This window comes from Eriocheir sinensis, unplaced genomic scaffold, assembly GCF_024679095.1.
Source record: "Eriocheir sinensis breed Jianghai 21 unplaced genomic scaffold, ASM2467909v1 Scaffold623, whole genome shotgun sequence".
Lineage (NCBI taxonomy): Eukaryota > Metazoa > Arthropoda > Malacostraca > Decapoda > Varunidae > Eriocheir > Eriocheir sinensis.
In genome coordinates this window covers 90,564-162,652 of record NW_026111969.1, presented here as the reverse complement: position 1 = coordinate 162,652, position 72,089 = coordinate 90,564, and the positions used below count along the sequence as shown (strand labels likewise).

Here is a 72,089-nt window from a genome sequence, read left to right as displayed (position 1 = left end):
TCTGTTGCTTACGCTCCTTGAAATAAATCCCAGTACCCTATTAGCTCGATTTCTAGCTTGAATGCATTGTGCCCTTGGACGGAGATCAGAGCTCACTAAGACCCCTAATTCTCTCTCGCACCCAAACCTGCTTATGAGAGTGTCATTTAAGCGATAGTTATGTGAGGGGTTGTTCCTACCTACACTCAGAATACTGCACTTCCCTAAATTGAACTCCATCTGCCATTTATCCGCCCTGTCATACAATCTGTTGAGTTCACCTTGGAAAATACTAGCGTCCTGATCCGACTCAATTACTCTACCGATCTTGGTATCTTCTGCAAATTTACTAACATCACTACTAATTCCTGCATCTAAGTCATTGATATAAATAATAAACAAAAGTGGACCTAATACCGAACCTTGTGGGACCCCTCGTAACACATCCCCAGTCAGATCTTTTACCATTGATTTGCACTCTTTGCTTCCTATTGCTAAGCCACGCCTTGACCCAGTTCAAAACTTTACCCTCTACTCCGTGAGCCTGTAATTTAAGCAACATTCGTTGGTGAAGAACTTTGTCAAACGCTCTACTAAAATCAAGATAGATTACATCATAATTTTCATCTCTGTCAACCGCCTCAAATACTTTATTGTAGAAGGACAAAGAGATTGGTGAGGCATGACCTACCTTTTGTGAACCCATGCTGCGAGTCGTGAAATAAGCTATGTTTCTCTAAATGCTCCCGAATGTTCCTGGCTATTATGGACTCCAGCATCTTGCCTATAACCGATGTTAAGCTAATTGGGCGATAGTTTGAAGCAACTGACCTGTCCCCTTTTAAAAATCGGCGTCACATTAGCTACTTTCCATAGGCTCGGCACATAGCCAGTATTACCGACATCTTAAAGATGTCAGTTAGTAAATCACTGAGTAAATCACCTAATTCCTGTAATACCCTCGGAATATCCCGTCAGGACCTGGCGACTTGTTCTTCTTAAGCTTATCTATCTCATCCTGAACTACTTGCCTGGTAATGATTATATCCCTCAATTTATCGCCATCCCCGCCCTCGTACACCTGAACTCTTTCCGGTATAGTCGTTCGATCCTCCTGTGTGAATACTGAAAGGAAGTAGTCGTTCAACAATGTGCTCATATTTTCGTAATTTTCTACTAGCTCCCCTGTGTTTGTTTTCAGCAGCCCATTTTCTCCCGTGTTTTTGTTCTATACATCTGAAAGAAGCCCTTAGGATTACTTTTCGCCTCATTGCTACTTTGATCTCATAGTTCCTTTTGCTATCCTGGTGTTTTCTTAACTAATCTAGATAGTTCGACGTACCGGCCCCTGAGATGTGTTTCACCATTCTTTATTTTCTGATAAATTCCTTCTTTAACCCAATCTCGTGTTTTAGTCCACGAGTCATCCACTTAGGATCATTGTTTTCTTTTCTAAGTGTTCGCTGTGGTATATGCTGTCCTTGCCCCTCTACTATTACTCTAACTAAATTATTGTAAGACATTTCTACCTGGTTCTCCTGGCTCTCCAATCCGCAGTTCTGGCCCTCATGAAACCTAGATTATCCCAGTTTACCCCTTCAAGATGTCTTCTGAAGCCCCTCGTAGTTTGCTCTTCTGAAATCTGGCACTAACACTGGGTTTGGTTCGCGGGTTACCGCCCAGTCTAAGCTAAAACGAACCGTTCTGTGGTCACTGTTTCCTAACTCTCCGCCACCTCCAACTCACGTAGCAAGTTCCCATTATTGGTTAGGACTAAGTCTCCTTTAGTAGGTGCTGCGATGTTTCCCTGTTTCGAGCAATTGATGCTTTCCGTTTCCTCTGTCTTTTAGTGACATCAGTTCCCAAAGCTGCAGCGGTATGAATTCTTATCCTCTCCGTCTGCGTTGTTCATTTTTTTCCGTCGCATCTTGGTATTGCAGCGAATAAATTTGAAATATCTGAACACCGTTCTCCTTTTTATTTTCATGACTTGCTGTGGTCTGTGTCCTCTCTCTCTTCTGAAAAAACAATTGTTTTGCCGAAAGCCTCCACTTGGCGGTGGTTCTAACAACCCTCTGAAAAGTTTTCCTGGAGGTGTTCTTCTTCTCCGACTGCCACTGACGCCAGCCAATTTTCCTGTTTTCACTTGTTGCAGCGAATACTTGGGGAGGGTTGTCGTTGCGTTCTAATATATGACTTGGTGTTTAGCAGAGCACCATTTCGTCCCACGTTACATTCACAGAAGCTACTACATCTACATACTCATGATGCAGAACGGTTCACAGTATATCTTCCGTTGCTCTAGGAAGTGATAGCACAAGGACAGTGTCCCACACTTACATTTTGTCCTCCGCCTTCCTTGCCAGCAACGTCTATTAACTTCTTCTTCATATAAGAGTCAAAAATTTCAACCATGAAAAATCATGAGCTGAACGAAGTTATATGCCTTGCACCTGAAAAAAAAAAAATGCGACACGATGTACACACACACACACACACACACACACACACACACACACACACACACATGTCATCAATAATAATGTCACACGTATTTTAAAATTATCAACTACGCAGTTCCCACGATCAATAAAGCACGCACAACGAATAATTCTAATCGAGTTGACACACAGAAGTTGACACGAAAACACACACACACACACACACACACACACACAGAAGCGATACGAAAACACACACACACACACACACACACACACACACACACACACACACACACACACACACACACACAAACACAGAGAGAGAGAGAGAGAGAGAGAGAGAGAGAGAGAGAGAGAGAGAGAGAGAGAGAGAGAGAGGAGTGAGAGAGAGAGAGAGAGAGAGAGAGAGAGAGAGAGAGAGGAGAGTGAGAGAGAGTGAGAGAGAGAGAGAGAGAAGAGAGAGAGAGAGAGAGAGAGAGAGAGAGAGAGAGAGAGAGAGGAGAGAGAGAGAGAGAGAGAGAGAGAGAGATTTACATAGATTTCCATATAGAAAGTCAAACCATTATTAGACCCCCATGGTCCAGACTTGGTGGTCTGTCCAAACCTAAGTGATTTTACATTAATCAGAAGACTCAAAACGTTGCATTTTCACTTAGCTGATATTAAGTTGAAGGCGTGACGGTCGAGCTTATTTTTGCGAGTCAATCGTGTTACACTGGACCATTGATGATGTGAGTTATTCCATTCTCGCACTACAACGTTGGAAGAAAATTTGCGCAGTCTGAATTTACTTGTTCACATCTGAGTTTTACGCCATTGAAATCTTCGTGCAAAGTGTCAATGATCATAAACAATGTTGATCTGTCTACACCGGAAACCATTAAGTATTTTAAAACATCTGGATCAGTTTTCTCGGAGGCGACGTTTCTCAAGAGAGTAAACATGTTAAGGGGTAGAGTTTTCTTCGTGGTGGATTTGTTGCGCAAGGAAGGATCATTTTTGCTGCCCGACGCTGAACACCTTCTAATTTAGCAATATCCTTTGCATGGTGGGGGAGACCAAACTGTACCGGCATATTCCATGGGGTCTGATCAAACTGTTGTAGATGGGAGTATTACATCTTTTATTCTTAAATAAAAAGTTTCTTTTTTAATGAAGCCCCAACATTTGTTCGCTTTATTTGCTGCATCGATGCATCATGAGAATTTGAGGTTGACGCGATTTTGACCCCCAAGTCCTTGACGCATTGAACGCTTTTGAGTTTAACGCCGCATTTCGTAATCAACTTATTCCTCGTTCCAACTTGAAGGACTCAATTTGCTCTATTAAAGGGCATCTCCCGCATCTATCCGACCAAGCTGGAAATTTTGTGCAATCTTCTTGAGGCTTTGCCTGTCTTCGTCAGTGAGAACCGAGTTACCAATCTTGTGTCAGCCCGTAAATTTACTAATGCGGTTATTGAGTCCAACATCCACGTCGTTGATGTAAATAATGAAGAGCATCAAATAAGAATCGAGTCTTGAGGCACGCTTACCAGTGACCGGCGCCCACTCTGAGTTAAATCCGTCAATCACTACTCTTTTGTCAGTTCGTTGCTCAACCAATTCATGGATCCATTGGTTTACCTGGACCGTCAATACCTATTTGCTTTAATTTGTAAAGCAATTTATGATGCGGGACTTTATCAAACGCTTGAAATCAAGATAGACCATGTCCACTGATTTGCTACGTCATAAACAGTGAAGGCTGTTATAAAGGTTAATAGATTGATAGGCAGGATCTTTTGTTTCGGAAGCTATGTTGTGAGTCCCCAATTAATGAGTGGCTTTCAAGGTAACTCACAATTTTGTCTCTAATTATGCCCTCAAGTAGCTTACCTACAACCGAAGTGACTAATGGCCTGTATCATTTGGTACTCTTTGCCTCCTTTTCAAAAATCGGTGTCATTAAGTTAGCCTTTTTCCAATCTGAAGGAACGATGCCTTGTCGCAAGGACATATTGAATACGACAGAGAGAGAGAGAGAGAGAGAGAGAGAGAGAGAGAGAGAGAGAGAGAGAGAGAGAGAGAGAGAGAGAGAGAGAGAGAGAGAGAGAGAGAGAGAGAGAGAGAGAGAGAGAGAGAGATATAAGGTGAGAGACGGCGAGGTCTAGATATCTCTCTCAACAAACAGTGTCTTCCAACAGATCTCACTGCCGCGCGCACTACTGTGTTACAGACCAGAAATATGCGTCTGGGGCAACCCAGTGACTTGTATATGTTGATAGCGTGACACAGCAGCAGCCTTTGAACTCTACTTCTGACACCTCTGTGGAGGCAACACACACACACACACACACACACACACACACACACACACACACACTCCTGTCCCCGCCTCCTGCCACACTCTTCAAAACGGGCGGAACAATAATAATAGTAATAATAGTCATAACAACCTTTCAAAAAAAAATCCCAAACTTCGGCGGCGACCACTCGCCGCGAAAAGTCACTTTTCGGCCTCCGTTGACTACCTCCGCGCCACGCCTCGCCGCTCTTTCCTGGCTAATATTTGAGCAGTTTCTGGATACCACATCAACAATGCTGATTCCGACGGCGGCGGGGGCAAATGTTTAGTGTGTACACAGTTTTCGAGCGGGCTTCTTCATATCTACCTTTCCCTCGCCCGTGAATGGCCGCGTCGATAAAGTGAAGGGAAAAATCGCCTTGACGGGAAACAGAATGATAGTAATCTGTTGACTTCCGGTGGTGCTGGTGGTGGTGGTGGATGGTGGTAGAGAATAGTGGTTGTTTTTGGTAGTTGAAGTGATGGTAGTGAAAATAGGAAATGGTGTGGTGGGCGGTGGTGACGGTGGTGGTGGTGGCGATGGTGCTAATAGATTCATCACCACGCTAGCACCAATCAGTCAAGAGCGTGTTTCGTTGACTCAGGAATCATATTTGAAGTATAACACGAGTGCAAATGACTGATTATTTTCTTCTGCTCAAATCTTCTCAAAATGGTGCTTTTGTTTTAGATCTGAAGTAAATCGACTTTTACATTGCGTCGCTTTTGGCTCATAAGTGTTTTTCACATTCACGGTGCAGAGGCCTTCTCAAACTATCTTCTAGGCTCACATAACTACCCATAGAAGCACCACAACCATGCTATGAAAACGCTTTATTGAATGTGAATGTTTGTGAGGATAACGATCCAGAACATCTATTTTTGAGCTACATTCAAAATTCACAAACGCTTAAAAAGTCTTGTCGAACATCTATTTTTTAAGCTTCTATTGATTTAAATCCAAAGCATTTATATATATTTTTTCATTGATTTAAATTCATGATCTTATTGCAGGGTAACAATATAGAATGGAAAAATAAACAAATAAAAACACTCTCTTAGCTTTACCCATATCAATATTTTTCCTGTCAACTTCTACAAATTTACTCTGAGCTAATATAGATATACATCTTCAGTCAGCCACGCCTGGTCCGTCTAGTGCAATCCTGGGGCAGAACAAGACGTTGATACCTTTCTCCACGTTATCTTGCTTTGAGGCAGAGTGATGGTTTTATAAGTATTTTTACAACATGAACCACATGTTCTTCTATGTTACCAATTTCCAAATCATGAGTATTAAAACATTCAGAATGTGTACAGGGCAACGTATGGGTTAGCAACCTCTGTTCATTTGTTTTTTTTTTTATTACAGCTAAAGAAACTGCTCAAAAGGGCAGCTTGAACAAAGTTGTTAAAAAAAAACCCGCTAATCGCTGTTCCCACAAAAACATAAGTACGAGTGGCCAAAGAGAGAATCAATTTCGGGAGGAGAGGTGTCTTAATTTCTGGATCTGGATTCTGGACACACGCATAGGGCACCCGTACAGGTGCATAACACGCATATTTGTTGGCTGGCTGTTGGGGGTGAGCTGTGCAGGGGAGGAAGTGATTCAAGTGTAATTGTTAGTGTTGGTGTGTTGTGGTGACAAGGAGTGTGTATTTGTTTTTGAATGAGTCCTATTGTACCGCAGTCTAAAATCTGTTGAGGGAGGCTGTTCCAGTCACGTGGTGCATGGAAAGTATAGTGCTTGTATGCGTCAGTGTTAGTGTGTGGATATGTTTGGTATTTATATATGTTATTGTGTTACGAGCACAAGTTGACTGTTTGCGTTGTGTAGGTATGTTTGTGGGGTCAATGTCGATGTAGTGTTTGTGATCTTAGCCACATAAGTGTAGGTCTGTGTGCTTGTCTGCGTATGTGAAGAGGGTCCATGTTTATCTGTTGTTTTGATCCGTGTTGTGATGCCAGGCGTTCGAGTGTAATTGGTTTGTACATGAACCTTGCATGCCTTTTGGTGTTGATTTGTTCTAACCTCTCAATGTTTCTGTGTGTGAGGATCCCGCCGTGGGCAGTATTCCAGAGTTAGGTCTCCCCAAGTGTGTCATAAGCTATGTGTTTAATGTCAGGTGTGCAGCGCTATGTGAAATTCACTTCCTCACAGGAGCCCCAGTGTTCTGCTTGGCTGTGGCACTGATATGGTTTATGTGGGTGTTGAATTTCAGTTAGTTGAGATGGATACCAAGGTACTTGTGTGTGTGAACTGATTCCTAAATCTGATTATGTGGAGAGTGTAAGTGTGATGGATGGGGTTTTTGCGCTCTGGGGAATCTTAATAGTTTGCATTTGTGTCTGTCGGAAGTGCATATGCCAGGGTGCGCTCCCACCGCTCGAGGGCGTCCAAGTCGTTTTGTAGTAGTCTGCAGTCGTCATTAGTCTTACTGCTTTACGACAGTAAACTATCGTCAACCAATGTCAGTCTAGTGGAAGAGTTGGGCGTTGACAGTGGAAGATCGTCAATGGCAGATTTGTTAGGAAAAGAGGGGCCTGAAACCGCGGTGCCTTGTGGGACACCTGAAGAAACAGGGACAGTGTGGATGAAGATCCGTCAAGAAGAACACGTTGAGTCCTGTTAGTAAGAAATGCAGTGATCCAGCGAAGAATACGTTACTGAACACCGTAGTATTTCAATTTTAATATCAGTCTTTTTGTGCGGGACTTTGTCGGAAGGCTTTGGCAAAATCTAAAATTAATAGTGTCAACGTTTAATGCTCACGTCAGTCAAGTAGCCTCGTCATAAGTCGTGATATGTAGTAATGAGTTGCGATTCCGCATGAGCGTTTGGGTCGAAAAGCCGTGTAAGGTGAGTCAGTAAGGATGTTGTTTGCGTCAAGGTGATTCATTATATGTTTGTGTATTATGTGTTCGAAAATTTTACATGGAATCGATGTTAGTGAGATGGGGCGATAATTGGCTGGGTCAGTCCGGTCACCACTGTCTTGGAATAAAGGATTAATGTTTGCCAAAAGCCAGTCAGAGGGTAATGGCGGTGGATGACAGTGATTGGGCGAATATGGCTCTGAAGGATGGGAGGGGGCAGGATGGGAGGCAAGGACTTAGGATTTGAAAGACAAGGCAGGGAATGTTGTCGGGGCTTACAGTGGACTTTAGTTGTTGTACCAGTCCTTCCAGGAATTTCTGTATTCTGTTAGTCGTATTGATGATGTCAAAGGGGGCTATGGGGAAGGGGCAGGTGTGTTTGGTGTCAGGTTGTGTTCTTGTGTGAATACCTGATTGGAACTGTGTGTTGGGTGATTTGTGCTGCTTTGTGTTGTGGGCTGGTTACTAATCAGTGTTAGTGTTGTCTTTAAGTGATGTAATCGTGTTAGTGCTCATCCGTCTGCGTATCTTAAAAGCAATTTGAAAAGTTTCTTTATTTATTTCTTACGTTGTCTCTGGGGTAAGTTGCTATGGGTATTTGAGGTTCCGCTACTTTTTATGTTTTGGAAAATGTCTTTTTGGTGGTTTTTGTAGGCGGTCCAATTGTCTGTTGTGTTGTATGTCTGCTGCGTCTGTAGAGTCTTTGTTTCTTGCGATGTTGTCACGTAGATCCCTGAAGAAACCAGGGGAGGTAAAATTGTGTACCTACTAAATGTTTTTGTAATTTATGTGGGTCTGTTCATTGAGGTGTATGGTGTGTTCAGAGTTGTTCCAGTTGGTGGAAGGAAGTCTTGTGTGTGGGTCTGTCGTGAAAAGTCGGTGCTGAAGGCAGTTAGGGTCTTTGTTTGATCAGCGTCTAAGTCAGCCCTTGAAAAGGAATATCTGTCTGGGTCTCTTGTTTATGTCTATCGGTCGGAAGGGGTCAAAGCGTCAACGATGAGTATGTCATCGCGATCACTAAGTCCTGGAACTCGCCTGAGTGTTTGTTATGTTAAGAATGTTGTTGGTGAGAGAAAAGGTCAAGGTGTGTGCTGTGGTCAAAGGGCCACCGTGGCCAACCATGGGGCGCGTTACAGTATGTGTTCGTGTTGGCTGGCCGCTGGAGTACTGTTTGTGAGAGTGAAAATGTAATTATGATGTCAAATGAAATGTGTCGTGTAGATGGAGTCTGTTTGTGGGAATAATTGGGTTCGGGGCGTCCTGGCATCAGGAGGGTCAAAATGGGGATATTACGGTCCAGTCAATGTCGGGGAGGTTGAAATCACCGTGATCCAGATGTGTTTGTCTGCCTGTATGCGTGAAGAGAAATTTGAAGGTTGTGTGTAAATAAATTGATACAATTTTCTTGGAAAGAATTCAGAGTCAAAGGCAGGAGGAAATATAGATGAAGGAAAGGCCATTCAGGTGCTTACCAGTGTAAAGGATGAAGAATGAAGATGCTGGTTAACTCCCTGCATAAGGGAGTTTTGGACAGTACTATAGGGATGAGCATGAGTAGAGAAGTCGCGGCACAGCGGGGTCGCTTGGGGAGGAGGGAGGCATGCAGTTGCTACCTACTACCAGCTCAAACGTGCGGCAGTGACAGCCTAGGCCTCTAGGGAATAAGCGGCAGTACAGCGTTGCCACGTTTTAACCACCTCTCTCTCTCTCTCTCTCTCTCTCTCTCTCTCTCTCTCTCTCTCTCATCTCCTCTCGCTCTCTCTCTCTCTCTCTCGCTCTCTCTCTCTCTCTCTCTCTCTCTCTCTCTCTCTTTTTTCTCTCTCTCTCTCTCTCTTAATTCTCCCTCAAGCTTGTTTTCTTGCTTCCTCCTTCTCTCTCTCTCATCTCTCTCTCTCTCTCTCTCCTCTCTCTCTCTCTCTCTCTCTCATCTTCTCTCTCTCTCTCTCTCTCCTCTTCTCTCTCTCTCTCTCCTCTTCTCTCTCTCTCCTCTTCTCTCTCTCTCTCTCCTCTTCTCTCTCTCTCTCTCCTCTTCTCTCTCTCTCTCTCTCTCTCTCTCTCTTAATTCCTCCCTCCCTCCTTTCTTCATGATTTTTTTCTGAGTGTGTGGATTTCTTGCAGAACTTGCATGGGGCACAAAACTGTTCTATTACGAGCACTCTTCATTAGTTATATATCAAAGAAGTTCATGATGGGTTTTGATCGGCTGCCTTTTTCTTGGGAGATGTAAAACTTGGGAGCGCGATTCTCAACATTTTCTTCTCGCTTCTTTGTTATTTCTTTTCCAGCGTGGTCTTTCGCTGACGCTTGAGTTGCTTTCTGAAGCTGTGCGACGACGGTAACCTTCAGCCAGGGCTTCAAGAGTGCTTCCATTCTACTTCTCCTGTTTCCACCAAAATACTGGCGTGACATTAGATAAGTGCTTGTTTTGTTTGGCTATGTAGATGCTGGGGAGTGTTGGTGAGCAGCCATATCGATCGTGTCTGGTCAAGCGACGCCGACTGACCCGCAGAGTGGGAGTCACCTGACCTCTCCACCTGTGTGGATGGCGGGCCGTGTCTGGTGTTGGCAAGGAGTGTTACCCGTCATGAGGATTTTAATGTTTTTTTCATACCTTATGTCAGCTTATTTTAAGCATACACGATATAAATCTTAATATAATTGTAGAGCCCTTACCCATCCCAAAACGTAAGGGAAACTCAATAATAAATTATAGCATTTTTTTAGCAACACTGTAAAAATATGTATGCACGTTTCTTTGTATGCTTACAAATGTCTTATCCATAATAGTTAACTGTTCTTCCATACGTTATAATACTAAGATTAAATGTGTATGTATTTATGATCCCACATTTACATAGTTTCACAAAATTAAACATTTCTTTACATCAGGCCGGAGACATGACGAAAGGCTACCAAGGGATCCCATGCTCTTGCTCGCCCACAACCGCGTATTTCCCAGGTGTAGTAGCAGTATATGGCTCAGAGCAGTCAACATGAAAATATCGATGAAGATGAAAGAGAGGCAACATGTGGACTTTAAGGTAGAAGACTTTCAGTATGAGGAGGAGGCTGATGAGACGAAGAGTATAGCCTCCACCTCTGTCCTGGAGGCTGTGAATGAAGCCCCCACACGCAAGTGCATACTCCATACAGTTTCTTATCTTGATAACATTGTTCACATTAGATTCATAGGGAGAGTCATTTTGCAGTCGTGTTCGGAACATTTTGATCTCCTGTGGGCGTAATTTTTCATCCTAGACTAATGATTTTTTTACAGTTTAAACACTAGACTGTGAGGTACCCCTGACAATTTTCATAAAATTGAGGTTTTTTTAAGTTGTACATGTCAAAGAAATTGTATCCCATATCTAAGATTTAACCCTCAGGCTTCGGCTATGGGAAAGCCGAGAAGTGCCGAAACGGTAACAACCACTGCATTTGAGACTGAAAAGAGCATGGACCGTGCATCGTTATCTCTCTTGATCATAAAGCCGTTAAAATATTGCTATACTCAAACTCCATTCTTGTTGGGTGGTGTTTGTTCGATAAACAGTCTCGTGACACGTGGCATCTGGCCGAGTCACTTGTTGTCCTGCTGAAGTTTGACGAGTGATTGCTGTGGATAGCTAATTCAGTCTGTGACCTTGGCACTACCTATGACAAATAATACCTCAGATCAATCACCCTACAATGACCAATTCATGCCATGGTGGGCTGCTCTATCTACCACCGCCCCCCAAAATTAGCTCGAATTGAGTGTTTTAGGCCGAGCCAAACTGGGTCCGCCGTTTTCATGGACCGACTCGCAGGAGCAAAAATGGGTCCACCGACGCTGCCAGGTTGACTGACTTTTAAAGACAATACTACATATTATCATTGTATATATATGAATAAATTACACAAAACAAAAATCAATTCAAGCAGTAATTTTTTCTGTAAAAACTATCAGAAAAAAAATCACCAGATCTAAACCTCATTACCAAATCTCAATATGCAGTTTGTAGATAATTATTTTCTGAGTATTATATGAAAAATTCGTCAAATACGGGTCGAGATATATAATTCTTTACATTAAAATTTTCATTTTAGAAAAACGCACTTTTATGTTTTAGGTGACAGTATGGTACAGAGATGTTTTCTAGCACAACACAACTATCTCGTTCCTTATCTTACTCACTCTGGTAATGTTCAGGGTCAGATTTCCAGGGAAGCTCTTTCAGGTCATCTCAGGTCACTTCTGGGGAGGTGTACTCTGAAATTGCTTTTTCCTCTAAGTAGATTTAGGCACCTGGTCTATTTTGTATCTTATAATACATGTAGGAATGCAATGTATTCTAAAAGACAAAATATCAAAATCCCTCAGAGGGAGGGTATCATTAGGCACCACCAACTCGTTCATTGTCCTTAGTTTCATGTCAAAGCCACCTGGCTGATAATTTGCCAGACTATGACACTACCATTTCTCTTCTTTTTTGGTTGGTGTGGAGAAATCCTGGCTTTATCCATTTGTTTTTTCTGTTGTTGTTAGCTCGCCTCCAGGTTGAGGAAGCCTAATATAGGCAGTATCTATTTGCCTCATATCCCAGAAGTTGTGCTCAAGTATTATGAACTGAGACATAAATCTTACCCTTTTTAGGCCAACAAACTTTTGCTTTACTATTTTGATGTAGCCACAGCTTTTCCGCTTCCCATGGTGTCTAATCCACTGGAAGACGGTATAAGCAGGCCAATGCAGAAATGCACGTGTGAGGCGGAGCGATATGTACCCTCCGCGCCACAAAATCAATACTCTGCCTCCCGCTACTCCTCCTCTTCTCGCGTGTGGAGATGTGGAGAGACTATCGCCAGTACCATAATTACATAATCACGAAAAAAATCGGAAAAGAGGATGCAAATTGAAGATACACAAAGAAGTGACGAGTATATTGGAAATCCCCGTGCATGGGTAATAGGTATTTAATTAAAGGCCACCGACGCTCTAACGCTTAGCAGTGCTGCGCAGTACCTCCGCACGAGCCGCGCAAGTTCATATGGAAATGTTCAAAAAAAATGATTTTTCAACCGTAAAAAATGACTTTCCTGTAGTCTATCCTCATCTAGCAGTTTCTCACCCGTGGATATTTTTTTTGTGCCTCCATGGTCTGGTGGTTGCGTGCCTAACAATGACTCGCGGCCTGGTTCCAGATCCCAACCTGGGCAGTCGGCGTGGGGCTCTTGTGGTCTCTTCCATTTTGGGCTGGTGGATAAATAGAACCTGGGAAGCCCAGGAGGTACTGTGGTAACGGATGTCACATGACCCCTGTCCCGGGGTGATGGGCTCTTCCCAGAAATGGCTCAGGGCCAATGTTACGGAGATGAACACATGCACTCCTTTACAGCATGCCCTCATCTTTACTCTTTTGGATGGTTCCAGCCAATTGGTGGCGCAAACTGTTTATATTGCCGCCATCTTGTGACTAATCCCCCCTCCCGAACTTCGCCCAGTCCTCTTTAGAGTTTCGTTGGAGTCTGGGTTGATATGGGCAATCAGCAAGGGACAGCATATGGGTAGTCTTAGGCCCCTCAAACCTCAAATGTTCAAAGAGCTTCTATTAAAGGGACAAAAAATCACCAACTATGGAAGTGACAGTCAGGAAATATTTGAAACATTTGCCCACGTTTTCGAATCACTTCACATACATACATGGATCATCCACAGCCTTTTCTGATACTTTCATTTGAAACTGTCATGACTGTTTGTGCAACATCCGTGAGGACATGTCAAAACATGACATGATCTAGTTAGACTATTAAGAAGAGAGTAGACAGAGTTGGCACAGCCAGTGGCTGGCTGGCTAAGCTGGTCAGTCAGGATCAGCTCAAACAACCAGCAGGTTACTTATAAAGTTAGATATAGTACAAGAATACTCTCCAACAAGTGTGCAAACTAATGTAGAGAATATTGGGGTCTACATTCATTTAATTATTTTCATTTATAAAAATTAAAAAAATCAATTTAAATAAAAAATCTATTTAAATAAAAAATCGTTTTTTATTTAAAAGATATTCAAAAATCAACAAACCCTGGAGAAGAGGGAGGGTGGGGAAGGGAAGAGTGAATACATGGTGAATAAGTTTTGGATAATAATCGTTTCAGATAGTTTAATTATGTGCGTAATGAATTTATGATTATAGTTCACTTAATTCTCTCTCTCTCTCTCTCTCTCTCTCTCTCTCTCTCTCTCTCTCTCTCTCTCTCTCTCTCTCTCTCTCTCTCTCTCTCTCTCTCTCTCTCTCTCTCTCTCTCTCTCTCTCTCTCTCTCTCTCTCTCTTTTCTCTCTCTCGCTCTCTTTTCTCTCTCTCTCTCTCTCTCTCTCTCTCTCTCTCTCTCTCTCTCTCTCTCTCTCTCTCTCAAATCCTCCTCTACTCCTTTCTCCTCCTCCTCCTCCTCCTCCTCCTGTACTACTATTCCCTACTACTACTACTACTACTATGCTATACTTTTCATATTTCACGGCTTTCAATCATTTATTCCTACAAGCTTCATTGATACTAATACTAACGTGTGTTTCGTATTCCCGTATTCCTGGCTCATGTTCAATTTTTCAACTAATTCCTAAAGTATATCTTACCAAATTTCACAGTTCCAGTCTCCTCTATTTCAACCTTTTCGCTTCTTTTCAATTATTATTACTGATGTCTGTTTCGTTTCCTCATGTTCAGGTTGGGATGTTATTTCAGTAATTCCCTGATGTATCTTGCATAGAGTCACGGTATTCAAGCTTTCTCACACATCTCCATTCCTACTTTTACTCACATCTCGCCATTCCGTTTCCTTCAGCTTCAGTAGCCTATTCCTCTTGATTCCTACATTCCAAGTTCATCTTCCAGTTGTGTCACGGTATTTAAACTTCTCCTGCTAACGTTCTGCCTTTTCCTTTCCCACTCCCGCCCAACCACCTGTTTCCTGTTCCTGTTCCTCCCTCTCTGGCGTCATTCATATTCCCATTCCCACTTTGCTATATTCGGTTTTTATTCCTTTGCCTTGATGGTGAGAGAGGGTGTGTGTGTGTGTGTGTGTGTGTGTGTGTGTGTGTGTGTGTGTGTGTGTGTTTGTGTGTGTGTGTGTGTGTGTGTGTGTGTGTGTGTGTGTGTTATTTATATTTCTCTCTCTCTCTCTCTCTCTCTCTCTCTCTCTCTCTCTCTCTCTCTCTCTCTCTCTCTCTCTCTCTCTCTCTCTCTCTCTCTCTCTCTCTCTCTCTCTCTCTCTCTCTCTCTCTCGCTCTCTCTCTCTCTCTCTCTCTCTCTCTCTCTCCTCTCTCTCTCTCTCTCTCTGCGCTTATGTTTATATGTTATAACCCAGTAACTGCAAGGTTCCCATATGGAACACACATTAATGTGATGAATAATGAAACGTGCTTACATTGGGGATAGCATTCTTCTCATGTTTGAACAGGTTCACTTTACCAGTCATCACGCATCCAACCTGTCAGGCTGCCTCTGTGTGTGCTCAGTGAAGGCCCCAGGCTTCATTGATTTCACACCTACCTCAGACTCTGTAACAAAAGCGCCAGCTTTGACGGTAAAGATGCCAAATAATATAACACCAGTTCAGGTGTTTCTATTATTACCGTCCATAGGTGCGTATCGCTTGTAGTTTCAGGTTTGTAAGTTTCTAAATACAGATAATGAAAATTTAAGATTCATCTATATTTTTTTATATTTGATATCAATATAGTATCGTTTTCGCCTTTTTTTTTTTACGTCGCGGCCTATTGCACAGTGGGGCTGATGGTCAGCCCAAGGCTTCTTCCAGTGGGCCTGATGGTCGTCAACCCGTTCTGGCGCAGGCGATGTTTATAAAGTGGCATAACCATCTTGCATTGGCTCATGCTGCCCCCGGAACTCGTTCTTGATTCGCTTGGACGGCTTCCTCTAGAGACCGGGTTCGATGGGGTGGTCTTCAGGGGACGGCATGTGGTAGTTTGGAGCCACTTTTGACGGTGACTGAAAATCCGGTGTGGCGTGGGAGTTCGAACGCGTCGTCCATCACGCGGTGTATGAACCCAGCACCTTCAGCTCAGCCACCATCCTGTCGGACTATCGCTAGCTATTATCGGGTGTGGATTTTATATCGGTATGGTTATCGCCTATATTTGTCTCAGTTAACAGTATCGGTTATCACCGTGGGTTTTCCATTATCGATTATCGGTTATCGAATATGGTTTTCCTGTTATCGTGCCCAGCTATCCTCCTCCCTTCTCCCTTTGTTATTTACTTGCAGCAATAAACTATCAATCAATCTCTTTATTACTCCTCGATCCCCTCTCCCTTCCTCTTTCTCTATCTCATCGTACCATAACACCCTCCTTCCTCCTATTTGATATGCTCTCTAATGTCTTACTTATTCTCGTTCTTTATCCCCCTTTTTTACTCTCTCTCTCTCTCTCTCTCTCTCTCTCTCTCTCTCTCTCTCTCTCTCTCTCTCTCTCTCTCTCTCTCTCTCTCTCTCTCTCTCTCTCTCTCTCTCTCTCTCTCTCTCTCTCTCTCAGGCAGTACCAATAGGCTCATCCAGCAGTATAAGTCTAAATCCCCTAATGTTTTGATTTCAGGAATTCTACCAGACATGAGGCGGCTTCTACAGTGAGGCCTTCAACCTCAACAACCGCCTGCAGACTCTGCGGAAGCCGGCAATCCCCGAGTTCTTTAACGCCTGGAACGATTTCTGGCCAGAGTAAACTTTTCAAAGGGACGGCATACACCTGTCCCCCATCAGGGCAACCAAGATTCAGGCTCCTCAGCATCGCCGTACGTAACGACCGAACAACAAAAACGACTCTCAGCCACGTCCTTCTATCCCGCCCGATACAAATAGACACCACCACCATACACCACCAACAGACTCATAACATTGAACCCTCCAGTACCACCCTCCTATTACCAAACACCAAGATAACCTAAAGTCCTTAGTTTCAATGCGCGTAGCCCTAAGAAACAAGTTTGATGAACTACGATGTCTTTACTCGACAAGAAAACTTTGACGTAGTGCTATAACCAAACATTTATCGACACCACTAATATTGATTTAAGTTCCGAATACAAACATAGATGGCTACAGATTCTTCAACAATGATCGTGTAAAACCGTAAGAGGGTGGTGTCATCCCTTTTGTCAACTTCGCACAACCCATGACAGAACACCAAGAGAGCAGGCAACATTGAACATTTGTGCATTACGAAGAGTAAACGCACCCGAAAGTCAATTTAAATATTACTTACTTACAGGCCTCTGAGGCAATCACTCATTACCGATCTTGGAAATGTACAGCGTCTTGAGCAGTCATAATAACAGCGACTCACTGATACTGGGAGACTTTAACCTCCCCCCCATATCGACTGGGCGACACTGTCAGGTACAGAAATTGAGTCCCATAAGTGATCCAATTTCTAGAGAAAAGGTGCTCCAAAAGCCAAATGGTTTCTGAACCAACTCGACAAAATAACATACCCGAGCCTTGTCATAGCGACCCAAGATAACCTAGTCAGTAATGTCACGGTGGAGAATACCTCGGTTCACCGATCATAAACTAGTGCGCGTTGACATTAGAGCTCAAACATCGGTGACTGAAAATAAAATTAAAGGTGCCCCAATTTCAAAAGAGGCAACTTCAAAGTGGAAATCCGACGAAAACTAATAGATATGCAACTATCAGATGACAGCAATGTAGAGGACGCCTGGCGGCTTTAAAATCCTTACTCACTCAATAGGACACATTTTTTCCCTTGTGCGAAGCGAATTAACACTGGCAAAGTCCACCTTGGTTTTAATGAAATTAAACACTCAGTCAGGAAGAAAATTGTCTTACAGTTAAAGAAAAGTAAAGCACGCCAAAACATTAGACTTTACAATGATGCCAGGCGACGAATAAACGGATTAGTGCGTCAGGCAAAGCGTAGATATGAAGAAAATATTGCAGCCAACTGTAAAAATAATCCGAAATCCTTCTTCAGTTACATAAACAACAGAAAGGCGATCAGAAGTGGAATTGGACCTTTAACAAACAGCCACCACCACCAACACCAGTACTAATGTAAATCCCGAGCATGCATTGTCTAGCTTTGAAATAAAACCCGATGAAGTCCTTAAAGCCCTCAAATCACTTTCAAAACGATAAAGTCCTGGACCCACGACAAAGTATATCAAACCACAAGAAAAACAAGAGCGAAATACTCTCTCCCTCACAGCCGTATTCAATATGTCCTTGCGACAGGAGCACATCGTCCTTCAAGATTGGAAAAAGGCTAACGCGTGACTCCGATTTTTTTGAAGAGGAACAAAAAGTACCAGATAATTACAGGCCCATTAGTCTAACTTCGGTTGTAGGTACCGCTTCTTGAGGCATAATCCCAGGGACAAAATTGGCAAGTTACACTTGAAAACCCACTCATTGATTGGGGACTCACAACATGGCTTCGAAACAAAAGATCCTGCCTATCAAGCCTATTAACCTTTATAACGACCTCTTCACTGTTATGACGTAACCTAACCGTCACTGGACGTAGTCTATCTTGATTTCAGAAAGCGTTTGATAAGTCCCATCATAAGTGCCTTTTACAAATTAAAGCAAATGAAGTATTGACGGTCAAGTAAACCAATGGATCGCAGGTGGTTGGGCAACACACAACAAAGAGTGATGATTATTGGTTAACTCCGATGGGCGCCTGTCACTAATGGCGTCCTCAGGGCTCAGTTCTTGGCCAGTGCTCTTCATTATTCCACATCAACGACGTGGATGTTGGACTCAACTCTTCGCATTGATAAATTTGCAGACGACACAAGATTGTTAACTCGGTTCTGACTGACGAAGACAGGCAAAGCCTCAGAAAGTTGCACAAAATTTCAACAGTCCGGATAGATGGGAGATGCCTTTAACGTAGACAAGTGCCTGAGTCCTTCCAGAAGTTGGAACGAGAATAAAGAGGTTCGTTCGAATACCGAAATGCTGCGGCGTTAAGCTCAAAAGCGTTCAATGCGTCTCATGGACTTGGGGTCAAATGCGTCAAACCTCAAATTCTCGCGTGCATCGATGCAGCAAATAAAGCGAACAGAATGTTGGGCTAAAATTAAAAAGGCTTTGTATTCAGGAAAATAAAGATGTATTCTCCGCTCTACAACAGTCTAATGCGTACTTGGAATATGCGGTACAGTTTGGTCTCCACCATACAAAGATATTGCTAAATTGAAGGTGTTCAGCGTCGGGGCAGCGAAAATGATCCCTTCCTTGCTGCAACCGTCCTACGAAGAAGGCTTTCTACCTTAACATGTTCTCTCTTGGCGAAACGTCGCCTCGAGGAAAACTGATCAGATGTTTAAAATACTTTGGTTTCACGAATGTAGACCATCAACATTGTTTTATGATCATTGACATTGCGCACGAGCAATGGCGTAAAACTCAGATGTAGACAAGTAAATTCAGACTGCACAAATTTTCTTCACCAACGTTCTTGGTGCGAGAATGGAATAAGCTCCCACCTCAGGCTGGTCCAGTGTAACGATTGACTCAACCCAAAATAAGCTCGACCGTCCTTCCTTCCAACGTAATGTATCAACTAGGTAGAAATGCAACATTTTGGAGTCTTCTGATTAATGTAAAATCACTTAGGTTTTGAGGACCAGACCATAAGTCTGGACCAGCAGGGTCTAATGGTCTGATTTTCTATGCTCAAATCTATGTAAATATTCTAAACATCGTTAAGGAGGCGCCGCTGCAAGATAAAACGGGAACAACATCATCATCACCATCAGGACAATGCCCTACATGTAAACAAACAGAGTGGTGTTGCTGGCCGCGTGGTCTGGCTGTACCCTCAGTCCCACCTGGCCAGGCGCGGGCGCCCCACAGACACTTCCGGCCACGACTCCTCAGGGCCCCACCCGGCCCCAGCCAGGCTCCACACCACTCAGGTCCAGCCTGTGACACCCCTCAGCCACACTCTGCCTGCCAGGCCCTCAGTACACAGACCCTTCGTGGAGGAGAGATGGTCTCCACTTCCTGAAGTTTTACCTGTAGATGGAATGGAGAGAGGAAAGAGGGAGTGTAGTCTTTGCTCGAGGTTTACTTTTAGATGGAATGGAGAAAGGGAGAACAAGGTCATGAATAAGGACATGTCTCAAGAGAGTGCAGGAGATCTGATAAAGTATTCAAATAGTCAAGGGTTGCAACAAAGACGATACGTAAAGTACGAGGAATTAGCCCTTGGGATAGAACATGTAATAATGGTTAAATCGCAGAAAGTATAGATGTAGGAGGAAATAGGCAAGCATTGGTTTAGTAATGAGTGGTGGGGAGTGGAATAGACTCAGCAATCACATAGATGAGTGCGAGAGTGGCCTGTTTTAAGGTAGACTGGATAGCTACATGGATGAGGACGACGGTGGTAGTGTAATTTTGACGACTAAGCCGGTCAGATAGTCAAGCAAAATTAAAAGGCTATCAAAGGATTCGTTGGAGACGACTGATGAGAGATGTGGGTACAGTAAGGTAGCAGTGTACACCCGTACCAAAAGGTAAACAAGGGATCAACCTCTATGACACAGTGTTGATTTAAATTGAAGCCACCACCCTTTTAAACCACAGGACAGATGTAGTCCTTGAAATTTCAGTTTAGCATCAAACATTACCCCTAAATCTCTGCTCAGAGTGGTAAATGGGACGGAATATCACCAATGAAGTGCAGTCGAAAAGGCCAGCAGGAGGAGATCTCTGCCAAATCTCAAAACCACATTTGTCTGGGTGAGTTAAGACCCCATGATTTTGCCATTCCATCCCAGTTACATCAATATCTTGCTGAAATGGCTACAGTTGATTGTGGAGGAAATATTACCTCTGAACCTTCATATAAATTTTCAAGTCATCAGCGAATCTTATAATTGGCAGCTAAGTGATGACGTCGGTGGTTAATAAATAAGAAAAGAACGCAGGCCAGGACTGAACCTTGCAGGCACCATAGCTTTTGCTTTGCAGGTACTAACCGTCAACAACAACTGACATTTTCCTGCCAGTAAGAAAGTTGAATCCAAGACAATATGTTACTAGAAATACCCAGTGATGTAGCTTTGTGATCAAATGGAATGGCAAACTGTGTCAGCTTTTGAAAATCAAGTAAGATTGAGTCAACTGTACCTCCTGCATCAACACGCAGCTAATTTCATCATAAGTCTGAAGTAGCTGATCTTCAACCTCCTTCCTGCTCTGAAGGCCAGGCGGGCATCAGACAAGAAATTAAATTAATATCCAAGTAAAGATTAAGTTGTTCCCAATAATTCTTTCAAGCATCTTGCAGCATATAGATATTAGACTCACAGACGGTAATTCAAAGGGTCCGGTGCAAGCCTTTCCTAATATAGGGACTATGTTAAAACTTTTCATGCTAGGGCCCTTATCCAGTATTTAATAATTTTATCAAAATAAAGGTGTAAAAGGTAGCCAGTATTATTGACAGATTTCAGAACCAGAGGATGAATGCCATCAGGACCCATACTAGTGTTATTATCAAAATTATCAATATGGCACTCTTTCCAGAGATAGCAGAATAAAGAAAACTGAGTATTGAACATCCTGGTGAGCTGGAAGGAGTTGGGGCGAGCAACATATAGCTAAAAGTGTTTGCAGACATCCGCCATGCCACTGAGATTCACTAACTGTATAGACCCAGGCACGTATATGTCATTTTCAGGTAAAAAAGAAATTGAGTTCTTGGTATTATTCATATCATCAGCACCACTATCTTAGCTCATAATCTCCTCTCATATTTTTACTCCATTTTCTGTTGCCAAGTCAGGTCATCATGTCTTTCAGAGCCAAAGAAGAAGTATGGTGTTGGTTATCTCTGCCCCGGCATCCTGCAGACTATTATTTACTTACTATGGGCCCAATCCCTGAATAATATTTACTTACTATAGGTAATCCTAGACTATTATTGCCCCACTATAGGTAATCTAGACTATTGTTACTTACTATGGGTAATCCCTAGACTATTGTGCTATGGTAATCCTAGACTATTATTGCTACTATAGGTAATCCTAGACTATTGGCCTTACAATGGGTAATCCCTAGACTATTATTGCTTACTATGGGTAATCCTAGACTATTGTTACTTACTATGGGTAATCCTAGACTATTGTTGCTTACTATGGGTAATCCTAGACTGTGTTACTTACTAGGTAATCCTGTTATTATTACTTACTATGGGTAATCTAGACTATTGTTGCCTTTACTATAGGTAATCCCTAGACTATTGTTACTTACTGTAGGTAATCTAGACTATTGTTACTTACAATGGGTAATCCTGAACTATTATTTGCCATTGCTTACCAAAACTCTCTGGGGGTTCTGGTAAACCCTGCCTCTTACAACAATGGGTAATCTGTGATTTATTGATTCCTAAATTTACAGACTTATTCTGTACAGATTTGGTAACCTTATTAAGTAGCTTTGAAAGAGGAAAAACTGTCCTTATAAGTCACACTTTTCGTACTGCATGATGATTTACTGTTGGAAGATACCACTCCAGTCAGTGATCCTTAACATTCCTCTATGGAAAGCAGTTTCAAGCAATTAATATTTGTGAACCTCATTCAGACACATCCCACGACATACTCTGCGGAGTTGTTCAACAGTGATTTTATACTTCATCCTTGGTGATTTGGAACTATTTTTTCATTATGCATTTTAAAAGACTGATACGTTACATATGATTTCTCTTGTTCGGAAATTATCATGAGTCTACCAAGCCGTGTCAAACTATCTCTTGCTCTTAAAACTGCCCATGGAAATACTATATACAACCTCTATAAGCCTTGTCAAACTATCACTTTGCTCTTCAAACTACCCTTGGAAATACTACTAACACAACCTCTACCAAAAGCCTTGTCAAACTATCTTTTGCTCTGACTGCCCATGGAAATAATACTAACACAACCTCTACCAAAGCCTTGTCAAACTATCTTTGCTCTTTAAACTGCCCATGGAATACTACTAACACAACCTCTACCAAAGCTTCCAGCAAAGCTATCACTTTGCTCTTCGCTGCCCATGGAATACTACTAACACAACCCACTACAAGAAAGCCATGTCAAACTATCACTTTGCTCTTCAAACTTTGCCATGGAAATACTGCTAATAAAACCTCTACAAAAGCTTGTCATGCTATCACTTGGCTCATAACACTGCCCATGGAAGCCTACTAACTGGCTTACTCTGCAAAGCCTTGTCATGCCTTTATCACTTGTCATAACACTGCCCCATGGAAATATTACTACTAATACAGCCTGCAAGCCTGTCAAAATTACCAAAATTGGCCTCATGCCACTACCCGTGGAAATTTAGAGTCTTATCCATTGTTGGTGTGTGAGGCCTGAACTCTCTGATTTACCCAGGCATGAGATCCCAGTCTGTAATCTCAGCCAGGCACTGTTCTACTTCCGCAGACACTCTGCTGTGGGTCAGTGGCCACCAACACACTCATTATCCTATCAGTAATAGCAAACAGACCCCCAAAAAGTGATGAAATGAACTCTATGGAATGTAAAGGGAGGCGAAAACAGTTTAAAAGCTGACATTGTTTTTGAGCTGGTGACAGCTGGCATTTCTTCGTGAGGAGGCTGGCAATACTGTTTCATGTAGGAGAAGGCAAGTAGTCTTGCAACCACGACAAATTAAACGGATCAATGAACACTTACCTGACCTCTGCCGTGTGCATAACTAAACTCAATCCTAGCTCATCCCTGCCCTGTTGTGTGCGTGTCCTCTGCTGCCCGCGTCGCCCCGCCAGTGCCCCATCAGGACATCATTGTCTCCAGTCGTGTGGTCAGTGAGTCACCGCTCTGCGACAGTGACTAAGAGTCCAGTTAGTCAGTCCATCTGTCAGTGAGGTTATAACCCCTGCCTGAGCTAACCCATCGGCTGAGTCAGGCATTCATTGTTGTGTTATTTGAAGCCATGGAGTAGCTGGCATATGATGAGGAGGCATCCATTGGTCTACTCATGCATTTGAGATATAACGTAACACAAGATAATAAAAGTCTGCAAAGGGCTGATAGGCCAATACAAGGCAGCTCACACTATCCATGAACTCATCAACCTCTTCTTGAATGTATCTTGTGTTTAGCACCACCACATGACTGCCAAATTGTGTTCACTCATCACCACTCTGTCAGTAAATCGTTTTTCTTTCCTGTGTCTAGTTTATCTTACTTGAACCCATTGCCATTCTGCAGCCCTCACCACCAAAGTCTTATTAACACCTTATTAATTAAAGCCCTTCCTTACATTTGTGAAACTCCATCAAGTCTCCTCCACACCTTAACTTTTCTAGAATGCAGGTTTAAATCTTGGGTCTGTCCCTCATGATTTCTCACCCCTAAGATGTGTTGAGATTGTAACCCTTTTCCCATGCTCACAAACACAGGTAAGTATACACACACATTGACCTTCCTGACCTGTAGCCTCCACAGGTCCACCTTGAGGATGTAAGCCACCCTGGCCACAGCCCCAGAATGTTCCTAATTGGGCCTCCTCACTGAGCTCCTCCTCCTCCTCCTCCTCCTCTTACGGCTGCCGTGGAAGGTGAGGAGAGAGAGAGAGAGGACTTTGATCACTGTCTTCAACACCAATAATCATAATCCTAACACCAGTGAGCTACATATGAAATAAACAGGAGAGACTTCTACTAAATCTAGAAAACTCAAATGATAATTTAATCTTTTTCTATGAAGAGTTTATGAATTTTACAATAAAAGTTTCCATTAAAACAAATATGCCTTTAAAAAGACTTCATATGGCAACACAGGTAGAATAGCAATCTATCAAACATAAATATAACTTGTTTAAAATGTATAAACTTGGAACAGTTTCTTATGAGACCTTTAAACAATATAAATTACCTTCTCAGAATAATAGGTTGCCGAAATGAACTATTATTTCCAAATATTTAATTTTGCAGAAATACCAAAAGATTTGTCAAACAGTCAATGAATTAAAGGTAATACATACAAAGCAAACAATATCAAATCATTGCAGTATAATAATTCAGTATTAAGTGATCCATCAGATATATCAGGCCTTCAATAGATACTCGAAGACTATCTTAAAGGTAACTTTCAAATTCTGATGTGCCCTATTATTTGCCACCTTTGATTTTATTTTCTGATAATTAAGTCGTTAAACAATAAAAAATCAGGCATTAATCTATCTTTCTTATATTAAAAACTCTCATTCCTTTCAATCCTTGGCTATACTTTTAATCAATCTGTTATAGCTGGAGCTTTTCCATCTCATTGAAGACAAAAATTACCTATCCACAAGTCTAGTCTGATAGTGACCTAAAGAGTACTTATAGACCAATATCTCAACTTACAATTTCTCTAAAATATTTGGAAACTTTAATGAAAGTTTATTTACTTGACTATCTTGAGCAGAATATTAAACCCTTCTCAATTATGGTTTGATGGAACTGCAGCACTTTACAGCCTTAAATGTATTTTTCTAATGATGTACTTTCTCAAATGATAAAAAGGCTCCATGTCTTATCCATATTTATAGATTTTGCTAAAGCTATTTGATACAGTACCATAACATTCTTATTAACAAAATGTACCATATGGGATCAGGGCCCCAATACTCTCTTGGTTCAAGGATTACCTAACAGTGAACATCAATGTACTGTATTTGTGGCGAAAAATCATCTACTACTGTAAAACTTGGTGTACCTCGAGGCATTCCCTAGGCCCAATTTTTGGCACAATAACCATCAATGATATATCAAATCTTTTCTTTAAAGCTAAAAGTATATTGCCATTTTGCCGATGACACGACTTTCTGTAACAGGTCCGAACCAAGATCCAACTTGTACTAAATGCAAATCATGAACTCGAAAACTATACCAATGGTGTCTATGTAACGAACTTACAATTAATACAAAGAAAACTTGCTTCATGCCTTCACTACTAAAAAAGCGTCTAACTTGATTAATTTAAAAATCAATAATGAAATAATTTCTAAAATGGATAAGTGAGATTTCTTGGTGTGAATTATGATGATTCATTATCATTTAAATATCACATCACATAACCCATGAAAATATCAAGACACATTAGCGCCTTTATCGATAAAGGATCTCATGCCTCAAAAATGTATTAAGTCAATATACTGTGCACATTTATTCACTAATTACCTACCTTCATTTGGTGTAGCAATACATACACCACCTATTTAACTTCCTAAGATTGTAGTAGCCCAAAAATTGTGAATTACTACTATAACTATTAAGCACACACTAGTCCACCTTCAAGGAAACAAATGAAACTGATAGACTAACTGGAAATAGCTACATCTACAGTGCACAGAATGAAATGCGGACCTCTCCCATCTCAAGGATTATAGCACCACCACTGCCACAATCTGATCTTTCTCCTATTCACTGTCTTTCAAAACTCCAAATATTCAACTACTTATCTGGTCCCAGTAATTTGGAATTCCTATCCCCACAAATTCAAGAAGCTCCTCAACACATTCAAAAGCCGATCAAAACTACATTATAATGACTTATTAACAATTCATTTTTCCTTTATAAATGTGCGTAAGTGCATTTTAAAATATTATGTTAATGAATTGTAACATATGTGTGCACTACTTATGTATATGAATGGGTGTATGTGTGTATGTGTGTGCATGTATGTATATGTATATGTGTAAGCTGTGTATGCATGTGTGTGTATGAGTATATATAGGTCTGTGTGTGTATGCATATATGTGTGTATGTTGGTTCTATTGTGTTATCTCGATAAATAATATATGATTCTATTACTTTGTCATTATGTAAAGTTATCATAATTATTTCATCTTAACGTACAATTATTATTAATGTTAGTCACAGCCATTAATTTTCAAATAAATTATATATGTCTTGCCTAAAAGCTATGTTAGACAGGTTAGCTTAGTTAAACAGCTAAGCTCTGTCCATATATATATGCATATAACATATAATTTTAAAATAATAGCCATAACAAATGTTTCAAATGCTTCTCCCCCCCACCTTCCACCATGTACTTTACCCACCACGCACTCACTCTGGAGGACAGAATGAACCCACAAACCTCTGTCCAGAGTCACCATAATAAGTCAGCAGAATAACTTAGAAGCGTCCGCCCTTCCTGCCACCAGTGGTCGGAGACTCCCCTCTTCACCACACGGCGTCTGCATGTTTCATAAGGGGTACTACATCGGACTCCACTACAGCCTCCACAACCTCTACGGACTGTCAGAGACAAGTGCCACCAATGCGTAAGTCTATGATGCTCACAGTTTTAGGTGCAGGGAGGGATATGCTCACAGTAAGTTTGTGGTATGCATTCAGTATGGGCACAGTACATTAATGATGTGCTTGCAGTAAGTTTGTGGTGTGCATTTATTATCATTACAATGTATTAATTATATACCCAAGTCATAGGCAAGAGGAAATACAGATGAAGGAAGGCTGGTTTTCTTTCAGAGTTTACCAGCCAAAGGGATGAAAGAATGAAGATGCTGGTTGACCCTTGCATAAGGGTTTAGGATAGCATAGGGATGAGCCAGAGTAGAAGGTCTTGTACAGATACAGATGAAGGAAGGCAAGGCTGTTTTTTCAGAGTTTACATGCTTTTAAAAGGCATGAAAGAATAAAGATGCTGCCTTGTTGACTCTTACATAAGGGATAAGGGTGAGCCAAAGTAGAAATGTACCAGCCAAAGGGATGAAAGAATGAAGATGCTGGCTGGCTGACTCTTGCATAAGGGATTAGGGCAGCATAGGGATGAGCCAGTGTTTGAATTTATGGACGGTTGGGGTTGAGGCATGCAGCTACCAAGTTCAGGAGTGCCCGCCAGTCCTCTTTCTTATAACATACCAACACTTATTTATTATTACTATCAATATGGCCATTACTTGTTGCCAGAGCCCTGCAGGGTGTGGGAGCAAGGCGGCCGTTCATCACTTCCCGCTCGTCCTTCCCTGGCCAGGGCACCGATGGGGGCCACTGGACGGGCCACGTGTGCTCCCACTGCTTCAACATTGTTAGCCTTTTTGTTAGCTGTTTCTAAGTGTTAAGTTTAAGTGTTACTTTTAATAGTTTAAGGCGCGAACTGTTATCTCACGTCAGGCCCGGTGTACCGTTGCCTGCTTTCTCCAGTTGATAGAAGTACGTGAGACAACACGATAGCGTTTTAGTTGGCCGAGTGGTAGCCGTTAGTTCACCTTGAGTTCACTTAATTTACTCTCTCGCTCATGTAATTAAAACAGTTGTGGCTTTGTAACTATATTCACAGTCTTACAACAGTGTGGAGGAATCACGCACTGGTCACGCACACCCCCGAGCAGTCCTCTGCTCTCGCCCACCGCCCGCTATATTCTGCAGGTCTTTCCGGGTGCAGGAGTGGCTCCGGTGCAGCAGGTTTGATGAATCAGCACCGTTCTCACGGCAAGGAACACTTCCTAAGCACAACCTGTGCACTGACGGCGGCTGTGCCATTGCGTTGCGACATACATCCACACATTCACATGTGCATTATAATATACACATTACAACATGTGGCACTCCACCACAGGTCAGTGCTGCTGGGATTTATTTATTAATTTATCAATTTATCTATTTATTTTGTTTTATTATTATTATTATTATTATTATTATTATTATTATTATTATTATTATTATTATTATTATTATTATTATTATTTATTTATTTATTTATTTATTTTTTTTTTTATTTTTTTTTTTTTTACATCCTGGCCATCAGCTGGTAGGCTTTCTTTAGGGGCCTGGTGGTCGGCCCGAGCCCGTCATGGCGCAGGGCAGGCGAGTGTTTACAGTGATGCCATCTATTCTGAACGGGCAATGGGCCACGTTATTTAGAGATTCCAGCGCCCAAACACACACGTGACGTGACTTTTATAGGAGTTGTGGGCCTTCCCGTGGGTAGTTTTGTGACCCTGGTGGTAGTTTGACAAGGCTTCTGTGCCATGAACTCTAATAACCACTCCTGAGAATGCATTTTGCCTCTCTCTTTGCCTTAAGAAATAGCTGGTGTGTGAGGGTCAGTAGTGTGTAAGAATCCCAGGCAAAGCATTCCCTTGTCAAGTTTATTCTTTGATGACATGCAGCTGTGCCCTCTCCTCTACAGCAAACACCCTTGCTCTGTCCTTATCTCAAGTTCTTACCTGAAAACTTCTCATCCCATCTCTCAAAAACTTAATGTCTTCTTCTGGCAACTTGGCCCAGCCTGCCACACGACTATTGTCCACTCAGGAAGGGACGGTCCACCACACAGCCTGATATCATGAGGACACTGTGAAGAGAACACTTGATAAAACATGAGTGCATTGATGTATGGCAGAATTGTTGCAATTTTTAAAGGCTGAATTTAGGTTAACTTTTACATGGATGATATATTTTTGGAGTTTATATTATCAATTTTTCACCTTCTCTTTCCCCTCCTCTTCCTCCTCCTCTTCTTCCTCCATGTGCATACTGTTTTTCACTCCAGTGTAATTGTGTGTGTGTGTGTGTGTGTGTGTGTGTGAGAGAGAGAGAGAGAGAGAGAGAGAGAGAGAGAGAGAGAGAGAGAGAGAGAGAGAGAGAGAGAGAGAGAGAGAGAGAGATTCTATGTCATCAACACCCAAAATGAGGTGCTGTAAGTCAGCCTATGGTCCTAAGCATATCAGGCTTCCACTGTTACTATTCCCCAAGGCCACAGAGAAGGTTAACCGTTTTTTCCTGGGTGGTGTTTTCCCGTTCAGGGTGCAGAAGCCGTGTGAAACTATCAGTAGCACCACCCTGCATCTCTGTTTGTCTGTATCTCTGTGTCCCTGTCTTCCTAACAGGCTCCCACTGCGCCTATTTCCCAAGCCCACAGGAAGAGTAACTGGGTTGTCTTGGGTGTTTTCTCCTTCAAGGCACAGAAGCCATGCAAAACCACCGCCAGGCTCAGGAACCCGCCCATGGAAACCCCGACAACCTCTGCGAGAGCCTTTTGAAATAGATGGAGCAAGCCTGTGAGGAGTTTGACAATATGGACCTTAACTTCATCATCTGACAACTTGACGCAGCCTTTCACGTAACTTTTCCCTAACCTTTACAATATTCAGCTGCTGCACTCTTCCACATGAAGCATTTACAATCTGTCCTAAATCATCTTCTTAAGTCCCTGTCACCACACTCAAATTCTTCCCTTCCTGTGCTGTCTTCTGTGCCTTCATTTCATAGTCACTGCTGTTCTGAACTTGCTAACAGCTGCTTCCTTCCAGCCTTCTGCAGTGCCCGAGGCTTTCTGCTCAAGCTCATTCCTCTGCTATTTAACTTCCTAATGCCTGAGTTAACCAAAATCATCACTTTTTTCCATCCCTTTCCCTGGTAAACTCTGAAATACTTGTCCTTCCTTATTTCTGCATTTTGTCCTGACTGCCATTTGCTTCACTCAGTCCTCTCTAAGTCACTGTCATCACACTCATTCTTCTTTAATTCCTATCTTCAGTGCCTTAATTTCATAGTCACTGCTGTTCTGAACTTGCTGATAACTGCCTCCCTCCAGCCTCCTGCAGTGCCCGAGGCTCTCTGCTCAAGCTCATGCCTCTGCTGGCATGGCAAACTTTTAACTGCTCCTGCTACAGTCAGTATGTTTAGTTTCTCTGTTAGTGTAAGTATCCTAAAACAAATTAATGGGAAGAGAACTTTGTGGAGGCAAGAAATATAAGTTAAGAAGCTGCCAATGTTTATTTTGTGTGCATTAACCGACACCTTTTAGTAAGGAAGAACTTTGATTTTGCCAGTACACACACACACTCGTATGGAGTATGCATCTCACACACTCACACAGCTCTTCTGGACAGAGTGGAGGCTAAGGCTCTTCGTCTCATCAGCTCTCTTCCTCATACTGATAGTCTTCTACCTCTTAAATTCCGCCGCAATGTTGCCTGTTTCTTCTATCGATATTTCCATAACTGCTCTTCTGAACTGCTTCTGAACTTGCTCCATGCCTGCCCCCTCCCGGCCCCCCTGCACTCGACTTTCACTGCTCATCCCTATACTGTCCAAACCCCTTATGCAAGAGTTAACCAGCATCTTCACTCTTTCATCCCTCACGCTGGTAAACTCTGGAACAATCTTCCTTCATCTGTATTTCCCCCTGCCTACGACTTGAACTCTTTCAAGAGGAGGGTATCAGGACACCTCTCCTCCTGTATTTGATCTTCCTTTCGGCCACCTCTTTTGTTTTACTTTAGGAGCAGCGAGTAGCGTTTTTTTTTATTATTGTTTTTTTGTGCCCTTGAGCTGTCTCCTTTGTTGTAAAAACACACACACACACACACACACACACACACACACACACACACACACACACACACACACACACCACCTTCTTCCTCCTCCCTACCAATTTAACAGAGGCAGAAAATAACAGAAGCTGCCAATGATATTTTTTTTTGTTATTATTAATCAACATCTTTTAGTAAGGAAGAGCTTCACTTTCTCCAGTGCTCCTGTCACCTTTTTGCTCCCCTCAGAACACTTCAGAAATATGTCACGGGCAAGAAATAGTTAAGAACCTGCCAGCATCAGAAATATGTCAGGGGCAAGAAATAGTAGGAACCTGCCAGCATCAGAAATATGTCAGGGGCAAGAAATAGTAGGAACCTGCCAGCATCAGAAATATGTCAGGGGCAAGAAATAGTAGGAACCTGCCAGCATCATAAATATGTCAGGGGCAAGAAATAGTAGGAACCTGCCAGCATCAGAAATATGTCAGGGGCAAGAAATAGTAGGAACCTGCCAGCATCAGAAATATGTCAGGGGCAAGAAATAGTAGGAACCTGCCAGCATCAGAAATATGTCAGGGGCAAGAAATAGTAGGAACCTGCCAGCATCAGAAATATGTCAGGGCAAGAAATAGTAGGAACCTGCCAGCATCAGAAATATGTCAGGGCAAGAAATAGTAGGAACCTGCCAGCATCAGAAATATGTCAGGGGCAAGAAATAGTAGGAACCTGCCAACATCAGAAATATGTCAGGGGCAAGTAGTAGGAACCTGCCAGCATCAGAAATATGTCAGGGGCAAGAAATAGTAGGAACCTGCCAGCATCAGAAATATGTCAGGGGCAAGAAATAGTAGGAACCTGCCAGCATCAGAAATATGTCAGGGGCAAGAAATAGTAGGAACCTGCCAGCATCAGAAATATGTCAGGGACAAGAAATAGTAGGAACCTGCCAGCATCAGAAATATGTCAGAGGCAAGAAATAGTAGGAACCTGCCAGCATCAGAAATATGTCAGAGGCAAGAAATAGTAGGAACCTGCCAGCATCAGAAATATGTCAGGGGCAAGAAATAGTAGGAACCTGCCAGCATCAGAAATATGTCAGGGGCAAGAAATAGTCAGGAACCTGCCAGCATCAGAAATATGTCAGAGGCAAGAAATAGTCAGGAACCTGCCAGCATCAGAAATATGTCAGGGGCAAGAAATAGTAGGAACCTGCCAGCATCAGAAATATGTCAGGGGCAAGAACTAGTCAGGAGCCTGCCAGCATCAGAAATATGTCAGGGGCAAGAAATAGTTAGGAACCTGCCAGCATCATAAATATGTCAGGGGCAAGAAATAGTTAGGAACCTGCCAGCATCAGAAATATGTCAGGGGCAAGAAATAGTCAGGAACCTGCCAGCATCAGAAATATGTCAGGAGCAAGAAATAGTCAGGAACCTCCCAGCATCAGAAATATGTCAGGGGCAAGAAATAGTTAGGAACCTGCCAGCATTTTTTAGTTGGTATAAATGACATCTATTGGTGAGGAAGAGCTGTGATTTTGCCACTCCTTCCCTTCTTTCCTCCTTCTCTCCTGTTCCCTTCTCTCCTCCTTTCCCTCTGCCCCTTCTCCCCTCCCTCCTCCCAGACCCTCCAGGAATCATTCAACAAAGGCCAGAAATAGTTAGGAAGCTGGCCGCAGTGTTTTTAGTTGCTGTAAATGACACCTTATGGTGAGGCAGAGCTGTGCCTTTGCTGTTACTCATACTCCTTTTTCCTCCTCTCAGACCCTTCAGGAATTTAATGAAGGCAAAAAATAGCAAAGAGGCTGCCAGTATTTAGTTCATATTAAGTGACATCTTTAGTGAGGAAGAACTTTGATTGATTTCCTTTTTCCTCCCCTCAGATCCCTCCAGTAGGCTGAGAAGAAGCTCCAGAGCCTGGCCCCGGAGATGGAGGGGCAGCGGCGGGCCAGGAAGCCCTCCAGCTCTGGCTCAGAGCACCGAGACGTGCGGCGTCACAACCAACAACTCCGCGTGCAGGGCGGGCTTAGAGAAAGGCTTTACACAGACCCTAGATAATGCTCCTGGTCTTGTTCCTCTTCTTGTTCTTCTTCTTCCTCTTTATCTTAGTCATGCTGCATTATGAATCATGTTAATTAATATATCCTCTTCTTCTTTACCTTAGTCATGCTGCGTTATGAATCATGTTCATATCAGACATGGGGTAATCGTAATCAGTTACAATCGTTTACAGTTTTTCAAGTAATCGTAATCAGTTACAATCGTTTACAGTTTTTCAAGTAATCGTAATCAATTACAATCGTTTACAGTTTTTCAAGTAATCATAATCAGTTACAATCGTTCACAGTTTTTCAAGTAATCGTAATCAGTTACAATCGTTTACAGTTTTTCAAGTAATCGAAATCAATTACAATCGTTTACAGTTTTTCAAGTAATCGTAATCAATTACAATCGTTTACAGTTTTTCAAGTAATCTTAATCAATTACCCTGTTATTTTTTTTAAATAATCGTAATCGTAATCGAATACATTATAAAAGTAAAATCGTAATTGTGATTACTTTTGTGATTACATTATCAAAGTTTAGTTAATAGTTTCTCGTACAGCAAGTATGTACGCTAAATATCTGTAGTAATTTAACCAATTAAATATTCAGCATGGTACATGTGTGAAATTTGCAAGTTCACCTTTCAGTCCTTCCTGTAATCACGATTAATACATCATGTAATCGTAATCGTAATTGATTACACTTAATTTTATTGTAATTGTAATCGTAATCGTGAAAATATGAAGTAATCATAATCGTAATCGATTACATAACATAAGTAATTGCTCCATGTCTGGTTAATATACAGTAAAATCTTGCTAACTTCTCTTCTCTCCTCCTTCACCTCCTCCCTTCCCCTCTCCCCTCCCTCCCCCAACACATTCCCTACACATTTCTCCTCCTCCCCAGCCTGAGCACCTCACCACAAAGCTGTCCAAGATGCCTCACGTCCAAGAAGTCCCAGGTTTACAAGTGGAAGGGCCTGCTCAAGGAACTCCGCTGCTCTCTCCTGGACGGAAGGAACCAGGAGATGGAGAGGAGGTGAGGGAATAATGTAGGCTCCAGTATTTTAGTTTTTCAGCTTATTCAGAGATTTGGCAGTTTTGAGGTTTTGTGGTGTCAGGCATGCCTTCCCTTATCACTAATTCCTCCTCCTCCTCCTCCTCCTGGCCCTTGTCACTTGCCTGTTACAGTGTGGAGACGGAGGGAATACATGAGGGAGGTACTGAAAGGGAGAATTAAGATGTGAGGAGGGAATGCCGTCAATTCCATTTTTTTCTTCATAATTGTAATTGTTTTCAGTGTTGTTTTAATGCATATGTAGTGCAGCGACTAGGCCTGACGGACAAGCCTCCCATTACCCACTCAGCGAGCGGGGTACCTCTTTGGCCGACTGGTAAGGCAGTGGCTCTCCCGTCACGCTGGTCACGGGTTCAATCCCGGGCAGCCGACAAAACCCTCTCCTTGTCTTGATTAATGTCTCGTGTGTTTCAATACACGCAGAGGACGTGTGGGACCGGGTGTAGTAGAAAAGAGAGAAAAATATCGGCCTTAAACATATAACAGGGAGGCTGGATGAGGCGGCAGAACTATAGTGCTAGAAGGCAGGGAACGTATCAGGGAGGCAGGGACACACAGTTTTCTTATTTTTAGTATACGAATACTAATTCAACTTAACTTCTTCCATGGAATGAGATAAAGAAGAAGAAGAAAAAGAAGAGGAAGAAGACTTAGGACAAAGGTAAAAAATAGCACATAATTTTTTTTTTATTAATTTTTCTCCACTTATTCTCTTTCTTTTCTTCCATCTTTTCATCATCATTTCTTCCTTCTCCTCCTTTTTCATTCTTTCTTTCTCTGCTCCTCCTCCTCTTCTCCCTTCCTTCCCTCCTCTCTCCTCCTCCTGTCCACTCTACAGGTTCTTGGTGACTGTCATTGTTGTCAAAATACGTCTGTTAGTGTTATTAAAACCTGTCCCTGGGCTGGGCCTAGTCTGTTGAGCTGCCCTGGCCTCTACAGGAAGGTCTGGGCACACTAGAGGGCTTGGAAGGGGCTGTTTTGCGGCTGAAAACATGTCGCATTGGCCCTGTAAATGTGGGGTCTGTTTAGGGAATTATTGTGTGTGTGTGTGTGTGTGTGTGTGTGTGTGTGTGTGTGTGTGTGTGTGTTAAGGCCTCAGGGGCGGCTGGGGGAGTGATTCGGCCAGTGTCCTTTTCTTTATTTCCTTTTCTTAATATTCTAGTTTTTTCTGTTTTTCTTTCCTTAACTTTTTTATTTGTTACTTTCCTTGTTTTCTTTCCCTAACCTGTTATTTTCCTCTTTACTTTTGTTTTTCTCTTTCCTTAATATTTCTTGTCATTATTTCATGTCTTCTTGCCGCTGGTCTTCCCCTTTCTTCTCCACTTCTCCATTTTATCTCCTCCTCTCCAGTTCTTCTCCTCCCTTTCACCTCCCTCCTAAGGTCGGTAGCATTTGCCCTTCACATCAGCTGTTCCCAAAGGCCAAAAAGGAGGTCAGTCGGGTCATAAGAAGTGTTCTTTTAGGTTCACAGTGCAGAGGAAGATAGATTATGACCTCCTCCTCCTCCTCCTCCATCTCTCCTCCTTTCTCATATCTTCTTCCCTTCCCTTCCTTCTTTCTTCTTCTCTTCCTTCCTCTCACAATATTCTTCCTTCTCCATCCTTCCTTTCTTCTCTTATCCCCCTCCCTTTCCCTTGCCTCCCTCCTCCTCTTCCTTCCTTTCCCTTCTCTCTAACCCTTTTCCTCCTTCTTGGGTCTAATGATAGTAACAATGGTAATAATAGTAATATATATTTGTAATTTATTTTTATTGAGCATTCCTACATTATTTTTATTATTATAGGAGGAACACACACACACACACACACACACACACACACACACACACACACACCAGGATAAATGGGAGAGAAATAGGGGAGAAAAGTGACAATTGTAGCAAGAGATGGAGTGCTAGTGAGAGGGAATGAGGAGATAAATAAACTGTAATGAATGGGAACGTGGGAGGGAGAGCAGAAGTGAATAGTGCAGGAATATAGATGAGTTTAGACGGCCAGATCAACAGGGAGGTGAGGTCAGGAAGAGAGCAGCGAAGAGTTAGAAAGGGAAGAAGTGTGAGCACGGAGGCCAAGAGGGGATCAAGAAACAGCTTTAGCCAAGTACTGTACATGACACGCAGCAGAGCAAGGGGGAATACGTGCAGGGGAAAGGTGTTATACAAGAGGTGTGTGTGGTGTGTCAGGACGAGACAGAATGAAGCGTGTATGAGCGGTTTGGTGTGGGTGTGGCAGCGAAAGGAGTGGAGTGTGCTGCGCCCAGATGGTTTGGACACGTGATGAGAATGGGTTTGTGAAGAGAGTGTATGAGGGAAGGCTTGAGGGAGGGACTGTCAGGGAAAGTGAGAAGAAGGAAGAGGAGTAGAAGACTGCATGGGTATATAAGTGAAGATTTAAAGAGATAGAAGAAGAGGAATTGAAGAGCAAGAGTGCCAGAGCAGGGACAGATGGAGGCACTTCTGAGATTGAGACACACACACACACACACACACACACACACACACACACACACACACACACACACACACACACACACACACACACACTGACTGACTGACTGACTACTGAGGAAATGCAGTAGTAGTAGTAGAAAGAGAGAAAGAATAAGGAGAAGGAAGAGAAAGAGACAGAAGGCTGTGCTCTCTCTCTCTCTCTCTCTCTCTCTCTCTCTCTCTCTCTCTCTCTCTCTCTCTCTCTCTCTCTCAGGATCCACAGGATGCTCCCCACAGTATGTTGACAACCCCCACAGACACATGCCTCCACAGACACATATATGGGTACCCCCCCCCTCTTTCTCTCTCTATAGAGCTAATACTTTCTCATTATTTGTATTATTTCTCTTACTATCAGAATCCCAACAAAAGATGAAGAAGAAGAAGATGAAAGAGAAGAAGAAGGAGGAAGTGAAGAAAAGTTTGTCTTTCAATAATAATAATAAAATATATGTTGAAAGAAATCAGTTTAAATTCTGTCCATATAACACACACACACACACACACACACACACACACACACACACACACACACACACACACATATACCCTCTCCTCCTCTTCCTTCTCTTCTTTTCTTCTTCTTCTGCTTCTTCTTTCTGCAATACATTAAAACATATTACTATTCAAATCTAGAAGAGGAGGAGGAAGAAGAGGGAAGGAGAGAGAGAGAACAGAGTGGACCAAGGGAGATAGAGTGAGGGAGGAGAGAGAAGAGAGAGAGAAGTAAAGAGTGGTGGAGAGAAGGAGGAGGGAAAAGGTGGATAAAGAACGGAGAGTGGAAGGGAGAGGGAGAGGGAGGAGAGGAGGGAGGGAAGGAAAGAGAAGCAATTCTAACATAAGGAGAGATTTGGAGGAGGAGGAGGAGGAGGATGAAGAATGTAATGAAGGAAGAAAGGAAGAGAGAGAGAGGAGGAGGAGGAGAAGGAAGAAGAGATATTATGAAAAAAAAACTAATATAAATCAAAATAAACCTTCTATTCCTTCTATTATCTCCTACTAATCACCAAATCTATTATACTGATGCTAGATGTAGACAACCTCTCCCTGACTCTGCTCCAGGGAGGCAAGGAGGCGCCACTATAAACACTCGCCTGCGCCAGAACGGGCTGGGCCGACCATCAGGCCCCACCGGGAAGAAGCCTTGGGCCGACCATCAGGCCCCACCGGGAAGATGCCAAACGGCGCAATAGGCGGCGACGTAAAAAAAAAAAAAAAAAGTGTGAGGGGCAGTAAAGAAAGTAACCTTGCCCAGGGTCAGGCACCACAAGGACTCAAACCACAAGAAAAGACTGCAAAACATAGAGAGGATAATGTGTTTTGCTTCTTACTGTCTGACAACAACAATATCTATAGCCACTGAGAACTGAAGAAATGTTTTGAGAGATCTAACTAATACAAGTCCAATATATAGTTCTGGAAATGAGACAGCTTTCTGTATTATGTACTGACAACACTACCTGCACAGAACACACCAGCAGGACATGAGGGATAACTTTCACCAGTCCTGCCCCTTAACCCCTTGACTGGATTTCCTACAAGAAGACCTCACCAAGCTACAGCAATGGAACAAAAAGTGTCTGCTACAATTCACTGAAAAAAAATGTACAGTCCTGCACCTTGGGAGGGGATATCCAGCACACCAATACCACATGGGAAACACTCCACTATCACCACAGAGGCAGAGAAAGACCTGGGACTGTATGTTACTGGGCTACCAGTGAAGGACAAATCCTGGCCAATTGCAGTGGTCGGATTAAAGACCCCCACACTCACCTTGAAGCAGAGCGCCTGCCAGTAGCGGCTGTGGGTACGGATGACGTCATTGATGGTCTGCACAGCACTCTTGTTGGGCACCAGCTGGGGCTCAAGGGGGGGCAGCGGATCCCCCAGCAAGGCCTTGGCACACAGCGTCATGCAGTAGCTGATGGTGTTGAGGCTGAAGCCGCCCTCCAGTGCCAGAACCATGCGGCCCTCGGCCAGGCCAGACAGAAGGGCCTTCATATGTTCAAAGCAATCGGGACTCACGCAGCAACCTGGGAGTGTGTGTGAGGCTGTTACTTTAGGTATGAGATGCATGAAGGGAGGAATAAGGGAGGAGGAAGAGAAAGGGAGTCCTGTAATATGAAATGCAATGGTTAGGCTGTGTTACTTTAGGTATGAGATGCATGAAGGGAGGAATGGGGGTGAGGAAGAGGAAGGGAGTTCTTCACTATGGAATGCAATGGTTAGGCTGTGTTACTTAAGGCATGAGATGCATGAAGGGAGGAATGGGGGTGAGGAAGAGGAAGGGAGTTCTTCACTATGGAATGCAATGGTTAGGGTGTGTTGCTTAAGGCATGAGATGCATGAAGGGAGGAATGGGGGTGAGGAAGAGGAAGGGAGTTCTTCACTATGGAATGCAATGGTTAGGGTGTGTTGCTTAAGGCATGAGATGCATGAAGGGAGGAATGGGGGTGAGGAAGAGGAAGGGAGTTCTTCACTATGGAATGCAATGGTCTGAGATGACAATACATCAGGATACAATATAAGGAGACTACAAAATGCTTCATTGCATACACATGGCAGCCCCTGAAGATGAGTTATTAAGGCAGATAAAAATAAATAAATAAATAAATAAAAAAAAAAGCAAAAAGAACAATACAGAAATTTTGGATAAGAAAGAACACTAAAGGAATAAAGAGAGGAAAACAAGAAACCCAAACAGTGAAGGAGTGCACCAGGGAGTGCTGTTATGAAGCCAAAACTCCCGACCATGAACTGAAAATATAATTATGGAGAAAGAACTGAACTGAACTGAACAGATAGTGACAGAAAAAGAGAAAGAGGCAGCAGCAGGTAGTCATACAGATAGTGACACCATCCACCAACCTCCAAGTGGGTCCCCGCACCAACATCAAGGCTGGCAGTGACCAGGACCAGCTGTGGGTTGAACTGGAAGGCCACGGGCAGCACCACCTGAGTGAGAGCCTCTGCGTCACCCATGCCACTCTGAAGCAACACAAGAAAAACACTGTGGCTTTAGTAAACACGACTTCTTCCTCCTGAACTGTGGCTGGGAGGGAGGACACTCGACGATGAAATACCAGAGCTGAGGACCATAACTGATTCTTGCATTGGGAGCTTGGATAGCATGGTGAACCTTCATGTGCTGGACAGGGTTGTGTGGATCTAGACATTGATCACTGGGAATCATAACAGGAAAAGAAGAAAGTGTCAGGTAATTGTGACTGAATAAAAATGCAATACTTCGGCACCAGTGTGGGGAGAAAAATACTCAGAGGACTTAGCACTCGAGGGTTAATTTTCTGATTTGCAGCTGGGAGGAAAGACACGGGGTGGTGAAATAGCTGAATCAAGGGTTTAGCTGTTAAATCTCTCTCTCTCTCTCTCTCTCTCTCTCTCTCTCTCTCTCTCTCTCTCCCCTGCCAGCCTAGTTTCCTTTTTATCATTCCTTCTTTCCTTAAATTTCCTTGGACTCTTCCCTTCTTGCTCCATTTAATTATTCCTCTTTCTACTCCTCCTTCCTACCATCTTTCCAGGCCTCCTTTTCCTTCCTTCCTTCCTCTCTTTCCAAGTGAGGGTTGGAGCACTATTTCAAGTTGGTTAACATGTGTTTGAATAGGTATTTAGAACAATCAAGACACCTGAAACTGATCTCTCTTTTGGCCACTTAGGCAATTATGGATGAGTAAAATATTGTGCCAAAATTGTTCCTGGTCCATGTAATGTGTCTATGTATTTTTGGGGGGAGAAAGGACGGACTCTATCTACTTTACCTCCCTTTAATACAACCTTGGTGATGCTGTTGTTATGTCCATTTATTCTGTTTGTCTCACAGTAAGCAAACTGCATTGCATTTCTTTCCTCTCCCTCTTCCTTCTCTCCCTTTTCCTGAATGGTTCCTGTCTCTTGAGGGAAACAACCTCTCTCGAAATAGCTGTTCATTTATTTGGGAAAAAACAAACTCTGGGCACCTGGCTCATAGTTGTCATCATCTGATTAACCTTAAAAAATGCAGCATTGAAAGACTCCATCTAACGTCTTCACTACCAGGTCAATGAACACAGTACAGATAAACTTATCAATTCACGAAAGGTAATACAGCAAATGTCAGGAGATAACTGGGAGTACCTACCTATCACACTATCTATCTATATATCTATCTAGGCATAGTATTTGGACATGAAGAGCTCTCAGGTCAAAGGCAGGTCTGGTGAGGGTCAGAGAGTAGGACATGAAGCAAGGACCAGTGAGCAGCATTCTCAAACTGTAACAATGTCTGTGTAAAAGTAATTCCAAAAAAGGGTCAAGGGAAACTTGGTCCCATGAAGGTGCAGCACACTTGTTAACCCCTTGGCTGCAGATTTCCAGCCAGAAGACAGACCTCACCAAGCTACAGGAGTGGAACGAAAATGTCTGCTACAATTCAATGAAGAAAAATGTAAAGTCCTGCACCCTGGGAGGGGATATCCAGCACACCAATACCACATGGGAAACACTCCACTATCACCACAGAGGCAGAGAAAGACCTGGGACTGTATGTTACCAGGCTACCAGTGAAGGCCAAATCCGTGCCAATTGCAGTGGTCAGGTTAAAGACCCCACCCACTCACCTTGAAGCAGAGCGCCGGCCAGTAGCGGCTGTGGGTACGGATGACGTCATTGATGGTCTGCACGGCACTCTTGTTGGGCACCAGCTGGAGCTCAAGGGGGGGCAGCGGATCCCCCAGCAGTGCCAGTTGCAGCGGACGGGCTAATATGTGAAATGTTCAACAAATAAATAGGACACAGAGTAAAAGGAATGCAGTGATATGTAAAAAGACCCATTCTACTTATGAAAATTAAGTAGACTGAACATTCTAACACAGGGAAAACAAGAAAATTTTGACCTCTCCCTCCCTACTGGAAAGATTCTACGAGCAAACCATTTTGTGACCATTACTAAACATCTGGAAGGGTAAAGTGTGACCAGGTGCAAAAAATATCAAACATGCACAAGAGAAAGGAAACTAGAACATAGTTATCTACATGAAAGATAGAAAAAGTCTCTGCCTCTACTACATACCTAGGTCGGAACTGTCAAACGCCTCCGCCCTTCACATCAATTATTTCCAGAGGCCAAAAACGAGACCAGGCGGGTTCTGATGCGTGTTGTTTAGGTTCACGGTACAGAGGAAGGGTCAAACCACCACCAGGGCTATAAAACTACTCCTGGAAATGCCCACAACTCCTGTGAACGCCTCGATCATTAAATAGGTGACCTTGGGCGTGGAAATGTTTGAGCATATTACCCCTAGACTGGTAGAGGGTGACCAAGGGCAAAAAAATACTGAACATGCACAGGAGTATAGAAACAAGAACATTTTTATCTACCTGAAAGGTAGAACAACAGTCTCTGCATCTACTAAACACCAATAGGTCAGAATTGTCAGAAGCTTCCACCCCTTCACATCAACTATTTCCTGAGGCCAAAAAGGAGACCAGTTGGGTTCTGATGCGTGTTTGTTTAGGTTCACAGTACAGAGAAAGGGTCAAACCACCACCAGGGCCATAAAACTACTCCTGGAAATGCCCACAACTATCATGAATGCCTTGTCAAACAGGTGACCTTGGGTGCGGAAATGTTTAAGAATGCGACCCCTAGACTGGTAGAGGGTGACCAGGGGTAAAATAAATACACTGATCATGCACAAGAGGAAAGAAACAAGAACATTTTCATCATCTACCTCAAAGGTGAAATAACAAATTGTCTGCATCTACTACACACCTACACTGGCCCTGTATTCTCAAACCTTTGGGCACCCAAGTACACATATTTAACAGGGCTTCCATAGGCGTTGTGGGCATTACTAGGGGTAGTGTACTGTACCTGGTGGTAGTGTGGCCCTTCTTCTGTACCATGAATGTGAAAAAAATATTCATGAAAACCCAATTAACCCCCTTGACTGAGGAATTCCTACCAGAAGACCTCACCAAGCTACAGGATTGGAACAAAAGGTGGCTGCTACAATTCAATGAAGAAAAATGTAAAGTCCTGCACCTTGGGAGGGAATGTCCAGCACATCAGTACCACATGGGAAGCCAGGCTACCAGTGAAGGCCAAATCCGTGCCAATCGCAGCGGACAGGCTAGTCTTTTTTGGCCTTTGGAAATAGTTGACATGGTGGGAGGTGGAAGCGTTGAGAATACCGACACTGGTGGAGACTAAAAGCTGACTAGTGTGCTAAAAAAATCTAGCGTTGACACAGGCACACACACTAAAAAAGGTCCTGCTCACCACCATCCTTTCCCCTGAAAAGAGGAAACAGAATGACCCACTTTGGCAAGACTCATGCATTTGGGAGTTAGTAAGTTATGTCTTCACACATGTGACAAAAAGTCAATTCCTGCTATACTTTTATTGGTGCAGAGAAGAGCAATGAAAAAAAATGTCCTCGAAACACTTTTTTGATTTATGTGGTTTCATTGATTTAGGTATTTATAGACTGATTTTTTATTATTATTATTATTTATTTGTGTGTGTGTGTGTGTGTGTGTGTGTGTGTGTCTCGTCAGCAGAGATATGGCCCTCACCTTGTTGCAGGAAATGTTAATGTTGTAGCCTTGGCCAGGTCCCGTCCCCACTCGTCGTAGTTTGGGTCCTCAGAGGATGGGAAGAAGAGGCCGTGGTCGTGGCGGTGGAGGGACACGTACAGCACCCTCGGCTCGGCCACAAACAAATGCTGGATGCCGCTGCCGAGGTGCACATCCTGGTCCACCACCAGCACCCTGCAGGCCACAGAGATGGTGTTGAGAGTACAGTAGAATGCATACACACACACACACACACACACACACACACACACACACACACACACACACACACACACACGTGTAGGCGAGATGTGAAAAAGTTTAGCTTCCCAAAGCATTGAGCTATGGAATAGACTGGAGGAGGAGGTGGTTTGTGCAAGAAACATTCATGATTTTAAGGAAAAGTTGGATAAGAGAGGATATGGAGACGGGACAGCGTGAGCGTAGCTCTTTTCCCGTATGTCACAACTAGGTATATACAACTAGGTAAATACACACAGACGGGACCACACGAGCATAAAGCCCAGGTCCTGTAAAACTACAACTAGGTAAATACAACTAGGTAAATACACACACACATTCACACCACACACCCACATGCACACACTCACACACACACACACACAAACACATAACAATAAATCAAGGTGGACGGAAGAAACTAGTGGAGTCCCCCAAGGATCGGTGTTGGCTCCGATTATGTTTGCAATATATATAAGCGACATGACAGAAGGGGTGAGAAGCTATGTGAATATGTTTGCTGATGATGCTAAACTAATGAGGGTGGCTAATGAAGAAGACTGTGTGGCCCTGAGCCAAGATCTCGACAGAATAAACAAATGGTCACAAAAATGTGAAATGACATTCAGTACAGAGAAGTGTAGTGCGATGGAGTTTGGTAAGAGCAGTAGACGAATATCGGGGAACTACTCTCTGAGTAATGAAAGAATCATGAAAAAAACAGAGGAAAAAGATCTGGGAGTGACCATAACAGACAAGTTATCCTTTGGAAAACATATAAATCGGATAACTGGGGAAACATACAATCTTCTTAGAAACATAGAAGTAGCATTTACATATTTAGATGAAGAAATGGTGAAGAAACTAATAACATCGATGATACATCCAAGACTGGAATATGCAGCATTAGTGTGGTCACCTAGATTGAAGAAAGAAATTAGAAAGTTGGAAAGAATACAAAGAGCAGCGACCAAACTACAGGAAACTCTGAGAGAACACACTTATGAAGAAAGACTGGAGAAATTGGGACTAACAACACTGGAGAGAAGGAGAGAGAGAGGGGACCTAATAGCATTGTACAGGATACAAGAGGGATTGGAGAAATTGGACAGGGAAGACCTAGTGGTACGTGATAGGAGTGTGACAAATAATAAGCAGTGGATAATAAGCATTATGGAAACGGGACAGCACGGGCCTAGTACGGCTCTTTTCCTGTATTTCACAACTAGGTAAATACACACCCACACACACACACTCACTCACACCCACACCCACATATACACACACACACACACACACACACACACACACACAGGACAATAAAGAAAGGGAGAGAGAAAGAGGAAAATGATAAAAGGAGATGAGAGATTTTTGATAAAGGAAGGAGAGATGGGATAAAGGAAAGAAGGAATATAAATAGATGATGCCAGATAGATAAAAGGAAGAAGATGATAAAGGAAGGAGATGGGAGAGAGGGAGTGAAGAATAGAGAGATAGAGAAGACCAAAGAGATTACAGATAAAAGAGGGAAGGAGAGATGGAAGAGAAGGGGGAATAAGAGAGACAGGTGATGCAAAACAGATTCAGGATAAAGGAAGGAGAGGAAGATAAATAGGTGATGTGAAGGAAATATTTGACAAAGGAGTGATAATGATGAAAATAAAAGGCAGAGTTAATGTGGTGCCAGGGCCAAGCAGCGCCCACCTTGGCATCCCAGCCTGTTGGCGGCGACGGCCACATTGTTGTAGAAGCAGAAGCCGTGGGGGCGGTCCAGCTCGGCGTGGTGGCCGGGGGACGGATGATGCGCATGCTAGCCCTGGCTCGGCCTGCAAACACCTCGTCCACGACCTTCAAGGAAAGAGATTGTATCAATCCTACATTGTTTTCCTCCTCTTTCATTACTGTCAATTCCAAATGCATTCTTGAGGGTAGTATATTATGACTAGTAAAAGAGTACATATAAGTGTGTGTATAAAAAGTATAGAATGCAGAATTAAAAAAAGATTACAGGCTTTTACTATAATTTTTTCCTTTTCCTTCTCCTCCTCCTCCTTATCCTCTTCTTCCTCCAATTTTAATACAGCAGTATTTTCTATTACAGGCTTTTACTATATTTTTTCTCCTCCTTTTCCTTCCTCCTCCTCCTCCTCCTCCTCCAATCTAAAGACCCAACCATGAGCAGAGACTAGAGGAGTGACTCAATGCCATTCCTTTTCATCTCCTGTCTCACATACCTCCTCCTCCTCCTCCACCTCCTCCTTTCTCTACCATCGTGAACACAACATTACTCTCTCCTACATGCACTTATGGTACTTCTTTCTCCCCCTCGTACCTGCAGCAGTGAGCCGGCCAAGAGCAGGGCACAGGCATTGGTGGCGGGGTGGAGGTAGACAGACTTGTAGTTCTCCTGAAGGGTCTGCAGCTCCTCCTCCCCCTGGGCCTGGAGGCTGAACATGAAGGCCACATGTTCCTGGCTGTGTGTGAGCTCCACCTCCTCTCCCTGGACCTGGAAGCTGAACATGAAGGCCACGTGTTCCTGGCTGTGTGTGAGCTCCACCTCCTCACGCTGGGCCTGGAGGCTGTGCAAGGATGGAGAGAGGGAGGGAGAAAAGGGTTAGATTAAGATTAGACTCTTTCTTTATTAATATCTCTTTGGCATCATCTGTATATCTCTCTATTTCTCATTTCCTCTCTCCCATCTCTCCTTCCTTTATCCAGAATCTTTCTTCCTCTTCCAACTCTCCTTCCTCAATCCTAATTCCAACAATGAGAACAACTTCTTTGCCTCAACTCAACCCAACTGATCCTACTGGCTGACACTGCATCATGTTTATAAAGCAGGTCCAAGGAATAGAGAGAGCTGCATACCCTCTGTGCTTTACTATGGGTGGCTATACAGGTGTTAGCCAGTGCAGGTGTGAAGGGAGACTCATACTAAGCAAGGCGAACAAGGAGAAGTAAACAACTGAACAGTGAACAGCGGAACAGTGACATAAACATGAACACACACATCATACAGACAGTGCCTCCACCACCCACCTGCAGCCGCTGGCCTCGTCCCAGCACCCCGGCACGCCCCAGCATCTCCCACACCTGCTGGATGCGCTCTGGCCGCTCTGGATGTTCCCTGTGTGTGGGGGGGAGAGGGGGAAAGAGGGTGAATTAGTGTGTACCTCTGTGTGTTGTGGTGTGAGGGAAACTTGTCTGGTAAAAAAGGTTGCTCTAGTACGAGGGTAGAAAGCTGCCTCAAGGGGTTATGTGTGGTCAAAGTTATGGTGGTTAAGTGTTGGTTAGATAAGTGAGGAAAGCTTTGTCTTCTAGCTCTGGTAAAAGAGTATTAAGGCTGCCTGAATGGGTGACATAACAAGGAATTGGGTGAAAATAAATAAATGGTATGCAGAAAGTTGGAAAGTTTAGTTTAGTCGGCACAACATCTGTGGTCATATGCTGGAGAGAGACAGAAGGGGAAGGAATTATAGAAGGGAACAGATCCCAGGAGATGGGACACAACCCCTGATTAATACCTGGTACCCATTCACTGCTGGCTGGACAGGGGCATAGGGTATCGGAAAAGCCGCCCAAATTTTTCCACTCCGCCCAGGAATCGAACCCGGGCTCTCTCGGTTGTGAGCCAAGTGTGTTAACCACTGCACCACGAAGTCCTCTATAAATGGTATGTGTGAGGGAAACTGAGTCTTTTTGAGGTAAAAGCTCTGATAAAAAGATGCCATGTGCTGCCTCAGTGGGTTTGGTGTGGACAAGAAATTCGGTCCAAGTAGATATGTATGTGAGGGAAACTTGGTCTTCTTGAGGTAAAAACTCTGGCAGGTACCAAGAGCTGCCTCGGGTACATCAGAGTACTTAGACTATCTTCATTATGTTTTGTCTGTGAATGAAAAAACACCTTAGTGTGTAGTGCACCTACCCTTCCATAAGGCTGCGTGTTGCTCCACCTGCTCGTCACACACCAGACACAGCCTCGGAGACTCACTCAGCACCACGGCCTCTGAAGACAAGGCACAGAGCTCCTCAGTGACTCCTGTTTGCTGTGACTGAGCTATCTATGAAAGGTGTACATCCCTCCCTCTTCCTTCTCCTCCTCCTCCTCAGCCATTATTATTAGTCCACTGCAGTACAAAGGCATTTCCTAATGTTCCCAACCTCCCTCACATCTCCTTCACTCCCTCCCTTCCCTAAACTCTCCTTTCCCCTCCTTCCCTTCCCTTTCTTTGCCTCCCTCTCCCTTCCTCCCTGCTTCCTTTTCTTTCCCTCTCAACCCCCCACTCTCTCTCCCTCTTCCTCTTTGCCTTCCCTTTCCTTTCCTTCCCTCCCTCTCTTCCAGTTTTTCCTTTCTCCTCTTCCTTCCCTCTCCCTCTCCCTCTTTCTCCCCTCCCCTTCCTTCCCTTCCTCCCTACATACCTTCCCTCCTCAGCTGCAGCAGTTTCTCACCAATCCTCTCCCTGAGCTGCTGTGTCTGTGGTGTCAGGAGCTGCATGGTGTCTCTGGTCTGTAGGCATAAGGGCCAGACACCCACCAGGCCTTGGAAGGAGAGGCTCGGGGTGAAGGTGCTGGGGTCAGCCTCGCCCCGCACCTCCTGCTGGCATAAGGACCCCTGGTACTGGAAGCAGCGCCAGTGTGCCCGCTGGACGTACTCCAGGCTCAGCAGTGTCTCCTGAAGGCTGGGGAGGACAGGGAAGGGAGAGGAAGGTCAATGTTGAGAAAAAGAGCAGGTTAACTATAGGAAAAAGACATTGTTTCTGAGATCCAAGAAAGGCCATCAAGGAAAAATAAAACAATGCTACAGGCCCAACCAGATTTCTCTTAATGACCAGACATGGATAGGGAAAATAAAATAAACAGCGACAGTAAAGTAAGGAGAATAACAAAAAAAAAAGAGGGGACAAAAACAATATTAAAACAAAACAGTTCAATAAATCCTGCATCAGAGATAAGGCAGACAGAGAGATAGATAAATGGATATAGACAAATTGAGATAGATAGATAGATAGATAAAGACAGATATAAGCAGAGATAGATAGAGAGGCATAGAGATGAACAGATTGATACAGAAAGATATAGACAGACAGACAGCTATCAGGCACCTTGGTGATGGCTGCAGGGGGGTCCAGCAGGGGGGCAGTGGTGGCCCAGCAAGGCACTGAGGGTGTGGGCGGCACTCTTGGCCTGGACGGCAGGCACCACCCACCCTGCACACACAACAGGGATTGCTTATTATTATTATTATTATTATTATTATTATTATTATTATTATTATTATTATTATTATTATTATTATTATTATTACTACTCTTATTATTATCAATATTACTATCATCCTGCTATGTAATAATAATTGTCTAAGCTATTTTTTAGATTTCTGCGCCAGGGCCATCAGCTGGGAGGTGAGGCGTGTGTACAGGCCTGGCCACACCTCCAGCACCAGCACCACCTTGCCCCACGCCAGGGCCATCAGCTGGGAGGTGAGGTGTGTGTACAGGCCTGGCCACACCTCCAGCACCAGCACCACCTTGCCCTGCGCCAGGGCCATCAGCTGGGAGGTGAGGTGTGTGTACAGGCCTGGCCACACCTCCAGCACCAGCACCACCTTGCCCTGTGCCAGGGCCATCAGCTGGGAGGTGAGGTGTGCGTACAGGCCTGGCCACACCTCCAGCACCAGCACCACCTTGCCCTGTGCCAGGGCCATCAGCTGGGAGGTGAGGTGTGTGTACAGGCCTGGCCACACCTCCATCTCACCCTGAAACACCAGATGGTAAAATAAAGTATAATAAATATACTGTATTATTATTATTATTATTATTATTATTATTATTATTATTATTATTATTATTATTATTATTATTATTATTATTGTGTTTGGCTTCCCTGTTGAGAGTGGTCCATAATGGGAGGTTTGTGATATAGTTGAGTAAAATAAAATATACATATACCATCTATTATTATTATTATTATTATTATTATTATTATTATTATTATTATTATTATTATTATTACTATTATTATTATTATCATCATTATTATGAGGTTTGACTTCCCTGTTGGAGTGATTCATACTGGCAAGTGTCTGGATGAGGAGACAGAGCTGAGAACATCCATGAATTTATGAGAGTAAGTACAGTTGTATGGAAGCAGATATGGAGGCAGGTCAACACAAGCTTAGGTAAAATCCTGTATACTATGACTAAGTAAATGCATACAGGAAACAGACAAACAGACAAGCAGGCAGACACACACACACACACACACAGATCCCCACAGATACATTGTGACCTAAAATGACCTTGGAAATAGAGAAAATTGAGTTCAAGCTAAAAATATTCATGAATTTAAAGTTAAACTTTATAAACTGACATTTGGAGACAGGACCATACCAGTGTAAATCATCCTGTATATCACTAGGTAAATACACACACACATACAACCTCCACCCCAACACATACACAAGAGCCAACAAGTGTAGCTCAATTCCTATATATCACAGCTATAGTCTGTTCACTTAATTCTGACCCAAGCTGACAACATAAACCTAAGCGTGTTCGTAAGCACAGTGCAGATTAGCAGAAAGTGCTGCGTGAGATAAACACAAACAGAGGTTAGAGAAAGAAAACTTGGAAGCCACAGCAGCAGCCAGTCAGCACACAGCTTGCAAACACACTTAGGTTTATGTTGTCAGCTTGGGTCTGACTTAAGAGAACAGACTTTAGTAAGGCTTTAGGCCAAGAGAGAGAGAGACTGAGAGAGCAGGACTTGCCTTTTCATCCCCCACTGCCGAGTCATAACCAGCAGACACAACACTATAACTAACTCAGGACCAAACTAGAAGAGAAAATAGTCATGCTTAGGATTCAAACGGCACACCAGGTTCAGTCTAGCCTCCTCCGATCATATGCTGAGGTTTATTCATAGGTGTGTGTGTGCTCTGAGGGACAGTAGAGTGCTTGCAGCTATGAAAGGTTGGCAGGACAAGAAAAGACCATCCAATGCATTTTCTCAGACCAATTCACAACCATTCAACTCTGAGGTTGGTAATATAAGACATTTTCGTTTCTCACATCAACTAGGTATTTCTAAAGGTCAAAGATGGGACCATTTGGGTTCTAAGGAGTATTTCTTTAGGTTCAAGTGTCATGCCTCGAGATTTTGATTTTATCTTTCCTACGACTCAATAATCCCACACGTCCTCTGCGTGTATTGAAACACAAGGGAAATTAATCAAGACAAGGAGAGGGTATTCACTGGCTGCCTGGGATTGAACCCGCGACCAGCGTGATGGGAGAACCACTCCTTACTGAGTCGGCCAAAGAGGTACCTCACTGGCCAAGTGGGTTATGGGGGGCTCCCTCATCAGGCCTAGTCGCCGCACTACACAAGGAACAGAAGAAGGGCCAAACTACCACCAGGGTCATAAAACTACTCCAGGAAATGCTCACAACTCCTACGAAAGCCTTGTCAAATATGTGAACTTGGGCGGCGAAATGTCTAGTACTACGGCCCCGAGATCCAGGTTATAAACATTATGAGTAAATAGAAAAAGAGTAAATAAATATATTAAAAAATCATCAGACATGCTAAGAGTTGCTCCTGTAAAAGTGTGCAGAGCTGAGTGGCAAGAAGAAAGTGTCACTTTCAGAGAGAGAGTGTCTTGATACTTCCCTCCTGAAAGTGTTCAAGTCATAGGCAGGAGGAAATACACACAAAGGTCTTGAGGCTGTTCCAGAGGAGGAGATGAAAGAATGGAGAAGCCAGAAACTCTTGCATAAGAGATTTGGATAGCACAAAGCCATGTGGTGAAGGGACTGATGAAGCTGCATTGGTTGGACATGGTGTATGGTAGCATCAGACAGCCTGGCAGCAGCATGCAACTCAGCACCTGACCTCAGAGGCTACACATCAACACACACAACTGGCTCTGACCTCAGGACATCCCAGGGCAGCCTTATAGCCAGTCCACACTATCACCAACTCAGGGCTTAACTGTAGAGAGCAAAGCTTGGTGAGATAATAACTATTACACTAATGACTTCAGGTATTGAAAAAAATATATTATCACTAACAGATATATGGTTGAGGACAAAAATGTTATATGATCACCAACTCAGGACTGAACTGTGGAGGCAAAGCTTGCTGAGATAACACCTATTACACTAATGACTTCAGGTATTTAAAAAAAATATATCACTAACAGATATATGGTTGAGGACAAAAATGTTATATGATCACCAACTCAGGACTGAACTGTGGAGGGCAAAGTTTCATCATCATCATCATTTTGTTTAGCGTCCATTTTCACTCTTCATGAGCGGCTGGACGGTTTATGGCTGGTAAATCAAGCCATTTTCAGTTTTTGGTACAAAGTTTGGTGAGAGAATAACACTGATAATATAATACTAATGACCAGGTATTGAAAAAAAAATATAACGCCATCATATGTACAGTTGAGGACAAAAATATTACACAATCACCAACTCGGGACTGAACTGTAGAGGGCAAAGACCGGCGAGATATTAACATTACTTACACTAATGACTTGACGTATTGAAAGAAATTATGCATCATCACTCTCAGATGTACAAAACTGTCTGAACGGTGTTGCCAACTCAGGACTGAACTGTACAGGGCAAAGACTGGTGATATATCAACATTACTTACACTAATGACTTGACGTGCTGAAAGAAATTATGCATCATCACTCTCAGATGTACAAAACTGTCTGAACACTGTTGTGGTGCCCTCGGCTCTCCTGCTCTTCATTTAAGGCACCACTGCGTGTGTGGGGGTTCACAAGAAAACAAAACTAAAAACCATAATAAAAAAAATAACCGCGAAACCAATTCGCGGTGTGGAATGGAGTCCAAGACAATCAAGAAAACGTTAAATTACTCTGACAACCCTACTCTCTCCTCGTGTCTGTGTTAATGGAGAGAAAAAAAAAATTGGCAGCGTGTTAAGTATGACACGAAGGAGGAGGGAGTAAGGGTGACTCCTACAAGTGATTAACGTGGAATATGGGGAAGTAATGTCACTATCTCATCATTTTGTGTATGTACCAGTGGCCAGTAATGCTTCTCTCTCTGTTTCTTTCTTCTTTCTCTCTCTGCTTCTCCTCTTTCCTTCCCTTCCCTCCCTTCCCTTCCTTTCCCTTTCTTTTCCTATCCCTTTCCTTTGTTTTCCATCCCTCCCTTCCCTTCCCTTCTCTCCTTTCCATCCCTTCCTCTTCCCTCCCCCCATCCCCTCCTACCTCACCTCAGGCCTGCTGTGTGGCCTGTCCGTGGTGCACATCCCAGTCCACTATGAGGGTGCGGCTGAGGCGGTGTGTGTTGAGGGCGTGTCGGGCAGCCAGCGCCACGTTGTTGACGAGGCAGTAGCCGCAGAACTCACTCTCCATGGCGTGGTGGCCGGGCGGTCTGCAGGATGGAATCACAGAGGTGTGTGTTAGAGTATTGATGTTAAACAGTAAATGAAGATGATGATAATGTGTCTTCCTCTCCTCTCCTCTCCTTCCCTTCTCTTCTCTTCCTTTCCCTTCCTTTCTCTTCCCTTGTTAGATGCATGGAGGCCAAGTACAAGGCTGAGTGAGAGTGAGGAGACTGGGGTGGTTTGGGCACATGAAGAGGAGGGAGGAGGGTAAGGCATTAAGGAGAGCTGTCTGGGGGGTCTGAGGCACAAAGAGAAAACTTGCTGCCAGCTCTTGTTGGGTGTGAAGGAGCTGAGTACAGGGCTGAGAGCAAGGAGACTGAGGTGGTTTAAACATGTGAAGAGGAGGGAGGAGGGTGAGGCATTGGGGAGAGCTGTCCAGGAGGTCTGAGGCACAAAGAGAAAACTTGCTGCCAGCTCTTGTTGGGTGTGAAGGAGCTGAGTACAGGGCTGAAAGTAAGGAGACTGAGGTGGTTTAAACATGTGACGAAGAGGGAGGGTGAGGCATTGGGGAGAGCTGTTGGGGTGGAAATTCCAGGCTGCCACCCACCAGACAGGCCAAGGAGAGCATGGAGGCAGTGTGTTGAAAAGGACTTGGCAACACTGGCCACTGAAGAGGCTGAGGCAAGGGACAGAAATAGGTGGAAGTATATCACTGACTGCTGACAAAAGACATGCAAAGTCTACCCACAGTGGTGCTAACATTAATGACAGCAGACTTTTACCCGCATTCCCAGGTGGAGGTGAAGGACTAACACACACACCTGACAATAGCAAAGCTGTTCTGAAGTCTCCCGGCAGCCACAGCGTCCACCAGGTCCAGTGTGCTCCCCGCCGCTAGCAAGGCACTCTCATATGTGGCCTGGGGAGAGAGAGAGACTTATTAGCAGAAGAGGAGCAGCTGTTGTGTGAGGCCTAACCCTGTTGTTGTATAGTGTATAGAGACTTTGTTATGGTGGATGAGCCCTGTTTCAATATAAGGTGATTAGAGTAACAGGGGTGACCAAATCAGTTAAGGCAGTGTTCTGTTGTAGTAGTTTTAGTAGTGTACAGGAATGATGAATGAACAGATGGATGAAGAAAAGAAGGAAAGAGAGAGTCAGATTGAGAGGCAAGGAAGAAAAGAAGGAAAAAGAAAGATTGGGAAGAAGAAAAGTGGGAGAGAAAGAAAAGGAAGGAGGGAAAGGAGAGAAAGAAAGGAAGGGAACAAAGAAAAGAAAGAGAAAGAAAGGAAGGGAACAAAGAAAAGAAAGAGAAAGAAAGGAAGGGAAGCAGAAAAGAAGGAGAAAGAAAGATAAAGGGAAGGAAGGAATGCAGGAAAAAAGAAATGACGGAAGAATCAAATAAAAAAGAAAGGAGTGATGAATGAATGAAAGAACCACAGAACACACACACACACACACACACACACACACACACACACACACACAGACCAGGAAACAAGGACTCACTGGATAGAAGAGTATGGAAACAGAGCATGCAGCAAGGTCCTCCAGCTTGTTGGCGTAGTAGTAAGGGTAAGGGAGTGGAGTGAGGGTAAGGAAAGGGGTGGAGGGAGGGAGGAAGGGCATTATTATTATTATTATTAGTAGTAGTAGTATAATTATTATTTTTATTATTATTGAGATTTCTGAGATGGCAACAAAGTAAAATAAAACAATGCTCTAGACCCAAAGTTCCCTTAATGAGCAGACATGGATAGGGAATACAAGAGAGACAGTGACAGCAAAGTGAGGGAGAGAATAAAAAGAAAAGAAAAAGGGGGGACCAAAAACAACACCCAAGGTTCACTTCAGGAGCCCAATCAGGTTCCAAATGATATATAGCTCCTAAGAAACACTTATTCATCATTTACCTTCCCTGGCAAAATGTGAAAGCTGAAAAATTTCCTTCCTTTCTTCCCTCCTCCCTTCCATTTTTTATTTTTTCCCTCTTCCCTTTCTTTCTTTCTTCCTCCCTTCCTTTCATTTCCCTGAAATCTACCTAACCTCCATTCAATCACCAATATGACCAATGGAGAGGAACAAACTCTCTCTCTCTCTCTCTCTCTCTCTCTCTCTCTCTCTCTCTCTCTCTCTCTCTCTCTCTCTCTCTCTCTCTCTCTCTCTCTCTCTCTCTCTTATTCTTCATATTCTAAACATCCCTCTCCATCAATATATACTCTCTCTCTCTCTCTCTCTCTCTCTCTCTCTCTCTCTCTCTCTCTCTCTCTCTCTCTCTCTCTCTCTCTCTCTCTCTCTCTCTCTCTTGCACGCATCAGATATGTAAAATGATTATCCCTTGCCAGTGTGTGTGTATTTACCTAGTTGTAGTTTTACAGGGCCTGGGCTTACGCTCGTGTGGTCCCATCTCTGTATCTGTATTTTTTTTTTTTTTTTTGTGTGTGTGTGTGTGTGTGTGTGTGTGTGTGTGTGTGTGTGTGTGTGTGTGTGTGTTGGGGTCCTAATCTGTCAATCAGATTGTATTTTACTGACAAAATGTGTGTCAAATGTAGCAATTTTAATATGGAATGCCACATAAACTGTACTGCATTGTAGGGATCTTGCTTTTCCTCTCCCTTAAGTCTGGACATCTAACGCCACCTAGTAATGAAGGGGAAAAACTCACACTAAGCTGCACACAACTTTCTACTCTGTCTCATTCCTATGCTATACAAATCCCTTATGCAGGAGTAAACCACCGTCTGCATTCCTTTATCCCTTTCGCTGGTACACTCTGGAAAAAAAAAAGCTTCCTTTGTCTGTGTTTCCTCCTGCCTATGACGAACTCTTTCATGAGGGGAATATCAAGACACCTCTCCACCTGTAACTGACTCTCTCCAGACCACTCACTTCTATCTACTTTTACAAGAGCAATGCATAATGGGCTTTTTTTTCCCCTTGTGCTGCTCATTTAATGGAAAAAGGAAAAAGAAAAAAAAAAAGCTTCTCCCTCCCTTGACCTCTGCCTTTTCCTGACCTACTAACAAAGACCAGAGCTGCCCAGCCTCAACCTCTGCCTCACCTGCTTCTCCAGACTTGCCATCGGTTGCTGCCGCTGCCATGCCCCCGACAGGAGGCTGACCCTGCGGGGATTCCTGGCTGACGTCTTCCTCTGGGGCGTGTCTTCCGTCATCCTGCAACACAAAGGTTCACCTTCATCAACTGGTTAAGATTTATTTCAGTGGCAATATTTGGCCAAGGTTTTTGATATGGGGTGATTTTTCAATAATTTTAAATGTAGAAATTCAACTGTCACAAAACAGAACCTTGAGGACACATTATTGTGGGATAAATGCCTAACAGATAGGTAATAACCAATATCTATAACCATTGCAAAGTGGATCACAGGGATTTATCAAAAATTACCCCGTGTGCTGCCACTCTATGTTTTCTGGGGTGAGTACAAACCCATCAAAGCCTGACATGATAACCAATATCTATAACCATTGCAAAGTGGATCACAGGGATTTATCAAAAATTACCCCGTGTGCTGCCACTCCATGTTTTCTGGGGTGAATACAAACCCATCAAAGCCTGATGTGATAACCAATATCTATACCCTTGCAAAGCATATCAAGGATTTATCAAAAATAATATACAATAATCAGTGGTAGGCATTGCAACCAAGAAAGGACCTTGCACAAGCACTAGGTAGCTTATGACACACTTGTGAGACCAACACTGGAATACTGCTCCACGGCATGGGATCCTTACACACACAGAAACATTGATAGGCCTGAACAAATCAACACCAAGGCGGCTAGGTTCATTACAAACAATTACACTCGAACGCCTGGCATCACAACACGGATCAAACAACAGATAAACATGGAACCTCTTCACATACGCAGACAAGCACACAGACTAACACTTATGTACAAGATCACAAACACTCACACTGACATTGACCCACACACATACTTACACAACGCAAACAGTCAATGTACTCGTAACACACACATCCATAAATACCAAACATATCACACTAACACCGATGCATACAAGCACTCACACTTTCCATGCACCATACATGACTGGAACAGCCTCCCTCAACAGATTTTAGACTGCGGTACAATAGACTCATTCAGAAAACAAATACACACTCACTTGTCACCACAACACACCAACACTAACAATTACACTTAATTCACTTCCCTCCCCTGCACACCCGGCTCCCCCGTCACCCAACAGCCAACACAAATATGCATGTTATGCACCTGAATGGGTGCCCTGCGTATTACAAATCAAGATCAAGATCAAGGTAATTTAGCTGTGCAGGTGTAACTACTAATTTTGCACTTGTGCACCGGCATGAGTGCAATATTACACAAGACTGAGCACTGCACTGCTGATATTTACTGAAGAACAACACTGTGCAGATCACTGCACAGCGCCCCACCACTAAACTTAACAGATCTATTCAAATTTAGCATCACCTGCTGGGTGGGGCTTTGTCCCCGTCAACCCTACTGGCAGACCTTTCATAACAAATGTGCAACCTCCCCTTCAGACCTTTTTGTTCTAGCTCCTGATCTACCCACTAGAGGCCACCAGCACTAAATAGCACATGTTAGTACCCAGCTTGAACTTAGGAAGAGGTCCTTCAGTGTCAAAGGCATTCCTTTGTGGAATTCCCTCCCTTAATCCCTAGTCACCCTCCAGTCTCTACCTCTATTTAAATCAGCACTAGCTCATCATCTTGGGGACAAACTTTTGGAATATCATTAAATGGACTGTAGCTCTACATCTAATCCTATAAATTACATTACAAATTGACTGCATATGATGGACTATCCAGCTCTTTCATTAGTATTTGTTTTTGTTTATGTAATTATATATTGAGAGCTGGCCCATCAGCAGAGTGCTGGCTTCCCTCGTCATCATGCGGACTGTGGGGTCGGGAAGCCCACCAGGTGAGTAAACCAGGTGAGTTAGTTTGAAATATCCAAATCTGACACAGCACCTTCTTAGGGGGCCATTACCTTTGTTCCCCCTTGACCCCTGGCGTGTGTCATGCACCACCCACTCAACAGGAACAGCAGGCACCCATTTAACTGTTTCTGCAGGGAATGGTTATGTAAAAAGCTGATCAGCAGTACAAGGCACCTCAGTAAGGTGCCCAGCAGCCGCGCGGGGCGGCGGGTGTGATACTGGAGGAACACCAAGGGCCGGGGGGCGTCTTGGCCATGCCGGTCACACACTCCATCATTACCTTCCCTTCGTGGGATCAGCTTCACCTAGGCTTAGGCATGCCCCGCTAGGCCTTGTTCAGGCTGTCATGGTGGTGAGTGTCTGGCAGGAGGCTGTGGGTGTGTAGCGGTGAGTCTGCCGCCCGACCCTGCACGGAGATGACACACACACACACACACACACACACACACTGCCTGTCGTGTGTCCCCGCCAGGCCACACGCAGCAAACAGTGGACAGTAGTCTTGCCCCGGGTAAACGCGCGGCGGTGCTGGCAGAGTCGCTGCTGCCAATGTTTGTGTTTTTTCAACGGGACGCTTATGTGCCACACTTGCTCATATTCCTTTTCCTCGTTTCTGAGTAGTGTGAGGATGAAACTGTTTTGCTCCTATTATTTATTCGTTGTTGATTTGTGTCGTCACTGTTTGTGGGTACTGGATTCTCACCAACCACCGGCTCAGGGACCAACGTGACGGAGGTGAGCACCGAGGCAACGCGCAGAACAATTATATACGCCCCAAACCTTACCCTGCCCTCCCTACACACACACACACACACACACACACACACACACACACACACACACACACATGGAATAATAAAAAAAAAAACTGAAATATTTATCTTAAACGTGAATTAAGGGTCATCAAAGGAGGAAGAAAATTATATTTATATTCATAACATCATAACAGGGCTTGAAAACTTAGTAGACTGATAGTGCCCTCCCCTTGACATGAGTGTGTGTGTGTGTGTGTGTGTGTGTGTGTGTGTGTGTGTGTGTGTGTGTGTCATCACCATCATTTCATGGACGCCTGCTCCTAGGAGCTCCCACCAGGGGATGGCCACGGCCGAAGAGCTTCCAACTTTCTCTATCCAGACACTCCCTCCTTGCCTGCTCAAAGTTTATCAAAGATCTTTCCCCCCTCTCCCCAAAGTACTCTTGCACCCTATCCCTCCGTTTCACTGGAGGTCGTCCTCTAGCATTCCCTCCCTCTATCTCACTCACATACACCCTTCTGGTCATCTTACTCTCCTCCATTCGCTCCATGTGGCCAAACCACTTTAAGGTCTGTCGCTCACTTCTTCCACCACTCCACACTTCTTCCCTTCACTTCTGTGACACATTCCAAAACGCTCGTACACACTTTCGTTACTCATTCCATCCATTCTACTCACACCACAAGCACTCCTCAAATAACTCATTTCCACTGCCTGCACTCTAGACCTCTGACTTTCATTCCAGGCCCACTTTTCACTTGCATATGTGAGGGTTGGTACTATTATTGTATTTCTCAAATCCCTCTTTACCTCCATTCTCACACTTCTGCCATTCATGATTCGTCCCAAAGACCCTACCACCCTTCTTCCTTGCAATGCCCTTTCTCTTATCTCTCCCTCCATACCACCATGCTTACACATGACTGATCCAAGGTACTTAATCTCATTGACCTCCTCCATTTCTTCACCTTTCAAATTATTTTGCATTCTTTTTCACATTCAATTCCCACTCTATATGGGCATACAAAATCTACAACCTCACTTCTACTTCGCTCACAAACCATCACTTTACTTTTGTTGACATTTACTTTCAGCTTTCTCCTGTTACAGACACTATAAAAAACAATGACCAAATTTTGAAGGTCACTTTCATTTTCTGCAATGAGCACCGTGTCATCAGCAAACAGTGTTGAATTCAGTACCCACTTCCTTCCCTCATCGAACAGTCTTACTCCAACTTTTCCAACTATGCCCTTCATTTCTCTAATGACACCATCCATATAAATATTGAATAACCATGGTGACATGACGCACCCTTGTCTTAAGCCCACTTTTATCTCAAAATGTTTACTTGTTTCTCCAGTAATTTTGACACATGCAGATGCATCCTCATAGAAAAACTTTATTGCACTAAGCAGTTTTCCTCCCACACCATAAATCTTTAAAACATCCCACAATGCAATCCAGTCGACTCTGTCATAAGCTTTTTCCAAATCCATGAAGGCAGCGTATAGTTTCTTTCCTTTTGCTATTATTTTTTCTACTACCATCCTGAAGGCAAATATCTGATCCACACAGCCCCTTCCCTTCCTGAAGCCTCCTTGCTCTTCACTGATTTTCTCTTCTGTAAGTCTTTGCACCCTCTCTATTATGACTTTTCCATATACCTTTCCGGGTATACTCAGGAGACTTATACCTCTATAGCTCCCACATTCCCCTCTCCTGCCCTTCCCCTTGTAAACTGGGACAATGATGGCTTTCGTCCAGTCTGCTGGCACCACTCCCCCCCTCCCATGCTACTTCACATATCTTGACCATCCATTTCACGCCTTCATTTCCTCCACACTTCAACATTTCTGCTGTGATTCCATCAATTCCTGCTGCCTTTCCATTTTTTAATCTTTTTATTGCCTGATTTATTTCTTCATATGTTATACTTCTTTCTTCATATACTCCTCCTCTACCTCTACTCAAAACTGCTGCTGTTACAGCTGCTGGACATCCACCCTCAAAATTCATTAAGTTTTTGAAATATTCTCTCCATCTCTTTCACAGCTTCCCCGTCTTTCAACATCTTTCCATTCTCATCCATAACTTCATTTATTTTACTTGAGGAGATATTTTCTGCATTTCTTTCGTTTTTTACCTCTTTCCAATATGATTTCCTGTTCCCTTTATATTTTTCACTTAGTCTTTTTTCAAAGTCTTCATCAACTCTCTTCTTACTTTCTTTTATTGCTTGTTTTAATTTCATTTTGCCTTCTCTATATTTCTTTTTCCTTTCCCTTTTACTTGTTCAGCCACATTTCTTACTTGAGTTTTCTTAAAAAGTTCCCTTTTCTCTTTTACTATCCTCCTTATCTCTTCTGTCCACCATGAATTTCCTTTTCTTTTTCCATCTCTCACCACTTTCATGCCTAACACTTTTTTTGTTGTAGTTACCATTATTTCTTTAAATGTTCGAAAAACTTTTTTCAATATTTGTACTATCTTTTACACTTTCCCATTTTTCACTCAAGGCTTCTGCCATTTCACGGTTATACTCATCTTTTATTTCTTTTTCCTGTAGCTTTTCTATCTTCAGTATTTCCTTTTTTACTTCACCTTTCTTTTCAAGCACCCACTTTTCTTTCATCTTTAACTTTGCCAGCACTGCAAGATGGTCAGATCCATCGAACATTCCTCTTACTACCTTTGCGTCACAAATTTATTTTCTAACCCTCTCATCTACTGCCACATAATCAATCAATCCTTTTTGCTCATTATCTTCTCCCCTCCTCCATGTGTATCGGTGGATATTCTTGTGCTGAAAGAAGGTGTTCGCTAGGAACATTCCCCTCTCAGCACAGACATCCACCAGGCACTCTCCATTTTCATTCTTCCCAGGTATCCCCCATTTTCCCACCACATCCATCACACATTCATCACCCACTTTAGCATTCATATCTCCCATCATAATAAGTTTAATTTCTTTCTCAAAACTCTTCAAACATGCATTCACTTCCTCCCAAAAAGCTTCCCTTTCTCTCAGTCCTTTTTTACTCTTTCACATTTACTGAAGCATAAATACACACCCATGCCTACTTTTCCTTTCACCCACACAATTCTTGATCCCTTCCAACCATAATCAGTCACACCATGCCACACTTTCAGACATCACAATAGCACATCCTTCCTTACTCCTGCCTCCGTACTTCTCATCTATCCCCGTCCATACAACACCCCCAGGCACACCCTCCCACGTACCCTCTCTACCATTACTCACACCAATTCCTCGAATATGTGTTTCGCTCACTCCCAACACATCCACTCTACCATTTACAAAATTTTCAGTCATCACTCTCCTCTTTTCCTCACCACCTAAACCATTCACATTAATAGACACCAGTCTCAGACATTCCTTTCTCTTCTGCCGCCCTCTGGCCATCGCTCCTGCCTCTAAAAACTCAATAAAAGTATTAGAGGCCACCAATAGGTGGCCAGTCCATGTAGTGTTATGGAGACTTGCTCCTTGTCAAGGCTAAAAGGATAAAAACAAAGCAGCTGATGGTCACTGCCCCCCTCCCCGTTGGTTCTACCCCGCAGGGTATACTAACGGTGCGCACCACGTGAAGGTAAGGATGGGGTAGGCTACCTTCCCAGTCAGAGGGTAGCCGTATATTCATGCCACATTTAAATATATTTTTATGTAACATATCAACTTAAAAATGGGCTCTTAACTGATCCACGAAGGGCACTACTTTTTGTACAAAATTTGACACATTTTTTACCATTTACCTGAACTCTGCAGCCTGTCGCTGAGCCACACCTTGATACATCAGTAAATTTTGCCCTCACTATCATGGACTTCGTTTTTCACTTTTTGTCTCTTCACACAGTTCCACACACCAGTGGGGAATAATGTAAGATAAGTAAAGCATAACTCAACACTTAATACTGTTATGCGGTGAGCCATGAACCCGGGCATCACTGATGGCATAACTTGTGATTATATTGTTACATACTTAGGCTGTGATGACTAAGGTTTATACATATGAAATGCACATCAAGTGTAAATGTGTGGTTATTATTCTAGTTTGAACTGAATGACGTAGCAATGCAATTTTTCTGTAAAACTTATTTAAAGTATAGCCAAAACACCTCTTTGAATAATGAAAATAAAAAATTATTGGTACAAACTGGAATTTTTCTGATCACAAAAACATATGCTGTTGACAGCTTTGGTAAGTTTGAATGCAATGCAACTTTATGTGAGCAGTAATGGTCAACATTACATGAAATAAATAACAAAAATATAGAGAAAAAAGGTCCTCCTCTACAAAATCCTGAGTGCACCCAACTGAGCCATCACCCACCACAAAGCAGCCGCTTCATAAACTAAGCTGAGTTGAAGCTGTAGTGGATTCACAAGAGGGTGAAGAGTACCATTATCCAAAATGTTCCCTTTTCTGGTCCCTCACTAGTGGAAAGGTAACCCAAAATTTCTGCATTTTAGTATTGCCTTTAACAGTCTCTAATCTGAATACTATTTTGTAAATTTATAGGTTTCTTGCACCTATTGTGTAGTGGTCAGCTGCCTGGTGTGGAAAGCCATCCAAACCCACCTAGCAAGTGTAGTACTGCACCTCATTGGCAGACTTAGTATAAGGGTTGTTATAGCCCCCACCAGAAAATATGGCCTATGTTTCCCCTTTCTGGGTTTGTATCAATTTCTTGTGTGTTTCGTGACATGCGAGGTCGTGTGGATGTACAGGAAAGTGGAATTCTGGCCAATACAAGTGGTGGCTAAAGCAGTGAAAGCCTCTCCTGTGTTCTGTTGTGCCTCCCCTGTGTTGGGAACAGGATGATGGATGCCCACTCTCTCCAAAGGGTTCATGGCAAACAGAAGTTTTAGCAGGCAACACACAAATTGGTCTAATGGAAAGGGAGCCGTGTAGTGACCCGCCTGATGTGGAAAGCCTCCCAAACCCACTTCAGCAGGGTAGATACCTCTTTGACCACCTTAGTGGAAGAGTGTTTCACCGTCTGTAGCTGGTCCTGGGTTCAATCCCTGGTGCTGGAAATTTTGTTTCTCCCTTTTCAGGTCTGGATAAATTTATCGTGCAGCTTGTGACACGCAGAGGGTGTGTGTATGTACAGGAAAGTTGAATTCTGAGCAGTACAATGTCACGAATGTCTCATGATTCAACTTACTTATGTTTGTTTTGAAGGACTGTGGTGTGAAGGATGTTTTGAAGGCAGGTGTGCAGGTCGAGGATGTTTTGAAGGGATGTTTTGAAGGACTTTGAAGGACAGTGGCCAGGTGTGAAGGTCGAGGATGTTTTGAAGGACAGTGGCCAGGTGTGAAGGTCAAGGATGTTTTGAAGGACAATGGCCAGGTGTGAAGGTCGGGGATGTTTTGAAGGACAGCGGCCAGGTGTGAAGGTCGAGGATGTTTTGAAGGACTGTGGCCAGGTGTGAAGGTCGAGGATGTTTTGAAGGACAGTGGCCAGGTGTGAAGGTAGAGGATCATTTTAAGGACAGTGGCCAGGTGTGAAGGTCAAGGATGTTTTGAAGGACAGTGGCCAGGTGTGAAGGTCGAGGATGTTTTAAAGGACAGTGGCCAGGTGTGAAGGTCGAGGATGTTTTGAAGGACAGTGGCCAGGTGTGAAGGTCGAGGATGTTTTGAAGGACAGTGGCCAGGTGTGAAGGTCAAGGATGTTTTGAAGGACAGTGGCCAGGTGTGAAGGTCGAGGATGTTTTAAAGGACAGTGGCCAGGTGTGAAGGTCGAGGATGTTTTGAAGGACTGTGGCCAGGTGTGAAGGTTGAGGATGTTTTGAAGGACAGTGGCCAGGTGTGAAGGTCAAGGATGTTTTGAAGGACAGTGGCCAGGTGTGAAGGTCAAGGATGTTTTGAAGGACAGTGGCCAGGTGTGAAGGTCGATAATGTTTTGAAGGACAGTGGCCAGGTGTGAAGGTCGGGGATGTTTTGAAGGACAGCGGCCATGTGTGAAGGTCGAGGATGTTTTGAAGGACTGTGGCCAGGTGTGAAGGTCGAGGATGTTTTGAAGGACAGTGGCCAGTTGTGAAGGTCAAGGATGTTTTGAAGGACAGTGGCCAGGTGTGAAGGTCAAGGATGTTTTGAAGGACAGTGGCCAGGTGTGAAGGTCGAGGATGTTTTAAAGGACAGTGGCCAGGTGTGAAGGTCGAGGATGTTTTGAAGGACTGTGGCCAGGTGTGAAGGTCGAGGATGTTTTGAAGGACAGTGGCCAGGTGTGAAGGTCAAGGATGTTTTGAAGGACAGTGGCCAGGTGTGAAGGTCAAGGATGTTTTGAAGGACAGTGGCCAGGTGTGCAGGTCGAGGATGTTTTGAAGGACAGTGGCCAGTTGTGAAGGTCGAGGATGTTTTGAAGGACAGTGGCCAGGTGTGAAGGTCAAGGATGTTTTGAAGGACAGTGGCCAGGTGTGAAGGTCGAGGATGTTTTAAAGGACAGTAGCCAGGTGTGAAGGTCGAGGATGTTTTGAAGGACTGTGGCCAGGTGTGAAGGTCGAGGATGTTTTGAAGGACAGTGGCCAGGTGTGAAGGTCAAGGATGTTTTGAAGGACAGTGGCCAGGTGTGAAGGTCAAGGATGTTTTAAAGGACAGTGGCCAGGTGTGAAGGTCGAGGATGTTTTGAAGGACAGTTGCCAGGTGTGCAGGTCGAGGATGTTTTGAAGGACTTTGGCAAGTGTGAAGGTCGAGGATGTTTTGAAGGACAGTGGCCAGGTGTGAAGGTCAAGGATGTTTTGAAGGACAGTGGCCAAGTATGAAAATCAAGGATGTTTTGAAGGACTGTAGCCAGGTGTGAAGGTCAAAGATATTTTGAAGGACTGTGGCCAGGTGTGAAGGTCAAAGATATTTTGAAGGACTGTGGCCAGGTGTAAAAATCAAGGATGTTTTGAAGGACAGTGTCCAGGTGTGAAAATCAAGGATGTTTTGAAGGACAGTGGCCAGGTGTGAAGGTCGAGGATGTTTTGAAGGACAGTGGCCAGGTGTGAAGGTCGAGGATGTTTTGAAGGACAGTGGCCAAGTGTGAAGGACGAGGATGTTTTGAAGGACAGTGGCCAGGTGTGAAGGTCGAGGATGTTTTGAAGGACTGTGGCCAGGTGTGATAATCAAGGATGTTTTGAAGGACTGTGGGCCAGGTGTGAAAGTCGAAGATGTTTTGAAGGACAGTGGCCAGGTGTGCAAATCAAGGATGTTTTGAATGGCTGTGGCCAGGTGTGAAAATCATGGATGTTTTGAAGGACTGTGGCCAGGTGTGAGGGTCGAGGATGTTTTGAAGGACAGTGGCCAGGTGTGAAGGTTGAGGATGTTTTGAAGGACAGTGGCCAGGTGTGAAGGTTGAGGATGTTTTGAAGCACTGTGGCCAGGTGTGAAGATCGAGGATGTTTTGAAGGACTGTGGCCAGGTGTGAAAATCAAGGATGTTTTGAAGGACTGTGGCCAGGTGTGAAGGTCGAGGATGTTTTGAAGGACTGTGGCCAGGTGTGAAAATCAAGGATGTTTTGAAGGACTGTGGCCAGGTGTGAAAATCAAGGATGTTTTGAAGGACTGTGGCCAGGTGTGAAAATCAAGGATGTTTTGAAGGACTGTGGCCAGGTGTGAAAATCAAGGATGTTTTGAAGGACTGTGGCCAGGTGTGAAAATCAAGGATGTTTTGAAGGACTGTGGCCAGGTGTGAAGGTTGAGGATGTTTTGAAGGACGGTGGCCAGGTGTGAATATAGATGATGTTTTGACGGAATGTGGCCAGGTGTGAAGGTTGAGGATGTTTTGAAGGACTGTGGCCTGGTGTTAAGCTGTAGGATGTTTTGAAGGACTGTGGCCAGGTGTGAAGGTCAAGGATGTTTTGAAGGACTGTGGCCAGGTGTGAAAATCAAGGATGTTTTGAAGGACTGTGGCCAGGTGTGAAAATCAAGGATGTTTTGAAGGACTGTGGCCAGGTGTGAAGGTCAAGGATGTTTTGAAGGACAGTGGCCAGGTGTGAAAATCAAGGATGTTTTGAAGGACTGTCCAGCATGAAGTTCAACGATGATTTGATGGACTGTGGCCAGGTGTAAAAATCAAGGATGATTTGAAGGACTGTGGCCAGGTGTGAAGGTCAAGGATGTTTTGATGGACAGTGGCCAGGTGTGAAAATCAAGGATGTTTTGAAGGACTGTGGCCAGGTGTGAAGGTCAAGGATGTTTTGATGGACAGTGGCCAGGTGTGAAAATCAAGGATGTTTTGAAGGACTGTGGCCAGGTGTGAAGGTCAAGGATGTTTTGATGGACAGTGGCCAGGTGTGAAGGTCAAGGATGATTTGATGGACTGTGACCAGGTTTGAAAATCAAGGATGTTTGATGGACTGTGGCCAGGTGTGAAAATCAAGGATGTTTTGATGGACAGTGGCCAGGTGTGAAAATCAAGGATGTTTTGATGGACTGTGGCCAGGTGTGAAAAATCAAGGATGTTTTTATAACAGCCCCGGGTTCGACCCCTGGCCATCACAGGTTGAAAAATAAAAAAAAGGGGGAGGAAGAGGAACATTAGTGACGCTAAGATTCCTCAACCTCACAGAGTGTACAGCTGGGTTCGATTCCCTGCTGTTCCCTCTCTGTAAGCTGCCACCAGGAGGTTGTAATATGGCACAACCCCCAAAGCCTGTAAGTGAGGAACGGCAGTTCTATGAACCAGGTGGGGCGGAACTAAACTAACAGTTTAGTCCCCAGACTTTCCCTGCCAAGGGCAGGCCTGGCAACACTTGACTTTAACGGTAAATCTTAAGAATCACCACTCCACCCCCTCCACCACCCCAGCCCCCCAAGACACGCCTGGGGAACTGTAGGGACCCGGGGTATTGAGAGGAATATATCACTGAAAAATGGCCTTCCAAAATTTCCCTAGAAAAATCCCTAAATCAGGAAAAATTCCCTAGTCTCCAAAGTAGGGAAAATCCCTACCGTATACTCACATGCGTGGGCTAATCGCTGACCAAGCATACCATCGCTAACCACCCCAAAACAGCCCTGAGCCATGACTCAAGGTCATCCGGGACTCGGGCTGAACAGGCCCGGGCTATACCCGGCCCTCAGCATGGCAGCCGTTGGGCTGCGTGTTCTAAAAAAAAAAATAACCACGCGTGGTGGACCTGGTCTCACATGCGTGGGCTAGTCGCTAACCAAGCATACCACCGCTAACCAGGCGTACCATCGCTAACCAAGCGTACCATCGCTAACCAAGCGTACCATCGCTAACCAAGCATACCAGCGCTAACCAAGCGTACCGTTGCTAACCAAGCGTACCGTCGCTAACCAAACGTTTGTAGAAAAAAATATATGAAGACCAAGTGATGCTTCATACGGTAGGTAATGAATGCGAGCTATTTTGCGGCGGCGGCGTTAGCTCGATTAGTCCCTTTAAGGAGCTGTGGTTTTGGTGGTCGTTATCTCGATAAATCCTTGTATGGAACAGTGATTTTGGTGATGGTCTGCCAAATCACTGAAAAATGGGCTTTCAAAATGTCCCTACAAAAATCCCCAAAATCGGGAAAAATCCCTAGTCTTTAAAGAAAGGAAATTCCCTAACGTATACTCTTGTAATCTATTCCTATATAACGTAGTAGCCGCTGCAGCGGGTCTGTTGACGAGTGTAGGGCGTGTACTTGGATGGTCAGCGTAGTTGAACCCCCACCCCACCACCCCAATCGTAGTCGAGCAACTCTTGGGAAATGTCATGTTTCATAATTACATATGGTACAATACTGACGGTTAACCCCTCCACTTCATGCAAGTTGATGCTATATCATTTTTACCGAGTAGTTTAAGGTACAAAATAAAACAGATTTGTGACAGCTGTCATCCAGATCGAACTGACGCTCCTGCTGTTAACTGACGCGGGAGTGACCTACCGACTGCTACGTATGACCCTGGCCTCCATTTTACTCAAATTCCACTATAAGTATCGCGCATTGAACAATATCCGTTTGTTTTCTGACACGTGCTTGTCACACCATATGTTACACTTGACACGCCCGTGTCTTTGTTGGACCCGGTACTGGGATAGTAATCGGTCCTTTTGTCAACCTACATCCACACCAATAAAGAGGTTAAATACTCAGTTAACACTTACCGAAAGGTAAAGTAGACGGATATTTTGAGGGAGTGAGTGTCGGGCCTTCCATCCATTACGGCGGCTTGAAAACAACTGACTTCAGGAACCCACCGTTAGGTGCCGCCCCTGATACCCTCGCGTAGTAACATTTTACGAATGTATTAGAAAATTCAAATAGCTGTGGCATTAGTTGCTTTAATATAGAGAAAAAAATAACATAAAACTCTTAAAAGACCGTTTTTTTGTCCGAAATCGTTATAATCCATGCGCATTTTGGATATTACTGACTTAGTTTGTAGGGTGCACTGCAAGGCAGGTATGAGGCTCAGTCTGTGCATAGAGGCGCTTGTGAAACAATAACAATGGACTTAGAAAATCCAAGCCACCTAACTCTATAATTAAAGAGGCTTGCCCCCCTGGCCCCTCCCCAAGGTAAAACGTATACGAAAATGCATTATAATAATAATTCTTTCACGTGCTAAGATACTACGAATATTGGTTTGGAGTGGTTGTTCTTGAGTTTTGCCACTTTAACAACTGTCCCACCTGGTAGATAGTGTCCGTCGCTCCCCAGCTTACTATGGGTTGTTCCTTGAGGTAGATGGTATCCTCAGTCCCAAGTTTGGTAGTGTGGGGTCGTGGTTACCTTCGGAGGTCATGGTGGGGGAGATTGCAAGACTGCACCTTAGGCTAGGAAGGCTGTATGCATTAATACTGGACATAGACAGAATACAATTTATTGGTTTAATCCTCACTCCCGATGGAAGGGTAGCATGTTTTGGTTAATACAAAATGGTAAATCTTTCTTTTAATTCCTAACATTCTTATCGATAAATGCTACACACGAGAGATGACCATATGTAGGTATATATCACAGGGCTACCGCCCGATTGAGTAGACAATCCGATTTCAACTTCCCGCATCGGCGTGCATACACAAATAAAAACACTCATGACACACTCAGGACAAAAATAGGAAGAGAAAGGTAAGTATGAGAGAAAGATCAGACTGTTACAGCTAAAGGGGGGGTGAGGTCACTGTTTGCCCCTCGTCCACCAAGCGGATGCCCCTTACCCGTTTTACAAAATTTCCTTGGCTTGGTGGAGGCCTGAGAGTTTCACTATAGGCTGTTATGCCGTGCCTAAAGGGGGGGTTTCGGAGCCGTTTTTACTCCCATCACCAGCCTGCTGATCTCGGGGGCGGCAGGGACTGGACTGGCTCGCCTTTACCTCGGCTCAGTTCAGGCACTCATGACTGAGGGCATGACCCTTGTTCACCACTGGCGTCTGGGTCCATTCCCGACTCTCAATTGGGGCGGCTTCAAGATGGCGGGCCACTCCCCTGGCCTAACCAGGACACCGGCCTTTAGCTGTCTCGCGCCCTCACCTGTGCCGTGGAAAGGTTAAGTCCCCGAATGAATCTCGTCAGGCCGAGCAGTTAACTCGTGACCTTCCCCTGACGTGGCTACCTCAAGGTTCCAACACTTTTCCTTCTCGCCTTTCAGCTTGGTACATTAATCTATCCTTCCTCTGCCTTTCTGAGGTTGTCTTTTTGTATGTTAATTCTAAACTTAATTTTCCCTTAATTTCTCAGTCCTAACGTATAAATATATATATATATATATATATATATATATATATATATATATATATATATATATATATATATATATATATATATATATATATATATATATATATATATATATATATATATATATATATATATATATATATATATATATATATATATATATATATATATATATATATATATATATATATATATATATATATATATATATATATATATATATATATATACATATATATAAAAAATATAGGGATTCGGCTGGATTTATATCAGGGGTGCTAACCCAAGCTGTAGTTCGCATTTCTCGCTCTCTTCCCTTATCTACTTATGACATATTAACCTCTACGGGTATTGTTTCGGCTGAGGAGAAACTGCATCCGGTAAATAACCATGGCCATATACAAGGGATTATTCCCAATTTTCCCAGTTGGCTTTTAACTGGCTTCTGCGGTGTTGATATGCCGGCAGGTACGTTACATTTTGAAGGACTGTGGCCAGGTGTGAAAATCAAGGATGTTTTGATGGACTGTGGCCAGGTGTGAAAATCAAGGATGTTTTGATGGACAGTGGCCAAGTGTAAAAATCAAGGATGTTTTGAAGGACTGTGGCCAGGTGTGAAAATCAAGGATGTTTTGAAGGACTGTGGCCAGGTGTGAAAATCAAGGATGTTTTGAAGGACTGTGGCCAGGTGTAAAGGTCGAGGATTGCTAATTTTGGGGGCTATATACTCAGCCTATTATGATCTACCAGATTATTATCATCTACCAGATTCTCAGCCTATTATCATCTACCAGATTAGGATATGTGTTGTAGGAATATAGACCCATATATTTTACATAAGGTTAGTTTTACTCACATCGGCAAATGGCCTCATGTGTTCTACAAATCAAATAACAGGGGCATAGGCTGAGGGGTGCGTCATCTCGCCCACCCTACGACACACAAGGGTTTCTCCAGGCAATTGGACTGATGGAACAGCTAACTTGGCTTGGATGGGAAGGGGCTGTATCATGCTGAGGAAACTGATGGAACAGCTAACATGGCTTGGCTGGGAGGGGGCTGTATCATGCTGAGAAAACTGATGGAACAGCTAACTTGGCTTGGCTGGGAAGGGGCTGTATCATGCTGAGGAAACTGATGGAACAGCTAACTTGGATGGGGAGGGAGTCATGTTAAGGGAAGTAAGTCGATGGAACAGCTATAGCTTGTCTGGCGTGAGAGTCATGTCACACTCATTAAGTCAGCCGAGTTTGTTTGAACTTACAAAGTTGTAACTCACCAGCTGCAGTTACCACAGAACAAGGGCACCACTGGCCATCCTGCATAACCTATGACAGGCACTGAACAGACAGCGCGGCAATGACCACTTGGTGCCGGGGTGCCATCGAACCTACCGGGAAAATGTAGAGTGAAACACAGTACATCTATGCATTGATTTCTATATATTTCAAGGTCGAGGAGGCAGCCCAGGAATAATATAATCAAAGGACCAGTGACTGTGCCTCACCTCACCACGCGCTCCCCAACCTGCCACTACTGTACCACTATTATCCGGACAAAGTATAAGTAGGAACAAACTTTGATACGTATAGTTTCCACACTCGTTTATCTGATGTGCTATATAATTTTCAAGACTGAACACAAGTACCGAACACTGCTCATGGCACACCCAGTCCGTATAGCCACCATTGCAGCTTTCCCGGATATCAACTTGCAGGCTGTCAGCAGTTTTTTTGCCCATCTGACCTTTTCCACTGTATATTCTTGTCGTGCTGTTAAATGGATGGGCCAACCAGATGAGCCTGCTGTGCTATAAAATCCCACGCTTGAAGTTCATATTAGCAGTTAGACTCCTTGTAGTACCTATATGTTTTTTCATTTTAGTAGTTTTTAGTACGTCAGGA

General features: G+C 43.6%; 1 long non-coding RNA gene and 1 pseudogene across 1 annotated transcript; both read right to left on the bottom strand.

The window, feature by feature from the left end:
• Positions 1 to 31,253: 31,253 nt before the first annotated feature.
• Positions 31,254 to 31,892, bottom strand: LOC126993504 (uncharacterized). Its single transcript, XR_007747861.1, has 3 exons — positions 31,720 to 31,892; positions 31,417 to 31,548; positions 31,254 to 31,372 (listed from the first exon to the last, which is right to left on the bottom strand). It is a non-coding gene; the product is annotated as an uncharacterized LOC126993504 (long non-coding RNA).
• Positions 31,893 to 37,743: 5,851 nt separating this feature from the next.
• On the bottom strand, positions 37,744 to 55,927 carry LOC126993503 (histone deacetylase 6-like; annotated as a pseudogene).
• Between the last annotated feature and the right edge of the window lie 16,162 nt (positions 55,928 to 72,089).